Source organism: Pinus tabuliformis, chromosome X (genome assembly GCF_031772625.1).
Source record: "Pinus tabuliformis cultivar Carrire ecotype Pingquan chromosome X, CPIR1, whole genome shotgun sequence".
Lineage (NCBI taxonomy): Eukaryota > Viridiplantae > Streptophyta > Pinopsida > Pinales > Pinaceae > Pinus > Pinus tabuliformis.
This window is the reverse complement of record NC_142308.1, coordinates 494,936,340-495,008,428: the sequence shown is the minus strand read 5'-3', so window position 1 is coordinate 495,008,428 and position 72,089 is coordinate 494,936,340. Positions and strand designations below refer to the sequence as shown.

The following is a 72,089-nucleotide window of genomic DNA, read 5'->3' as shown; positions in this document are numbered from 1 at the left end:
TATTGGAAAAACTGATACCTTTCAGGTAAGATCAAATGCAATTCTCCAATGGTAAGATTCATGTACCCACTTTCATTAATTTACATTTCATTACTTTAGTTTCAGATTTATTTTTCTGACATATAAATCTGTTTTGTAGCTCTTCATAAAAGCTTTCAATCCTCTGCCGGATCATACTTTGGAAGTCCTATACTCTTCTCCTGGCGTTATTTCAAAAAGCAACGATAGTCTTCGTCGAAACAGCTACGCCAGGAAGTTTCTGAACCTTTAGTTTGTTTCTTTAAGCATTATTTTTATTAGAAAATGATTAAGATGATGCTTTGAAACAAGAAGATTGACATCAGACAAAATTTTTTCATTGTGGCTGAATTTTATCATCATTACTATCTAAAAGCCTAAAGCACTTACAACTCTGCAAGGTATAATTTTTCTGAATCTTGACATAAGAATGAATGATTACGCGATTATTTTCTTTTTTCTTCTTATTGTTGAGACAAAGGTATAAACATTTTTGTCTGAATTTATCTTACGAAACTTGGATTTTCCTTTCCACTTTTAAAATTTTCTCATTTTTATTTTTATTTGTTGATTTATTTCTCATTTTAGCATAAGAATTCTTTTCCTTTGGTTTTCAGTTTTGATTTTGGTGACTTTGCCATGATTTATATGGAAGGCTTACTTGTTACCTAACAATGGTCAACATACATGGAGAAAAATTGTTAATAGTCACCTATTAGCTTTTTCTTAAAAACTCTTAATAAAGTTTGATTTGCTTATTATAAAGGTAGACATACTTAAGAAATAGATTACCAATTTAGAGAAGTTGACAAAGTATCATAAAATCTGAAAAAAATATTTTTTTTCATCAAAATTATAATCATTTTGAGATTTCAATATTTTATTAAGATCTTTCAAAGTTCTATTATCAGTCAAGAAAAGTTATTTTTAACCAAGTAATGACACTTTACAGCAAAGCACCTTTAACTCTGAAATTGTCATTTTTAACTCTTAAGGAGTCAATGATTCTCCCTGTCCTAGAGAGTCTTATTTTTCTAAAGTGTAATCCAAAAATATATTTAAACTTAAAAGATAGGAGGTCTCATCATGAGCTTGCTTACCATGATCATAGGGGAAAAATATGCTGACATTACCAACACTGCTAAACAAACCAGAGTAATGGTTTATGATTGCAAACAATTATAAAACAAGGGGTCTCATCACGAGCCAACTTGTTCAATCCAATTATAACCAGTGAATGGCATTGTCAACTATCTGGCTACCAAACTAGGACAATGGCTTTAAAAAAAATGTATAATTCAAAGAAAATAAACATATATAAATGGATTTATCTCTAGATCAATAATTCTTAAACAGATGGGATTCTGAATCATTTATGATTAAAAGGTAACCCTGTCGAGACTATAGATGTTTGCTGGCAGTAGTGGCTCTACCTGTGACAAATGAGTATATTTCAAAAGCTAAGCTGTAAAGTGACCCTTGCTTTATCTCTACAACTAATTAAGGACTGATATAGAGTATTGAAATATTTTAATTTATGAGAAATTTTGAGAAAAATTACAGTTAGATGATTCTTGCTTTTATTCAGACTAATAAACCTAGTCAAGCAATCCAAAAATAATTTTCTCTTCTTTAATTATTTTTATTCTAATTTTAAGAAAATCTCATTTATATCGAACAGAGATAATTGGTTCTTCTCCTGTGTGTCGCCATTGTTGTGGTAAAAACATAACCCCTCCATTATTTGAGGTGAACAAGTAAAAAATGGGGACCCTTTCTATAAAATTTTGGTTAAATACATTTTAGGATTTTTATTTAGTTGATTACCCTACGCTTTTGTTAATTTTTCATTTTCTTTGGATTTTTGTTTTGATTGCTTTGTTAAAATCAATTTTTTATAAGCTTCCCATTGACATTTGTTTCACCTCATTTGGTCAACTGGCTTGAAAATGGTACTCTTTTGAAGTCTCATCATTTATATAGTCTGGGTTAAAAATGCATAAAATGTACAATATTGCATTTTGTAAATAAATTAGTTCAATAATGCGTTTATTTTAAATATTAACACCTAGTTATTTCTTACTAACATTTTTATTTTTTATTTTTTACTTATACAGCCAAATCATGAAGCAACGAGATTTTAGTAATTTACTCCAATATTTCAAATAAATTACTAATCTCCAAAAATCATAATGTCAAAATAGTTGTAGTTTAGAAAGTTTCATAATTTAAATAAACCTCATTAAAATAAAACAATACAAAATTAAAATTGATATTTAATGTTAAATTTTAAATTAATTAGTATATAATTAATTTAATTAAAATAAAATTTAATACATCAAATATGAATATAATAAAAATTCTTCCAATCGCATTGGGAATTTTGATCGCATCGGGACTTTTTGAATGCACACATTTCTTAAAACCCCGATAGCCCTCTCGACGCCGATTGCTGATTAAACCAAAGGGCAAAGGGGCATAAGACATAAAACCAAGTTTTATTATAGGCTTGATGTTTTAAGTTTCCTCACTCATATGAATGAGTGAAAAGTTAATAGGTAGTGTAGGTTAGTTTTATTATTAAAATAAATATTAATATTTAAATAATTAATTTTAAATATTAATTAAATTAATTAATGTGTAACATATAATTAATTTAATTAAAATGAAATTTCATTATTGTTTAGATTAGTATTAATTAATTTATAAATAGTAAATTATGTTAATTAGTTAGATTAACATTAATTAATAATAGTTTATTAAATAATTAGTTTAATTTATGATTAACAATTAAATTAGAATTAATTATTAGTTAAATAGAATTTTAATTTAGGATTAAAATTTTAATTAAAATTCTGATTTTTTTTTAGCCTAGCAACAAAAATTCCAGAATTGTGCCAAAATTAATTCATCTACTTTGGAAGCTCATAAATTGAGTTTTACTTGGCCAAATGAGGCCCAGGATGGCTCATTGGAAAGATAAAGTCAAGGAGAACATTTCTAAGGAGGTTTCACTAACAGATTTAGTCATTTATTGGGTAAAAAATCAGGCAGAAGATCAAGCTACGAATTTCTAAAAACAAAATCAATTTTCTGAGTTTTATTTTCTGAATTTTCATTTGTCCAAGTCTCTTCTCAATGCAGATCCATTCGTCAATAATATCTTTGGCCAATTAAATAATTCCAGGCATCAATAGAAATCTTATATTTTATTTTCAATTATTTAATTAATTGCATTTGATTGGATTTATTTTAATGCGAGAAATGATATTTTGATTTTATTGTTGCATATTAATTCATTGTTGATTTCTTTTTACAGGAAAACAGTAGAAGTGATATGGAGAAAATGATCTCAATTAATAAGAATGCTCAAGCAATTAAAGATTGGAATTTTTGAGCAAAGAAAACTGGATTGGATAGATTTTTTCTTTAATAAACTCCCATTTCAAAATACTTTTAGAAATATTATAAATAATAGATTGCATAATGTAATAAAAGGTTGCTTTCATTCGCAATTTTGGACTTCTAAAAGCACTTCTGTAATAAGAATTTAAAATTGTAGGAGGGGTAGAGAAAATCTCAGATCTGGGGATTATTGATGATTTTTCCTTTGTATTTTGAATTACGTATGAGGGATAGAGTTTGCACTATTGTGGCTCTAGTTTTGAAAGTAGAAGTTCAAACAATGTAAAGTACTATTGGAGACCAGGGTTAGAGAAATGGATGTAATAAAATTGGTATTTTTAACACCACTGTTTCAAATATCAATTTCATTTCTATGGTAACATGAATGTGTCATTTTATTCATGTTTGTGCACTTTTTTCAATATGGGTAATTTGTCTCAATGTTGTTATGTATCTCTATTCTTATGGATTAAATTATGATTTCTAAGTAACTACTTACTCATAAATCTGTCTTATAAAACTGAATTATTGAATGGTAATGTGTTGTGAACTATTTCTGCATATTATTGTTTAATTATTGGATATATTGATTTGACAATCAATATCATTTTTGTGAATTTTTTCCTGAGTGTTGTTGATTGATTATTTCAGTTAAGAGGTCTCAATAGGATGTGTTTTGGTGCCCATAATGTCAATTAATTGAACTACTTCATTAACTTGATATTCATTATAAGCAAGACATGTTTAAATCCCAATACTTTAAATATCTTTCTCTTGGTTGGGTTAGATCTATATCTATCTAATTGAGATAAGATTATGATTAGTTTTTTTTGCTTGCATTATAGAATAAGTCTTCATTTAGATTAGTTTCTACATTCTTTTAAGTCCTCTTCTCAAAAGAGGCAAAATTTTAGTTGTGGCTTAGCTGAACCCAAATCAGCTTAAGGGTCATTCTCTTGCTCGATCAACAAGAAAAAGTGATATGATATCCCTAACTATTGGTAGTTAAAGATCCATCATAAACCAATAGTGATAGGGAAAAGGTATATGGATCTAGTTAAACCAGTTGGAGCCACCACACCAAACAGAAAAGGAGCTGCTTTCAGGTCCGGACCGGGTGGTTATCCCCCATTGTTGTTGCAGCGATTTTCGAGGCATCAACAGGTTACTGGCATGAGATCTTCCTGCACTATTGAAACTCCTGCAATACATACATCACTCGCATTTATCCATGAATCATGTCAAACAAGAAAGATTTCCAATCAACTTAAGAAAACATAATTTCATTATTTAGTTGCCTAGTTCATGCATGGAAATACTTGCAGAATATGGTGAAACACCGTGATATCTAATACAAATTTAAAGATATAAAAATTGACAATTGAAACCTATTCTTGAAAACTGAAAAGATGCTGGCCTAAGTAGTAGAAAACCCTAAATTCTTTAAGAAATCAGAATTCTGTCTTTTTGGCGCTGAATAGGAGTTTTTCCTCAAACCATGGTCCATGAAGGGAGGAGTGAGGTGAAATCCACCTGCTATCAATCTTTTTGGTATTCCTTTATCTCTCTAATGCTGCTGTTAAAGCAATGCAAAAATGGAAGCAAAATAATCAAATTCACCACTACTTGCAATGAAACAATGCTAAAACCAATTCCACAATTAATCTATGAAATAACCTAAACATACAAATATAAGAAGAGGAGCTTTTTCTGCTAAGATTGGGCCCTAACCCAAGAGTTTCAGCCCTATGAGTCAACTCCATTTTGGATCAGGGAAATGCTCATTCTCATTATCATATTAGAAAAATTACATAACAATATTTTGCCACAAACTTGCACTCAAAAAGGTTTAGTGCTCTTACATAAAAAAATTGAATCCTAATAAGGCTCTAAGCCTCCTTATTTATACCGCTGAAGTCTCCAACAACTTCTTTAAATCTGGGGAGGCTTGGCTCCCAAACTGAAGATGAACTGGCTCTTAACTGTCACTCGGTCGGCTGCCCATGATCTCCATAACTCAGTTGCTTGCAACTCTGATCTAGTGTGATTTGATTGAGGAATATTCAAATGAGTGAGGATTTAATGAGGAGGATCTATCTCATATAATCTCTCCTCCTTGTCTCATTCGAGTTTCTGCCCTTAATTAGCCAAAATGTCCATGATTTGCTCTAAAAAACTTGCAATCAATGCACATTAGACCACTAGACATAACATCTTACATTTATTCATCTCATTTAAAAAAATATAACTAAAACATGTAAGGAATAATTAGAAGAGTTGATTTTAGTAAGTCTGGAGGTGTATTAGGGTCCATATAGTTACCCAATGATGAGGGTCATAATATGGTTAGGCTAAGGCTGATGATATGAGGCCTTCCTACAACATAGAAACTCCTGCAACATACACATCATTGTTGGCATTTATTCATAAATCATTTCAAAACAAGAAGGGTTGACAAAAAAACAAGAAAACAAAATTTGCATAATTTATTTGCCAAGTTCATGCATGGGAATGCTTGAAACCTATTATGAAAGCAACATGAAATCTAATACAAAATTTAAGATATAAGAAATAACAACTACAACCTATCTTCTAAAACTGAAAGATGATGACCTAATTAGTAGATTAACCCTAAATTTCTTAAGAAATCAGAATTCTGTCTTTTTGGGCTGAATTGGAGTTGTTCCTCAAGCCATGGTCCCTGAAGGGAGGAATGAGGTAAGATCCACCTGTTATCAACCTTTTTGGAATATTTCCTTATCTCTATAATGCTACTGTTAAATCTATGCACAAATGGAAGCAAACTAATCAAATCTACCAATACTTGCAATGTAATAACACCAAAATCAATTTAACAACTAACTATGAGATAACCTAAGCATACAAGTACATTAAGAGGAACCTATGCTGCTAGGGTTGGGCTCTAACCCATGAGCTTCAACCATCTGAGTCGACTCATTGTTGGATCAATTGAATGCTACTCATTTTCATTAACATATCAAAAAATACATAACAATGTTTGGTCACAATTCTTCAACTCTAAAACTTCTTATCTATATTTCCTAAAAAATCTGAATCCTAATGAGGCTTTAGGCCTCTTTATTTATATAATTGAAGTTTCCAACAACTTCCTTAAATCTAGGGAGGCTTGGCTCCAATCTTGAGATTAACTGGTTCTTAACTATCACTAGCTTGGTTGTCAATGATCCTCATGACTCGGTTGCCTGCAACTCCGAGCTGGTGTGATTTGATTGAGGGATCTTCGAGTGAATGAGGAGTTAATAAGGGAGATCCCATCTCCTATAATCTCTCCTTCTTATCTCATTCGATTTCCTGCACCCTAATTAGCCACATTTTGCTCCAAAAACCCGCAGGCAATGCACATTAGACCACTAAACTTGACATCTTACTTTTACTCATCTCATTAAGCAAAATATAATTAAAACATGTAAATAATTATGAGAAGAGTTGATTTTAGTAAGCTTGGAGGTCTATTAAGGTCCATATATTTTACCCAATGATGAGTCTCATCACCTACTGAAATAGAATTCATAATGGATAGGTGATCCAAACCTATAGCTACAATTAACACACACATATTCCCAAAAAAGGAGATATCATCTCTTGGGCCATATATCCAATCCAACCAAGCTTGAACTCTAGTAAAGCCCCATCTAAAGTTGGAACAAGTAAACCATCCATTGTAGTCAACCCCTTTCTCCCCCTAATAAGGTTCAAATAATTGGACAGAGGTTGTACACTTATACCAAGCCTACTTCTCTAAACCACTAATCACAAAATCAACCCCTCCTCCCGTATCACCATCCTATTCAACCATGTTAAAATATCTACCAATTATCCACTAAACGTTTGCAAAATAGGTATCCATCCATATCTAGAGGCGAGTACATGTTTAGCTAAGATTGGGGGCATACATAGACAAAAACCTAGATTTCTTAGGTCATTACTTGAAGTTGTAACAAAATTTTATAGATATAATCAAATTGATAACACCACCATTCCTCCTTCTTACCATGATTTGTTGGCCCAAAAGGGCCATTCTAAACATAAATATTGTAATGAAAAAGACTAAATATAGATGATTTGACCTCCTCCAAAGTTTTTCTTAACTGTTTGAAGAACTCCTTGAAAATAATGCTTCCTATCTAGGGTTTTTGGGAACAAGATCCCCTAAGGACAGTTTTGGGGCTAAAAGCCCATGTTTTGGCTCAATTTTGTAATAAAGTAGTAAAGTCTCCGCATTTTTTGGTCGTGGAGTGCGAATGTGTTAAGAGTCATAAAGGGTTGTCCGTCCTTATTTTGTAAAGTGTAAAGTCAGCTGTAAAGATCTACCTATGGTCCGCGGACCATGGGATTGTATAAAAAAGAGCTAAGTAAGTAAGCTCTAAGTAGTCTTAAGTTTTGGAAGAAGAAGACAAGTCTCGGATTGTTGGTAGAGAAGTCTAAGTGTTTTTGGTCTTAGCATAGGTAGAGGCTTTGCAGCTGAGTGCGTAGAGGCCTAGGGTGGAAGTCCGCAGTTGAGTGCACGGACCCCTACAGCTATGTGCGTAGGGCAGATAGAGTTTGTAATCGTCTGAAGATATCAATAAAGAGAAGTATTCTACAAATTTTGTTTATTTATTTCCTGTTAATGCATTGGGTTATATTGCGTTTTGAGTTTAATTTATAATGTGTATGAGATACGCGAATGTATGTGATTATATTGGGTAATTGAACACAAGTAAGGATATCGATTTACGCAGCGCTAACTGTGATTGTTTAGTAAGATAAGTAAACACTTAAGATAACTTGGGAATTTGTATAATATGTTGTCATAGCAGCGTGAAAGTACCTGGGCCATAGGTTAAGGTTGCGTGAAGGTCAATCATACTCCTTCGCAGAGGTACTGAAGGGTGGAATAAAGGGCTAGACTGACAAAGCCCTAAAACTTGGTGACCTGCGTGAAAGCAGGAACAGAGGGTATAAACTGACATCACGACCATCTCAGGGTGCAGAAAATTGGTTCTAGCATCCCCCCATACTACTTTGGGTGAGACTTTGGTCTGCGCTCCGCGGGTTGATGCCAAAAGGGCCAGTAATGTAGGGATTTGTTTGGCTAACTAAACGCTGAACCTGGATTAGGCCCCACGTAGCCAACAAATGGTTCTGTTGCCTAACTTTCAACTGAAATAGCTCAGTTGGTTAGAGCATGTGGCAAGTTTGTGCTTGATGCTAGATACTTGTCGAAGGTACCAGATTTCTCCTGATGCTAGATACTTGTCGAAGGTACCAGATTGCGCCTAATTTGAAGAAATGCCTATTTTGTGTTCCTTTTGGGACCCTGCTGGGTCATGTGGTTTGTAGACAGGGACTTATGGTAAATCCCACGAAGATCACAGTGATACTTAACTTAGAGGCGCCAAGGAGTGTAAAACAGCTGCGTGTAACCTTAGGACATACTAGGTATTACAGACAGTTTATCAAGGGCTATGCCTAGATCACCGCGCCTATGGTGAACATGTTGAAAAAGGATGTCACGTTCTGTTGGAACGAGGACTGTAAGAGAAGCTTGGATGTATTAAAAGAGAAAATGGTCATCGTGCTAATTTTAGTCTTCCCAGATTGGAAGAGGGAGTTTCATGTACATGTAGACGCGTCATGTATAGCACTGGGAGTAGTACTAACATAGGATGGCAGAGGAGAATTGGACCATCCTATAACATTCACAAGCAAGAGGTTATCCAAGGCTGAGAAGAACTATTCCACCACTGAGCGCAAAGGGTTAGCCATGGTATATGCGCTCAAGAAGTTTAGACACTATTTGCTAGGTGGACATTTTAAGATGTATATAGATCATTCTGTGTTGAAATACTTGGTCAATAAGCTTGTGTTGGGGGGGAGAATCTATAGATGGTTATTATTATTCTAGGAGTTTATTTTGAGGTTATTGTGAAACCTGGATGACTGAACACAGGACCAGACCATCTGTCATGCATCGAAACAGGGGAAGAGCCCACTAATTTGGAGGAGGGATTGCCTGATGCACAACTATTTGCAGTGCGCATCGTGGATGGTCACTTTGAAGACATCATACACTTCCTAACGACAGGGATTGCTTCGGAAGGTTACATTGTCTAGCAGAAGAAGGAGTTAATGGTGCGCGCGACAGACTTTTATGTCATTGCCAGACATCTATGCAAAATAGGGTCTGATGAAGTATTCCGACAATATGTATAGGAGTTTGAAAGGAGTAGTATCCTCATGGATGCTCATGGGGGCGCTGCGGGAGGTCATTATGTAGGGAAAGTGACCGCGCATAAGATTCTACGCGTAGGGTTGCGGTGGCCAACCCTCCGTCAGGATTTGAAAGCTTACTGCAAGGCATGTGATGTGTTTCAAAGGACTGGCAGGCCATCGCGGAGAGATTAGCTGCCTCTGAATCCACATATGACGTTGTAGCCCTTTGAGAAATGGGTGATAGATTTTGTGGGACCCATTCAGCCCCAAGGGAAGAATATGGGAGTGCAGTACATTATCACCGCCACTGAGTATTTGACTCAATGGGTGGAGGCACAACCTGTGAAGGATTGCACAGGCACGACTGCTGTGAAGTTCCTCTTTGAGTATGTACTGACGTGATTTGGGTGTCCAAAGATTCTGATGAGTGATCATGGTATGCAATTTATGAACGAGACGATCAACATGTTGATAGAGGAATTCCAGGTATATCACTAGAAAAGCACGCCTTATCAGCAATAGGCTAATCGGATGGTTGAAGCATTCAATAAGGTATTGGAAAACACATTGACCAAGGTTTGCAATGCTCAACAAAGTGATTGGGACCTGCGCATACCCGCATTACTATGGGCCTATTGGACGACATATAAGAAGCTTACTGGACATATACGCTTTAGGCTTGTATATGGTGTTGAAGCAGTAATTCACATGGAATAAATTATGCCTAGTCTACGCATAGCGGCTCTCACGGGTATGACGGAACACGGAGCCCTAGAAGAGAGGCTCGCACAGCTGGCTGAGCTTGAGGAAGAGAGATTTCTAGCTGGATTCCACCAACAGGTCCAAAAGCAGTGTGAAAAAGCATGGCATGATTGGCACATTAAGTTGCGCACCTTTAAGGTAAATGATCTAGTTTTGTTATATGACAGTAAGTTTGATAAATTTCCAGGGAAGTTCAGAATGCACTGGTTAGGGCCTAATGTCATTAAGGAGATTATCGATGGTGGAGCAGTTCATTTAGTTAAATTGAATGGAGATCCCTTCCCATGAAAGGTGAATGGCAGCTAATTGAAGCCATACATCGGTGGTCTGACAGTTTGACTATACGAGCGTGGCACAGTCTTAGCGCTCCAAGCAGCTGAAAGTAGGTGCAAGACTATAAACTGCACTGCCTGGGAGGATTGCACGAAGAAAGGAAGTGTCACAGGGTTTGCGGTGGCGCGAAGGGAGCTGCGCTACTTAGGGAAACATCGCATAGGTCAGGCAGAAAGTGACTGTTAAAGTAATTATTCATGATTTAACGGTAGAAATGCGGCTAAATGGAGTGGGCGGCCGACATTCAAGACGAAATTTATGGGTAAGATCCTTGGAAATCTACTGCCAATCCAACATTAATGAAGCGAATGTGGAGGGAACAGTCGGATTTGAATTCAAAATGCCATATAAATTACAGGTGGCTGCCCAGCGAAAAACACTTGGCATTTTGAGAATTGAGTTGTTGAGCTCTCAGGCACACATGAACCAAGAATTATTCGAAGCTCTGATAGCGAGTTCAACATTTGAGCAATTACCAGAGATGACACGAGAATTGTTGAATAACATCATGTTGACACCTGCAGAAGTTATGGACGTCGAATCAGTGACAGCCAAGGGGGTTGAGCCAGAGGTTGTTGGGGAAGCAGAGGGAGCTATCCCATAGTTTGCAAAAGTATTAGCTGAAGTTCCCAAATCACCACAGACACCTAGACCGAAGCTAACCCCAACTAAGGAGAGTGCGAAGGATAAAAAGGGCAAGCAACCTGCAGTACTAGTGCATACGTCGTCAAGAAGAAACCCATTGAAGGACAAGCCCACCACACAAGAAAAGGGCAAAGCCATTAACCTGGAGCCAGAGGAGGAAGAAATGGAAGACATCTTGATGGATGATGAGGACTTTGGGATAGACGTGGAGGAAGTTGAAGTCCAGGGTGCTGACCTTATTACTCAGTTGCCTGAGTACGTCCCTTCGTGCAAGGGCAAGACCAAGGTGTTGGAGGACATTGACGAGAGCAAGTCCCCTTGCAAACCCCTCTACTGCCAGATGAGATTCTCTTTGAAGGATCACACTTGGGGCAGGTTCCTTTATTAAAACTAGAAGATTGGGACTTAGTTGACCATGAGAAGTTCCCACACTTAGCGACAGAGTAGCTGATGCACTGCATTATTGACACAACCACTGGGATGACCACATTGGAACCGCGGAGGTGGCTCAGAGGAGTAGACAAGGCAGGTTTGCTCAACATGCTATGGGTGCCGCACTACAACCACACCCTGATTACAGTCTTGGCCATCAAGCAGCTACTCTGCTTGGTGCATGATGGGTGTCTGTGGCTGGAGGAGCCAATACCCATCATTGATAGATTGATCCATAGGATCACGCGGCTACCCTACACAGGAGAAAATTCGGCTGTGATGTTTGGCAGAAAAGGTGGCGAGTAGGCCCTCGCATAGGCCATGAAGGAAAAATTTAAGCTTGTGAAGAAGCCGCAGGGCTATGCCATCTCAAGTATCAGTGACCCTGTAGTCAAGGTGGCCACGCAGATTTTGGCAGGAAAGTTGATGCGGAAGTGTTGTGCAGATGAGGTGCCGGCACCTATCATTGCGCTAGTAGCCCAATACATCGAACGAGTCTAGTTCAATTAGGCACACTATATATGCAGTGAGTTCCTTGCGAGTTGCCGTGAGGCACAAGATATCAGTAGGACCTTCCACTACGTGTGGCTCTTGCTATGTATTGTGATGGTAGCATGGGAGCTGCCAGAAGACAGTCAATTCCCCTCGGTCATGCCGGACCTACCAAAAGTAGCAAAGTACGCTTCACTGTGGTCAACCAAGGATGCACAATGCATCAAAGATAGAAATATCTTTTGGATCTTGATGAAGATGAACATCCGCATGGCTATCAATCGCAAACCGTGGTTGTCGCTTACTGTGTTTTCCAACCTGCAGGGGTACGCGGAGTTCAAGGTATATTTTTACCATGTGTCCATTAGGGCACGGAAGGACCCTACGCAGACATGGTATGAATTGCCTTGCTTGGCAACAGATGACACAATTGATGCAATGCTTGATCATTGGCCGGAAGAGTGGTGCACTACGTCAGACTTGGTGGTGGGGGCGAGCAAGTCCGCCGCGCAGTTCAGGAAGAAGGAGGCCAAGCTCAAGATGGCGCAACTGGCGAAGAAGAGGAAGAAGGAGGCTACTGACAAGGCCCAGCCGAAGCACGATGTTGCCAAGTAGATAGGTGGAATAGAGCGGGGCTCTAACAAAGGCTTAGGGTCGCCTTTGCCTGAGACAGAGGAAGAAGTGGACGAGAAAACAAAGCAGCATGGCACGGACCCGTAGGCGACGTCCGCTTGCATCAAACGTCCACTGGAACAAGAGAAAGGAGGGTCGAGGAAGAAATCCAAGGCCAATAAGACATCGTTGGACCCAATCACCCTCACAGAGGGGGATTTCCATGACAATGGAGACACGGTGCAGAATGTCATCATAAAGGCCCTACAACAGTTTGAGCAGCAACAACAACTAATATTGGGGGCCATTTAGATAGGTCTATAGGAGGTGTAGACTTGTGCGTCACAGGTTGGCACGGTGTCCACCAGGCACGCTATTGACACTTCAGAAGCCACCGAGATGCCGCGCATGAAGGTCTCCAGCGCGATAGTGCTGCCAGATGGAGGACTGACCACAGAGACTGAAGATGACAGGCCCACTGTCAGCGCCCTCAAGGGAGTGGGGTTGAACTTGGCAACGCTCCCTGGCGAGGTGCTCCACCTATTGTAGGATGGAGTGATCGCGGAGCCGAGGGCCCGCGAACACCATATTTTGCAGGTGATCAATGAGAAGAGGATTAACAATGAGTAGATGACCCTATAGCGAGACTCTGCCATCGCCGCCTATTGGGCAGCGGATCCCCCCATAGTATGTTTTTGGGGCTTGAAGCCTGAATTTTGGTCAAGTGTAATGTAAAGACCTCGTGAAATGTGGGCGCGAAGCACGAGAGTCTAGGGTTGTCCACCCTAAAATAATATAATTTAATGTATGGTATGTCAGCCTACCCATGGTTCGCAGACCATGGGATTTTATAAATAGAGCGAGGCTCTAAGTGTAAAGGAAGTCTTAGCTTTGAGAAGTCATAAGGGTTTTGGATGATGAATTAGCTTTGAGTCTGTAAGTCCGAGTCTTAGGTTGTAGTAGTAGGAAGAGGCTTTGCAGCTGAGTGCGCAGAGGCCTGGTAGAGTCCGCAGCTGTGTGTGCGGACCCCTGCAGCTGAGTGCACAGGGCAGAGTTGGGATTGTACTGGGACAGAGAATTAATAAAAGATAAGTTGATTTTGGAATATTCTGTGTCTATGCTTCTGTTATATTTATGCATCTCTTTACAGTTTATGATTGCGTGCACTTGTTATGAATGTTGAATGATTAATGAGAATATTGGACCCACATAATTAAGTTAAGATCTATAATGAATGCACAGTCATGAATAAGGATCTAGACAACACCTCTTCGCGCTCTTTACAGAGCTACGAGGAAGCAGTTGCAACAGTTACGAAGGACAGACGGCTACGCGGAGCAGCACAAGCGCAGAGGATCAGTTCGCGAACTTCCCAGACTTCATCAAGACATACCTAGGGTGCGGAAACCTGGTTCCAGCACCCTCCCATACTACCTTGGGTGAGACCTCAGTCCGCACACCTCAAACTATTGCCAAAAGGGCCGGTAGTGTCAGGATTGGTTTGGCTAAATCACTTCTGAACCTGGGTCAGGCCTCAACAAGCCAAAAAATGGTTCTGTTGCCGGGACCGAGTTTTGTTTAAGGGATGTCCAATGTTGTGCCACTGGAACCCAACAAAGAAGGAAATTGAAGAGTGGTTGGACAAGAAGCTTCACGATTTTGTGACACAAGAAAACTGAAATTCACAGGTATCCGAGAAAAGTTGGCTGGATTGCTACGTGTATACGGAAATCCACGAGATCTTCTTCGCATCCTTTCCTTCTGAACTGTACGAGTGAATTGTGAGGTTAGCCAACAGCCAGGGAAGGTGTAAGCTCAACTAACTGATAGTGTGGACTCCAGATTTAGTGCACAGATTAGAGGCATCAGAAGATAAGATCACATGATCTGTGGACCATTGGCTCGACCGGATAATAGGAGGGTTTATCACTGATTTCATGGTAGACATGATCATGAGCTATACCGAAGTAGAACGACATTTTCTCAAGGGACCACGAGGTAAGTACATTAAATCTTTGAATACTTGGATTAAGATGTTGTTATGTGAAAAGCGGGTTATGCGAATACATTAATGTTTGGAATGATGCAGAGCGGAAAGATCTACAAAGGTAGCGAGGGATTAGGAAACAGTCCCTTAATATCACCTTCACGAGAAAGCGAGGAAGAAATCGCTCGGGTTTCTCCGAGAAGTGCGGTCAGTTTGATAAGGGCATTCCGTAGCTATCACCTCCACTTATGCCATCACCCACTTCACAAACTTCACCTCCATCTTCACTCACTCCACCTCCACCAAACCCGCAGTTTAGCATGGCGAGCGCGATCAAGCTACCCGTATTTAGAGGAGTAGGGAATGAGGATCTGGACCAGTTCTAGTTAGTGGTGAGAGCAGTGTGGGAAGCACAAGGGGTCACGAGCGACAACATTAACAAGGCTACATTGGCAAGCATGCTGCAAGATCGCGCATTGACATGGTATATCAAGCACTCGAATGATCACTCAAATGCAGGAATAACAGAGATCCAGAATGCGCTGAACATAGAATTTAGCCGGTCGAAATCAAAGACACAGTCAATCATCAGATTTAAAGAGATTGCGATGCTCCTAGGTGAGACCCCTTGGGATCTGGATTAGCAACTGAAGAGTACAATCCGCGAGGCTAATATGACACTCACGGATGCGCAACATCACACATGGTTTGTGGCATCTCTGACACCACACCTGAGGACGACGCTGTCACAACAGAAACTCGCTACCTAGGCCGAAGCGTTGGAAATGGCGATGAGGTTGCATGAAACACCGATACAAGATCCGAGGCTGGGAGTTCAATAAATCCACGTGCAACTACAAAATCTCTGCCTGGAAATGCAAAGCTTGAAGCAGGATAGGGCACCGCGGCCAGAGGTGCGCGAGGAGGTGTGGTGCATAAAATGCAAAGGCCAGGGCCACGAAAAGGACCACTGTTCGGTATTCGCGAACTACTTGGCAGGAGGGGGGCCAATTCCATTGAGACCGGAGGCACAGGCAAGGCCGAGTGCGGCCCCCACGCTATGGTGCATGATCTGTCAGATAGGAGGAAAGTACACAATGGAATTACAACGGAAAGTAAAATGGCACCCTAGCAACTATTTTGTAATTTTTGTAGGTCGGTGGGCCATGACGAGCGAACCCTCGACCCGGTGGCAGGAACGGTGCGCTGTAGATTTCAAGGGAGAGGTCGTGGATGAGGAGGAATGGGGCCAGGAAGGGGCTGCAGACAGTTAATTTGTTACAATTGTGGAGGGCCAGGGCACTACACCCACGATTGTACCAACTCAACGAGAGTATCCTATTCATACTATGCTTAGTTTGATCATGAAATGGTAGATTGTGCTACGATGATCGCACAAATGCGTGAGAAAGGGGTACTCCAGGCTACTCCGACTCAAAATATTCAAATGATGAGCTCTAAACCGCATGAAGAAGACCCAAAAGTGAATATGGTTCTCAGAAGTGGTGCGACCATTGGGGAGGATAAGGGGAATCAGCAAGAGGAAGATACATGGGTTCGTAAGGCTCCTACAAAGGAAGCTGAGTTCGACTTGGAATATGCAAAGGAGATGCTCATGGAAGCTAAGAAGAGCTTCGCAAAGGCCTCCGCCTTAGGTAGTAAGGATCAACTTGAGACATGGATGGATCCTTCTATGCTTACTACCTTTTTTGAGACATGCATGAAATTGTTGCGCGACAATAAGGCGGTTAAAGGACTATAGGAGTTGATAACTAGGCACGCAGGGTCAGGGGAACCGTGCGTGGTTTGGAAACTCGAAAAGCATGCATTACGCACCAGGAGGGAAATGAGATTGACGACGTAGATTGAAGAGTATGAAATGGATCAGGTAATCCTAGACCTGGGTTCGGACACAAATGTATTACTGAAGCAAACATGGGAACGTATGGGTAGGCCCACTTTATAGTGGTCCCCTATTCAATTACGGATGGCGAACCAACAGAAGCTTTTTCCCACGGGAAGGTTGCAAGGGGTAACAGTTGATATCGAAGGCGTGAGCACACAGATGGATTTTGAAGTAATAGAGATTGTTGACGATAGCAATCCATATGCCGCGTTGCTAGGAATAGACTGGGCCACTGATATGAATGGAGTCATTAACCTGAAGAAGCGGAAGATGATATTTGAGAAAAAGTCCCTTCACATAGTAGTTCCGCTACATCTAGCCGAAGGAGCACGCTACACCAAACCAGTGTGTGACGATGAGCTCAATTGTATTTACTAGATAGCGACGCAAGACTAGGATCGGGTGAACCTGACTACAGATGGGAGAATCTCATGGGAGCGCAACAGTTCCTATACTTCGGATTCAGACGAAGAAGTAGAACAATGACAGAACTAGCTGCACGAAGTGACAACGCTAAATTGCAACACGATGATTAGATCCCTACGTTCTGTGGCAACAGAGGCAAGGGAACTGCTAAGATATGATGGAGTAACAACAGTGGATGAATTCTTGGACAAATTTGAAGGTGTAGTACTGGAACAACAATAGTACGGTGTGCTGGAATGGGTGCTACACGCAACCCCTGCACGATGGTGGAATACACATCAGAAGACCATTGGAAACTAGTGTGAATGTAGGAGACATATGCGCTTGCGGTTTGGAAGTCCCCAGCGTCGAGCGAGAGCCGGGTAGCCAGGAAAAAGCAGTTTGCACGCCCACTTGTGTCGATGGGTGCAGACGTGTTGTGCATGCACATCCCAGAGTAAGGATCGAAATTCCGAACTCGATGTGGCAACAGGAAAAGCGACACACACAACAAATATTCGATGTCGGAGCATTCAAAAAGCTATGCGGAATCATGAATAGAGTTTACCAGGCAGGACGAACTGATTGGGACCTGCGCGTGCCAATGGTCAGATGGGCCTATAGGGCCATGCACAAGAACTTGAGTGCGGGAATGATTCTGAAGATGACGAGCAGAGTCGAGGCCATAGCTTTGGGAAAGAATCCTCACGCAATAACTCCCATAATTGTGACAGCATGCGAGGACCAGAGCGAAGAGATTATGCAGCCGTGCGAGGATGAACATATGCAGATTCAAGAAGCCATTCGGTGAGGGAACCTCAAGCTTCATGAACTTGAAGAAGATTGGGTACGACTGAAGCAGAAAAGCATATTAATGGATGTGGATATTAGAAAACTGGAAACCAAAATCACGCAAGAATTACGCGTTGACAGAAGGACAGGGCAATGTATGGGCAGCCCTACCACCGCACTAGAAGATTGTCGCCGAGAATTTTTGGCTATACTACCATGGCTGCGACTGCACCTTATCAGACAAAGTAACTAGGGAAGCACACTACATAAGGAAGAATGCGAGGTGCTGACTAGCACGAGGGTAACTAAGGAAGGCCCACAGACTGGGTTGGAAGGTGACTTGAAGCCTCGCACCGGGGGTGCAACCACCTGACTATCTATAGGAAGCACAGTCTCAGCGTTCCAAGTAGTTGAAAGAGAGCATGGGACTATAAAAGAGTTTGTATGGGAGATGCGTGAGACAGAGGTTGCGCATAGGATTGGGATGTCATAGGGGTCGCGACCACACATAAGGGGCTATGCTGCTACGCGGGTAGACTGGAAGGTGACCATTGGTGTCACTGTTCATGACAAGAGGTCCAATTTAAGGAAAAAGGGAGTGGGTGGTGGATAATTAAGACATGAATTAAGAACGAGATTTAGGATGATTTGCTGCCAAGAAGGCATTAATGATGCATAAGTGGGGGGAAGGGTCGAATTCGAATTTAGAGGTCGCTATAAAAACCCCAAGGCCAACTCCAAAGTAACACTTGGTTGTTTAAGAATTGAGCACGTATAGAGCATTGAGCACCACATACTCTTACCATCCTTAAGTGTAGACATAATGACAGCTGCTATAACAAGAGTACGATTCGCCGAAGTTACCACGGAGCCCATTATGGCCCATGAGGAGCCTAGAGAGATGGTAGTTGCGCCAGAAGTTCCAAAATCACCACACATGCCGTGGCCACAAAAAGACAAGCAAACGATGGGGCCAGTCCGGGTATCCCCAAGAAACCCATGGTTTGGAAAATTGTTAATGGTGGAGAAGAGAAAAGCCATCACCATTGAAACAACGGAGGAGGAGGAAGACTTGCACGCCCTGATTTGCCAAATTGAGGCGCAAGACGATGAGGTGGAGGATGTCTCCCAAAAGCATTCTGCGATGAAGTTACCTCCGTACATCCCCCCGTGGAAGGGGAAAGCCAAAGTACTGAAGGACTTGGAGGCCACAAAGAGTGTGCTCGAGGCCCCACTCCTCCCTAATGATATAAGATTCAAAGGTCCGATGTTGGGATGAGTACCAACTATGAAGTTAGAAGATTAGGACCTCGTGGACAGCGAGAAGTTCCCACAGTTGGCTGCAGAGAAGTTAGTAAAACAGAAATGGTTGCGTGGTGTGGAGAAGGATGGGTTAATACATCTGCGACGGATACCCCACTACCACTGCGTGCCCATCACCACTTTTTTCATTAGGAAGCTGATGTGGCTGGTGCATGATGGGTATCTCTGGCTGGAGGAGCTGATTCCCATCATGGCCGATATAATACACCGAATCTCTTGACTGTCGATCAAAGGAAATGACCCTGCGGCCATAGCAGGAAAAAGCAGCGACCTGGGCTTCGCAAAAGCTATGAAGGTTAAGTATAAAATCGAAAAGAGAACGAGGGGGTATGCAATAGACAGTATTAAAGACCAAGGGGTACGCATAGCCACCAGCTGCTAGCCGGTAAGCTAATGAGGAAATGTCGTGCTGATGAAGTACCAGCATATGTGATTGCGTTGGCAGAGCAATGCGTAGAGGGGGTCCAGTTCAACTGGGCATAGTTCCTATGTGACGAATTTTTGACGAACTGCAGGGAGGCCCAAGAGCAAGGTAAGACCTTCCACTATGCGTGGTTTCTCTTATCCATCCTGTTGGTTGCAGGGGAGCTACCAGCGAACAGTCAGTTTCCCGCTATTGAGGGTGACCTGCACGAAGCTGTGAGGTACACCTCGCTGTGGGCTACAAAAGACGTGAATAGTATTCATGAGATAAAGGTGTTCTAGGTGTTCATGGAGGTGAGCATCCGAACATGGATCAACCGCAGGCCGTGCTTGTCCCCTATAGTATATAAAAAATTGCAAAGCGCGTTAGAATTCAAGGCGGATATGCATAACCTGTATATCCGAGTGTGCAAGGATCTAGTCTGCACATGGGCAAATCTTCTGTTCATTGCAATGAATGATGCAATCTTTGATGTGATGGCGTCATGGTATCCGGAGTGGCATGCTCCGGACTTGGTGGAATTGGAGAAGATCACAGTGCAGCAACGAAAGAAGGACACCAAGCTGTGCTTCATGCAACTGGCTGAGAGGACACGTCGGGAACAAGAAGCAGCCACACGACAGAATGTGGCTAATGCAGTAGATATAGCACAGACAACAGAAACCACAACCACGCCCACTAGAGAGGCCAAGGAATGCCAGGAGATGTCCTCGGAGCAGCAGGCCGGGGAAGTAGACAGGGAGGAGGACTGTGCGGATCCAAGTACGACACCAACACAACTCAAGCGGTCGCATGATCTCGAGAAAACATGCCCTAGGAAGAAAGGAAATGCCATGAAGACACCCGACGACCTGATCATGCTCACAGAAGGTGATCTATTGGATCTCAGCAAAAGAATTCGGGAAGTCATGGAGGACGCACTCTAGGGATTACGGATGGAGCAGAACACTGTGTTGGGGGTGCTCAACGTGTAGCTACAAGGTTTATAGGTACAACACCCCCAAACAGGCACCTTGGCCCAGCATGTCGGAGTAGGAACCAATGAGGCCGAACATCCACTGCGCGGCGATATGGGTAACACCTTCATCTGACCCGAATGTGTGTTAGCAGCAGCAAGCGAGGATGATCGAGTTGCAATGAGCAGCATGACAGGCGTTGGTTTGAAATTGGCTGCCCTGCAGCATGAAATACTGTACCAACTGTAGGATGGGGTCATCGCCGAACTCCGCGCTAGGGAAGGCCGAGCGATCCAGGTCCTGCATGAGCAAAAAATCCACATGGACCAGCTCAGCATCCAGAGGGATGAGTTGATGGTGCAGGCTAGCGGATTGGAGCAGGCTATAGAGGATGCATGCAAGAGCATTCTACAGTTGGTCGTGCCAACAATGCTACCAACAACAGAGCGGGTCCATAGATTGGTGGCTGGAGTCCACGAGGCCCGGGAGGAAACGAAAAAGGTTCAGTTCGAGCTGAACCTGCAAATTATTGAGCTGCGATTGAAGGCACAACCCTCCACACCCCTGAAAGTTAGAGAGCAGCACACCCACGCTGTCTAGATGGGGTTGGAACAAATTGGCTAGGCGACCCAAGTGTGCACCGGGATGTTGGAGCAAGCACTCACCATACTTACGCACCTCTAGGAAGACCCAAACCTACAATGCCCAGAGGCAGAGGTGCGCGAGTTGCAGCAAGAGTATGACAATGTCTGGGGCACCATGCAAACTGTTGCCATTACTCAAAGACTCACTAGACTACAGTAGGCAAGGGCACTTAAGGACCGATTAGACGCCGTGCACCAAAGAGAAGCACTGCTTAAAGCGCGCATCCAACCATGGATCGATGAAGTGTTCACAGTCACAACTACCATTGAAGGGAAGCTGGCATAGATGTAGGAACTGTATATAGTCGGACATGAATGTGACCCGACACACGAAAGTTCAAAAATGCGCGTGCAACAAGTACAACAGGTAGCAGAACAGTGTGCTGCGGACACCCAAGCTGCATGCAACCTGCTGGATGGACTTTGCGCAAGGATCGCCACACTTGCAGAGTGACTCGAGACGAGTCACAATGATTGTTTTGGGGGCCTGTTGGGCAGCGGATCCCCCAATAGTATGTTTTTGGGGCTTGAAGCTTGAATTTTGGTTAAGTGTAATGTAAAGACCCCGTGAAATGTGGGCGCGGAGTGTGAGAGTCTAGGGTTGTCCACCCTAAAATAATATAATTTAATGTATGGTATGTCGGCCTACCCATGGTACGTGGACCATGGGATTGTATAAATAGAGAGAGGCTCTAAGTGTAAAGGAAGCCTTAGCTTTGAGAAGTCACAAGGGTTCTAGATGATGAATTAGCTTTGAGTCTATAAGTCCAAGTCTTGGGTTGTAGTAGTAGGAAGGGGCTATGCAGCTAAGTGCGCAGAGGCCTGGTAGCGTTCGCAGTTGTGTGCACGGACCCCTGCAGCTGAGTGTGCAGGGCGGAGTTGGGATTGTATTGGGACAAAGAATTAATAAAAGATAAGTTGATTTTGGAATATTCTGTGTCTATGCTTCTATTATATTTATGCATCTCTTTACAGTTTATGATTGCGCGCACTTGTTATGAATGTTGAATGATTAATGAGAATATTGGGCCCACATAATTAAGTTAAGATCTATAATAAATGCACAGTCAGGAATAAGGATCTAGACAACACCTCTTCGCGCTCTTTACAGAGCTACGCGGAAGCAGTTGCAAAAGTTGCGAAGGACAGACGGCTGCATGGAGCAGCGCAAGCGCGGAAGATCGATTCGGGAACTTCCCAGACTTCATCAAGACATCCCTAGGGTGTCGAAACCTAGTTCCAGCACCCTCCCATACTACCTTAGGTGAGACCTCAGTCAGCGCACTACGGACTATTGCCGCAAGGGTCGGTAGTGTCGGGATTTGTTTGGCTAAATCACTTCTAAACCTGGGTAAGGCCCCAACAAGCCAACACCATTGTGACCAAGGTAACTAACCAAAACAAGCATATAATTCAGGTCATGGAGGAGGCATGCCGAATGGTCCCGAAGTTGGCCATTCCTGAGGAAGAACTGGTCAAGGTGCATGTTCGTAAGCTTGCTACAAGGGTGCGTGACGTCCGTACAGAGATGGCTAGGATATAGCTAGAGCTGAACCTACAGATTACTAAATTACAGTTGAAGGCCCAACCTTCAACTCCACCAGAAGTAAAGGAGTAGCGTGCAACTGCTATCATAGAGGTGATAGTGGCAGTCGATAGTGTAGTAGCAGACTACACACAGATTTTTGAATAGTCATTCAAGGTCCTAACGAGCTTGCAGGAAGACCCTAATGTACAACAGCTGGAGACAGAAGCACGAGAATTGTAGTAGTGCTATGACAAGGTAAAAGGCACAACGTGAACCATCACGCTCACGCAGAGATTGGCAAAGTTGCAGGAGGCCAAGCAGTTGAAAGAACAGGTAGAGGCGACACAACATAAGGAGGCGGTGCTGAAGGCGCGATTGAAGCCTTGGTTGGATGAGGCTTATGCGGTTACGACCTCTATTGAAGGGAAGCTTGCTACTCTACAAGTAACTCAACAAAAGCTTCAGGCCGACAATTCAGGAGTAGTAACCGAACAGATGGTTGAAGAAGCGAAGCAGGTAGCCGCATAGTGCACTGCCAAAGTTGCGGTCATATAGGTCGAGCTGGGAGGTCTTCGAGCCAAGATCTCTACATTGGCAGAGTGACTCGATGATGAGTCACCATGTTTGTGTTGGGGGCCTATTGGGAACGGGATCCCCCAAGGACAGTTTTGGGGCTAAAAGCCCATGTTTTGGGTCAATTTTGTAATAAAGTAGTAAAGTCTCCGCATTTTGTGGTCGTGGAGCGCGAAGGTGTCAAGAGTCATAAAGGGTTGTCTGCCCTTATTTTGTAAAGTGTAAAGTCAGCTGTAAAGATCTACCTATGGTCCGCGAACCATGGGATTGTATAAAAACGAGCTAAGTAAGTAAGCTATAAGTAGTCTTAAGTTTTGGAAGAAGAAGACAAGTATTGGAGTCTTAGTAGAGAAGTCTAAGTGTTTCAGGTCTCAGCATAGGTAGAGGCTCTATAGCTGAGTGCGCAGAGGCCTAGGGTGGAAGTCCGCAGCTGAGTGCGCAGGCCCCTGCATTTGTGTGTGCAGGGTGGATAGAGTTTGTAATAGTTTGAAGATATCAATGAAGAGAAGTATTTTGCAAATTCTGTGTATTTATTTCCTGTTAATGCATTTGGTTATATTATGTTTTGAGTTTAATTTATAATGTGTATGAGATACGCGAATGTATGTGATTATAATGGGTAATTGGAACCAAGTAAGGATATCGGTTTACGTAGCGCTAACTATGATTGTTTAGTAAGATAAGTGAATACTTAAGATAACTTTGGAATCTGTATAACACGTTGTCATAGCAGCGCGAAATTACCTGGGCCACAGGTTAAGGCTGTGCGAAAGTGAATCGTACTCCTTCGCGGAGGTATTGAAGGGAGGAATAAAGGGCTAGACTGACAGAGCTCTAAAACTTGGTGACCTGCGCGAAAGCAGGAACAGAGGGTATAAATCGACATCACGACCATCTCAGGGTGCGGAAACTTGGTTCCAACATCCCCCCATACTGCTTCGGGTGAGATTTCAGTCCGCGCTCCACGGGCTAATGCCAAAAGGGCTAGTAGTGTAGGGATTCGTTTGGCTAACTAAACGTTGAACCTCAGTCAGGCCCCACACAACCAACAAGGATCATCATCCCTCTAAAATTCAATGAAAAAAGAGAGATCTTCATTCAAAGAACAAGGATTGAACAAAGAGCTCCACATATTATAGGTCATCAATGAAGCTGCCACCCTCTTGAAAGAAAGCAAGTCACAAATTAATTAAAATACTTCACCTGTGGGGATGGGCTCATAGTATTATCAATATTGTCAACATTGCAAGAGATGAAGCCTCCTTGTGCTTGTTATATTTAACCACCACCCCTCATCCATTTCCATATTCTGAATAAGAGAACTACCAATGCTTGGAGTTTTCAACATGGTTTGGACTAGAGGATTAACCAAAGTAATTATAGGAACTACAAAGTTGCTAGGAGATGATTACTATATCGAGCCTCCAATTCCTTTAGAAGGCTCTTGAAGCACTAGACTCCCCACCTTGCTATTAGATCCATGCCTTAAAAGATGGGTAGTCCATTCTCTAAGGGCCTAAAATGTACCCCCCTTAGAGACCTAGGTTGAAACAACTAAGGAACCCACCATATTAGTTGAGGCCAACGATATTGAAGCAAATACATCACCTAAATATGGGGGATCCCATGGATGGGGGCTTCTAATGAGATCAATCCTAGATGATATGAAATTATGCTTGGCATGTAAAGAATCATTTGACAACTTTGATAGCGAACTTTATGTTTTCAAACTAAATCCAAAGTCACTATGGAAGTAAATGACAACATATAATAAACCTCCACACAAACTCTTGGGCTAGGTTGGAAAGAGTTACCTTTGCAATTTGGTATCAAAAACTTTCCAAATCAATTAGCAAAAGAAATATACAGAAGTCCTCAAATTGACAAGCATATGAAACTCAAGAAAAAATGGGTAGTTGGCTTGACCACCTCGTTTGGGTTAAAATCAACTCTCCAACATGGGACATAAGCTAGGGAACTTGTACTATGCCATGTATATATTGCAAACCTTGTTGTGTTATAAATTAAGTGTTTAACAAAAGGAGAACATACTTTACCCCAAAACCCAATATGAATTCAAGAAGACTCCTTTCGCTTCTTATTTCAACAAACACTATTGGTTGATAACTACCTCATCCAACATGTAGTGAAGGAAACACAAAATCACCCAAAAATATTATATATTTTGACATCTCTATAAATAATCTTTGTTATTGGCTAAAGAATATTGAAATCCCCTTCACTAGAATCCACAGTTTTCTAACTAGTAGGGATCTCAACCTATTTAGAGGTAGAGGATGAATAAGTCAATTGATTTGAAGATGCACCTCACATTGTTTATCAGCATGTTTCTTTCAATTCTAATAGAGTCTATATCAACATCAATAATTTGATCTTTGGCTACAAATATGAAGAAATCATAATAAATCTTGAAGAATTGAGATGAGGTAGTGCATGACAATTTTTCTATATTACCAACTCACGGAATCTCAATACAAAAGAAAAAAATTCATTACGAGACACAATATTATTGCAAGATCCTTCCAAATAATGACAATCAAGTGGAACATACCCTAAGTGTAAACATTCCCTTGAGTGATTGCATCTTTCAATCAATTGTCCATTCGATTGAGTAGAAGAATGACCTTTAGTTGTAGATCAACTCTTCAATCCATGTCTATTATAACCAACCATAGACATACAACAAAAATGGCCACAAATATAAGCCTCACTTGAAAAATAATATTGTGAAATTAGATTTCAGGTTATGCATATTGATTTCTATGAATGCTTAAGTTTTAAGTCTATGTGAGCTCTTGTTTATGTAGGTTTTAACCCTATATAGAAACTACCTACATATGAATTCAAAAAACAAAAAATAAACAATGGCGAGAGCATAAAACATAAAACATATATACACAGAGATTTTCCCATGGATCCCAAAACTAGGACTACTAGTTTGATTTTTCATTATGTTCCTTTCAATGTTACAATACATATATATACATGCTGAAGCATCCATAAATCCCAATCCATTAACCCTAGATTAGAACATAACCGTAGTTCCCTTGATTGGATCTACAAAATACCATGGATAGAAAACCATCATGCCCAAAACCATGTGCAAAATCCATGCACAAAACCATAGGTAGGTCCGCCCACCTAATATGGGGTCCAATTTTTTTTCCACAGGGTGCTACCCTAAATCCCATGTAGGGGGGCTACCACCCCCCTGCATACCCCCCGACAGGGGGGGAAGCCACCCCCCTATGACCCCCCTACGCGTGGGGTAGTCGTGGAAAGAATATAACACAACCCAACAATTTAGTTTTTAATGGATGTATGTTTTCTTGAGATTGTGGGCTAATGTTTGACATGAGTAAGTCAAACCTAACTAGTTCAACCTATAGTAATAAGTAGTTAACTCAATATGAGAGAAAATGGGGATCATGCCCCCTCTTTAATCTCCAAGGAAACGAAGCATTCAAAGCAATCAAATCATTGAATTAGTTAGATCTTCATTCGATTTATTGATTAAGAGAATTTGAGTTGAGGATGGAAAATCAGGCCCTTGAAACAAGGATTAGGATCAATAGGACAATCACCCTTAAATCAATGATTGATTGAAGGGCTAGATTTAACTGTAGTATAAGTAGAGCTAGGATGGAAGTAGGAACAAGTTTGTTTTGGGCATAGTACTTTCACGGTGTGCTGATAGTGCATTCGAATTGTAGAAGACACTAAATTATCATGAGTTTGAATTTTGTAATAAATAAGACTATATTTATGGTTTCAAACAAAATTCTTGTTGAGACCCTAAGTAGGGGCCCACTCAAGGGAATGCAAGGAACCCCCATTGTTGTAGCATTATCAATTTTACATTAATCTATAGTCCATTTAGGAGTTTCATGCAATCTACAATATTATTTATTGTTTTTTGTTTCTTTTCTTTTAAATAGCCTTCCAATCATTTATATTCTAAAATTTCACTTCTTACTTATTGCTTTTATTGATTTTTTAATTATGGTGTTTAGCATATTGGTTGGTATTACTTGAATTTAAATTAATCATTATAACTGGCCTAAACAAATGGGGAGATAGAAGATGGGGGATTGAGATTGAACACCTTGTTTACTATTAGGTTGAATTTATCTACCTTTTAATTTCAACATCATTTCATTTCCTAGTTTCTAGTTAGTCTAAACATGCAACATTTGAATAAGTTCTTGAAATTGGCTTGAGGAAGATGATGGTGAAGAGGATATTAAACCAATGAGACATTGCCTCACTAAATATTAAAAAATTGTTTACTCAATTCCCTATAGTGTCCACTTCTTCTCATAAGAAGAGGGGGTGAAGGCTATGAGTATAATTTCTCAAGGGAAAATATCAATAAAAACATTTAAACTAGCTTCAACTTATACATAATTCATTAAACTCATAAGTCAAATTGTGCTATTGTTAGTTGCACATAAAGTACACAATACCTCATCAAAGAAGCATGCACGTGTATTAATGAATTAAAGTCAAGTTGATGATTTGAACATTATTATTGTAATTCCTTGGCCCACCAATTTTTGGCCTTGTTGCTAGGGAGGTGCTAAAGCTACATTTAAGTCCATCTAAATATGGAAAATAAGAAGAAGAATAGAAAAAATAATAAAATTTTATGTATCAACTTATTGATAGACTTGGTATATCTTTGTCAAGAACACACATATGTACTGTCATTGAAACATGTACATTTGAAGAGGGACAACATTAAGAGGATTGTGAAATGGACTTCCAACTAATCATTGAAGAATTTTCCAAGTTACCTCAAGAAGGATTAAGGATTTTCGTAAACCCCTCAATTGAACAAAGCATTGAATAGAGTGACGAATCTTCAATTCATCACATTATGGTTGGAGATGGAGAACAACACTTGGAAATCTTCGAGTCCCTCACTTGTGAAACTAATAGAGAAACAAGGACGCCAATTATAAATCCTTTTTCTCAACCTTGAAATGGTTTATGAGTTTAAAAGGGAACATTATTAGAAGTTGGGAGCAAGTGAAGCAAATATTCATTGATAAATATAGGGAATATTGTAAGGCGAGGGATACTTGAGAAGAGATCTTCATAAAAAATAATTCATGAAAATATATCAAAATCCACATCAACAAAGTCTCCAACAAAGTTTCTCAACTCATATATCCATAGCCAAATTACAAGAAGATAAAATCACAAAAAAATAGACTTGCTAAGGGATTTATCCCAAACCTAACCATTAAAATATGAGAGGAAGTGCACCTCTATTTATAAAAGAGGTTCCTAAATTCCCTTACATTAAAATATTATCTTTTAAGGTTAAAAAGTCCTAATCTAGCCTATGGAGAGGCAAATGGATCTCTTCACAATTAAATAATCTTAGACAAAATTTGGGATTTGTATGCCACACATACAAAATCTAAGCCTTTCATGAGCCCTCAAACATTACCCATCTCACAAAAAAGGGGGGGAATGAAGGGATTCGATGTACCATCCAACCTTTGAAGGCCCTTCAACAAACAAGGAATCTTCAATTGGCCTTCCAAAACTTGCCATGAAACCATCCAAAATGGGAACGCAAGCCCCTGAAGTGTCCAAATGCATAATTTAATAGGGTTTCCAAAATGCTAGTTCCTTTCAACAATTGTATAACAAAAATACCAATTCTTCATTACGAGTAGTTTCAAGATGAAGTGTCAAATCCTCTGAGGGTTGCATTATGAAAACTTTCCATTATTTATGCAAATAGAACCTTCAAAATATGTATAAGCTCATTCACCCTCAACAACACTCCAAAGTTTGTTTGCATCCACCATTCAAATAAAAAAACTCTAAATCTTCCCCTATGTGTGGACCTAGGGCCTCTGGAGTTGTACATGTAGCCAATCAAATCCTTTCAAAAAGTTATATATCACTAAATTGTACTACCAAATTGTCCAAGGTTGACAAATAGGAATCAAAATAGGCATTTAACCTTCAATCAAGTGTTAATTTATCTCCAAGTTAGAGACAAATTTAAGGACTTAAGTATGTTCTCAAATCATAATTGATATTGTATGTCAGCCCTAGCTTGTATCAAAAGTTAGCCAACCAAATAAATTTTTTCCAATGTCCATGTTAGCCCCCTAATTTGCTCTCTTTTGGCCATTTTTTCCTTCCTAAATCATAACCATTTACCGCTGTTTTACCTCTCATATACACCCTCATCTTGCACTAGTCCAAGAACGATGACATATTTCGTATGAACTTTATATTTCATATTTTTAACTTAACTTAGCATTAATTAATTATTTATTACATGATTTCTTGCTTATAATCACTCTTGTAACTTATCGATATCTCCAATGTTTATTTGGTAGTCAAGTGCTTACCGTGACCACTGATCCTAGTGCAAGATCAGATCTTGCACCAGTGCCAGCACAACGAATCCTTGCAGTAGATCCGGACCTCCTTGATCATTGCCTCATTTTGCATAGCTTTAGCCATGACAACAGGATAGATCTGAATGTAGCTGAGCTCCAGTCATGATAGCAAGGTCAATCCAAAGGCAGCCAAGATTAAACTTATGAATAACGAACAACTGGAGATTGGCGATTACCAGTTTTGTTGAACTACCTAATTTTGAAGGCCGAGAAGCTAAATTCTACATATTGGTTATGTAATTGGTTAAACAATCTTTTTGGACTTCGGCCAAAGATCTATATAATGAAGAATGTAAATAGGACGAGATAGTTTTTTTGAAAGGAATTTGTATAGAACAGAGATATAGCCAGAGAGGCGGTAACAGGATTGTATTTTGTTATCGCCCGAATCTAGGCTAGACTATGTATTCACGCATGTATTTGCCTCAATGAATTAATAAGAAGGGAGCTCCACCTCATGTTTTATAAATCGTATTTTTGTGTTTGAAAGCTGATGAATTCATAAAGTACTAAGTAGAGTTTCTATTTGAAAGGGAAACACGTTGGTTAGCTAGGGCCCAGCCAACCCAACGCGTTTACCCTATTTCCTATTTCTTGTAGTTTATGTTTGTATTGTCAAGTGTGATTTAATTTCAAGCACATGTATTCCTGTTTGAGTGGAAGTGGATCCGCTATGTGAAGTAGTTAGATTTCCTTTCCCTGCACCTAATTTCAGATTGGTTTTCCCACCTGGTCCAAGCAGGAGAAATAACCCTGCACCAGTGCACGTTGGTGTGCTATTCATTTGCTACAGTTTTGTTTGATTGGTTTTCCCACCTGGTCCAAGCTGGAGAAATAAACTTGCACCAGTGCATGTTGGTGTGATATTCATTTTCTGTATTTGATTTCGGATTGGTTTCCCTGCCTAGTCCAAGCAGGAGAAATGAACCTGCACCAGTGCACGTTGGTGTGATGCAGCAAGCCTTTCTAGTTTACTTCCCACAATTTTCTTGCTTTCATTAAACACTTTATGACAAGATAAATTATATGGATTGTTTCTTTATTTCTTCACTTTTTCAAAATCAGAAACATTCATTTTTATGTGTGCAATTTTATTTCACGGTATAATAGCACTTGCAGTAACTAAACACTTATTTTAAGAACTAAATGCTAAATGCAAGAAGCTCTGATCTGGTGCAAGAACTAGTTTCTTGCCACGGGATCTGAGTGCTCTGAACCTGAAAAAGTTCAAGCCCTTGTAGGAAGAAAAACACTTTTAGTAAAGACACCATTTATACCCTCTGCATAAATCTCTGTTCCTACACTAGTGCAAGAAGACTGCGATAATGCAGGATAGACTAGTGCAAGAAGGAAATCTCTAGATAAGTAGGTTTTAAGGGCCCATCTGATGAGACTGCTAAGTGTCTCTGCTAAATAAAAATGCACACTCATTAGTTAATCAATAGTTAGCTAGAGTGATTTCCCCTTTATTTCTGAATCCATTTTGCAAATGCATTCTTCCTTGTTCTAGTCTTAGATTATTTTGATGGTTCAAGTTGCCTTTTTCTCTTCTTAGTTTAATTTTGCAATATTTCCTTTAAAGAAAGTAGGGATTGACATTAGAAATATTCATACCATCTCTGGCATTACCTGTGCTTCGTCTCTAAGTTTGGATTCCCGAGTTGAAAATTTAAGTGTTGAGGAGTTTGCTTAAGTGTAATTCCTATGCCCAACATTTTGGCACCATTGTCAGGGAGGTGATTTGATTTGGTAAGAATTTTCTCATTATATAATAGAGGTAATTTTTCCTTTATTTTTTGCAGGAAAAACTTCTTTGAAGGAATTTTATTGTTGTTGATTGATTTCTGATAACATTTTTATTAGAAATTGTTTTGTTATTTTTCTTTCTTTTTTGAAATGAATGCCTAGAAAAGGTAGGGGTTCAAAGCCCACTAAGGGCCGAAAGAATTCTAAAAACAATTCTCATATTGGGTCTCCTTCTGTGAGCAGGAAGCTCAATCCAATTCAAACCCATCATGCAGGAACAATCCACCTAGATTTTGGTGACAACAGCTCAGGTGTGGTTCAGTCTGTTGGGAGCAAAAGGGAAACAATGGCAGACCATGAAGATCACATGGAAGGGGCTGGTGAAAACCAGGTAAGTAGGGAACAATCCACTTTTGTGTTTCCAATTGTGGACCCTAATACTGTGGCGCAAATGAAGAATATTCCACCATCAGCTCTCCCTTATTTCCATGGTAAAGTTCATGAATATCCTGATTCTTTTCTATTCGAGTTTGATATTCTGTGTAGAAGTTATGATTATTCAACTGATGCTCAGAAGCTAAGATTATTTCTTGTTACTCTCAAGGACTCAGCTTTACACTAGTTTATGGGGTTAGGAGGAAACACTATAGCCTCTTGAATTCAGATGAAGAGAGTGTTTTTGTCTAAATATCAAGAATATTGCAAAACTGGGGACATGCAGGATGAGATTTTTACAATCATACAGGATGATGATGAAACTCTTGAAGACTACCTAGAAAGATTTATGTATATTTTACAAAGGTCAAAACTTAAGCTTGATTCTAGTACTATTAGAACATTGTTCTTGAGAGGACATACTGATAATGCTAGAAATAACTTAAATCTGTTAGGGCAAGGTGATATTTCTTAGCAAACTTTCGAACAAATTTGTGAATTATGCAGGAAATTTTCAACAAATCAATATAGATCCAGTAGAGGAACTCGAAATAGAAATAGAAAAACCGAATCTACTGATGCTATGATTATTGGACTAGAAAATAAAATGGAAAACATGAAAATTGATATAATGAATACTGTTACCAAATAGTTGAACTCTTTAAAATTTCAACAAAAACTCATGAAGGAACAAGAGCCATTAAGTATTTTATATCCTAAATGTAGAGACAAGTATCCTACTAAAGAATGTCCTCTTAATTTGAAAGAAACTAATAAGTGTGCTATTTGTGTAGAAGACCATGTCACAGAGAAATGTCCGTCTATAACAGGACTTAAAGCAGTAATAATAGGGGGACAACTTGAAGCTGAATACTTGTATTCTATGGGCGCAAAAAGAAATTGGCCTCAGGTAGGTGCAGGTATAGCTCCTAAATTTTCTCCACACTATTTTGGTTATAATTCACATGCATATTATTATCCTAACACTAATCAGTAGTGGTAGTATGGGAACCAATATTAGCATGGGAAACCTTCTCAACCATGGCAACAAGGTTGGAGAGGGCCAAATCATTCTCCATATTCCTACCAGCCACCCATGCAGTCATATCCGTCTACACATACACCTTATTCAATGCCTCAACCTCCGAGTCAGTGTACTCCACCATTACCTTTACCTCCACCTTTTCGACCTCCTCAGTTGCCTGCTCAACCATGCCCAATCCTAACAATAATAAAGTAGTGCAAATGATCTATGTAACAAACCCACCTTTATTCAAGTACTAGTCTATTCCAGTTGGGGTTCATGATATTCAATTAATATTGGGAAGGAATGTAACATCAGAAAATCAGAAGCAACCTAGAGTGATTGTTGAAGAGAAGGAAGGAGAGGAAACTCTTAATCATTCTCCAAAAGATATCACTAAGCAGCCCTTACCCTCTGAATCCTTGCCATATTCTTCCAACCATCCTCCCTTCCAAGAGAGGCTAGTAATGGAAAGAAGTGAGCCTATTTCTGAGACTAGCTTGGCATCGAAGCTTCGGAATATTTTTATTAAGATACCCCTGCTCCGAGACATCAAAGAGATCCCCATTTGTACCAAGATTATTAAGGAACTCTGTCTCAAGAAACCTAGGAGGAAGAGATTGGAACCCCAAACCATTCAATTTGTTGGTAGGGCAGCAGAGTTGATGACGGGATGTATGTCTATGGAAAAATATACTGATCCCGAAAAGCCTGTTGTCTCAGTTCAGATTGGTAATGTCCTTGTCTCTAATAGACCTGGGGGTAGCCATTAATGTCACGACTAAGAAAACCATGGATCAACTTCGGTTATCTCATCTTCGCCCTACTCCCACTGTGCTTGAATTAGCAGATAGATCTAAAATTAAGCCAGAAGGAGTATTGGACGATGTGATCATCTCATTAGATTCCTGGGAATATCCTGTTGATTTCATTGTGCTTCAGCCAAAGAACCCAGTAGGAGGACATCCCTTGATCTTGGGTCGACCATGGCTTGCTACAACTGATGCATATATTGGATGTCGCTCCGGTGATATGTATATTTCACATGGAGATTCTAGGAAGAAAGTTACCTTATACCCCCCAGCCAGATCCATTCAGGACCTTCGAGATACTTTATGGTTGGACCAGAGCAGTGATGATGAGACTCAACCCACTTCCCTTATCCATTAGCATACTAGGTCTTCACAAGAAGATGTGATTCAAGATTTCCTGAATAATATAGACACTATGCCTAATTTTGAGCTATTGAGCTAGATTTTCAGCCTAGATTTTCAAGATAACCATGATTCTCATTCTTCTGTACCGCTACATTTGACCACCCCCTTGAGTACCCCTAAGCCTGATACTACTCTTGTTGAGATTAGCCCTAGTAAATCCTTGTATATTAGTTCAGATTTGGACTCATCTCAGTGAGAGCAGCTTGTGAATTTGTTGCAAAACCATCTTAGTGCCTTTGCATGGGGCTATGAAGATATGAAGGGTATTCCTCCTAAAACTTGTACACATCATATCTATATTCAGAAAGGATCCCAACCTGTTCGACAACCCCAAAGGCGAATTAATCCAGATCTAAGAGATATTGTGAAGGAAGAAGTACATAAACTCTTGGATGCTGGTTTTATCTATCCTATTTCCAATAGTCAGTGGGTCTCTCCATTAGTGATAGTACCTAAGAATGATGGAAGATGGCTTATTTGTATTGATTATCGAGAATTAAACAAAGCTACTCTTAAATATTACTTCCCTATCCCTTTCATTGACCAGGTGCTTGATACCCTTGCAGGAAAGAAATATTTTTCCTTTTTGGATGGCTTCATTGGTTATAACCAGATACAGATTGCACCCGAAGATCAGGATAAAACTACTTTTACATGTCCATGGGGTACATTTTCTTATAGAGTGCTCCCCTTTGGTGTATGTAATGCCCCGACTACCTTTCAAAGGGCAGTCTTGGCCATTTTTGCTGATCTAGAATTTGTAGAAATTTATATGGATGACTTTTCTGAGTTTGGTGATTCTTTTGAGGAAGCTCTTGAAAATCTGGAAAATGTACTTCTTCATTGTCAGGAAGCCCATCTCGCCTTGAGTGACAAGAAATGTAGTTTAATGTGTAAAGCGGGAGTGGTACTTGGCCATTTGATTTCTGGTAAAGGTATCCAGGTTGATCCAGCAAAGATTGAAATCATTCTGCATCTTCCTGAACCCAAAACTCAAAGGAAAGTAAGAGGTTTTTTAGGACATGTTGGTTACGATAGGAGATTCATTGAATTTTTTTCTAAGATAGCTGCCCCTCTTTTCCGACTTCTAGCTAAGTATAGTGAATTTTCTTGGACCACAACTTGCCAACAATGTTTTGAAACATTGAAGGAAAAGTTAGTACATGCACTAGTTTTGAGAGGTCCTAACTTGTCTCTGCCTTTTCACATTTCCTCTGATGCTTCAGATTTGGCTATTGGCGCAGCTTTAGGACAAGAGGACAATAAACAATCCTATGCCATTTATTATATTAGTAATAATTTGTCTTTCGCTGAATTAAATTATACAGTTACAGAGAAAGAGTTTTTAGCTGTAATTTTTGCAATTAATAAGTTCATGCGCTATATTACAGGATATGAAGTATTTGTACATACTGATCATTCCGCGATTAAATATTTGATGAATAAACCATTAAATAGTGGTAGAGTGACTAGGTGGTTACTATTGTTGTAGGAATTTAATATTACTATTGTTGATAGACCAGGAAAATCTAATGTAATAGCAGATTTTCTTTCTAGATTAGATAATCTTGGTGAAGCTACTCCTGTTAATGATGATTTTCTAGATGAACATATTTTTGCTATGTCAACAGATTCCCTGTGGTTTTCTAACATTTCTAATTACTTGGTTACTGGGGAAACACCACCCCACTTGTCCACTCATGAAAATCAGAGTATTGTTCAGAAAAGTGCTGCATATTCCTGGATTCAAGGAGATCTCTTTTACACTGGTCCAGATCTGATTATCCGTAGGTGTGTAAGAGAGGAGGAAGTGTTTGACATATTGAAATTTGCTCATGATGAACCTTGTGGAGGTCTCTTCGCTGATAAGCAGACTGCATATAAAGTATTATAAGCTGGTTACTTTTGGCCTTCCTTGTTTAAGGATGCCAAATAGTATGTCAAGCATTGTGATAGCTGTCAGCGAATGGGCTAGCCTAATCAAACCAATGAAATGCCTTTATGCCCCCAAGTTATGATTGAGCCATTTGAAAAATGGGTTATTGATTTTATAGGGCCAATAAATCCAACATCATCAAGTAAAAAGCATATCTTGGTTTGTATAGATTTTGTTACGAAATGGGTAGAAGCTAAAGCTATTTCTTTTTGCTACAGAAAAAGTTGTTGTTGATTTTCTTTTTACTGAAATCTTTAATAGATTTGGTGTGCCTAGAGAAATTTTTCTGACAATGGTTGGTAGTTTATTTCTAATTTGGTGTAGGGTGTGATGGAGCAATACAAGATCCGACACAGGAAATCCATGTCGTATCACCCGCAAGCAAATGGCCAGGTGGAATCCACGAAAAAAGTGATTGAGTCCATTCTGACAAAGACAATAAATATGCATCAGAAGGACTGGGCTGAAAGATTACCAGAGGCTTTGTGGGCATACATAACCACTTGGAGAAATAGCATGGGACATACACCATATGAGCTGGTATATGGCAAACAGGTTCTGTTACCAATTGAATTCCAGATCAAAACTTTCAGAACTGTAGTTCAGTTAGGACTGTTGGCATTATGATGCATGTGTTGTACTTGATGGCAATCCACTCATAGAAGAACATCTCACTTATTTATAACTAGATGAATCTACAGAAGATATATCAGATGTGACTGAATGCACGGGATGCAAGACAGCTCAAAGGAATTAGATGACAGTTCTCAGTAATGACAAGTTAGCTTTGCCATCAAGTCCAAAGGGGGAGATTGCTGGCATTATGAGACAAGTGTTGTACTTGATGGCAAATCACACAAATGACAGATCATAGTGCAGCAGGTCAGTAGCAAAGAGTTGACGATCAGACTACAAAGAATGAAGAAAATAAGGTACACGCAGGTTCCTCTTATCAAAGTCGCGTATACACACGGAATCATAGATCAAAAGGCGCGTATGCGTATACATGCACTTTCATGCAAGGGAAGGCGTGTACATTGGCTTTTGGTCCATGGTATTAAGTCCTCGGTATTTGGACCTATCATTTTGGACCATGGTATCTCGTCAGAATTGTTGATCCCAAGTATTGGATCCATGGTATTGATTTGTTATCGTTTTGGACCATGGTATTGAGTAAGGCCTAAGACTATAAAAGGAGAAGAAGATCATTAGGAAAGAGCATGGAAAAGACTTGAATATCTAATGAAGTATGAGATCCAGTATGCAGGTAAAGGGTTTATGATGCATTGCTTGATCTGGGCTAAGGAGGAATCTCACCGGTTGATGGAGAACAAGATCTAAGGATAGATCGGGATCAAATGGTTTGAAATGAACTATCTCTATATGTTTGATTATGCTTGTTCTAGATCTGTATACTGACGCATGTAATGTTTTGAACTGGGTATAACTTAAGTTTGAAATAGCTGCAAGTCATGATTGAATATTTATAGATCTGTACGCGGGTTGGCTTTGGTGAAAGCGTGTATGTATGCGGGTTTGGTTCATTGTAGTAGCGTATACCATTTGAGCTATGATGTTTGAAGTTACAGGTGGTTCTTGATGAGTTTTGGTGACTGTTTAATGGTGTCAGTATTCTGCATATTCTGTTTGGTTGATTGTGTTTAGCTTCAGTGGTGATGGATGAAATCTAATAATGGATCAGGATCGTAATGACTCATATTTATGTGATCTGATGGACTAGATATGGTTGCTAACACACATATCATCCTTGCATATGTAATAATCTGGACATGTCTGAAGTCAGGAAGTGCATCAAGTTATAAGTAAGTAATTGATGATATATACGCTGGTTCACTTTGGTGAAGTTGCGTATACACGCTGGTTCAGCACTTCCAAGTAGTGTATGCACTCTGATGCATGATTTTGATGATACAGTTGGTTCTGAATATTGTTATAGAGTTCATTGTTCTGCTCTGTGTTCTGGTGACTGCAATTTTTGTTGACAAGGTTTCAGTGATTTAGTATTGGGTGATTCAGAGATTGATGATGCTAGTATTGATTGATTGTGTGCTTCAATGATATTTATGGGTCCAGTATGAAAATTGGATGAAACATGGCCTTCAGATTATAGTATTGTGCTTCAGGAGTATCCAGTCTGAAAATGTATGAAATGTGGTCCCTGGAGGATGGAAGGAGATTGTAGGCTGGCGCCTACGTACTAGTACATCAGCTAGTACAAGAGCAAAGGGAGTGGTAGCTCCCTTCTAGTAGTAGTTGGAGAATGAGTAAAGGTTGGAGCATTTCTGTAGGCAGGCACCTGTGTACTAGTAAATGGATCGGCTAGTACAAGAGCTAAGGGGGTTATAGCTCCCTTCCATGAGAGTCCGGAGAACGAGAGAAGGTTTTAGCCTTCTGCAGGTAGAAGCCTGTATAAGACTGCACCAGTACAGAAATATTGTAAAATGAAGTTTCGTATTAAAAGAAGATAGAGATGACTTGTAGCAGGTGGTTTTCACCCACATTGGGTTTCCACCTTATATCATGGTGTTCATGTGTGCTTCTTGTGTGTGATGATTTGTTCTGTTTTACTGCACCTGCTTACTGTTCATATGGTTAAGGAAGTTCTGATGCACTAACTAAAGATCAACATTAATGGATTAACTAAATCATAAGTATTCTGGATATACGCTAGTTGTATTAGACACAGTTGCGTATACACGCGGGTTCCATTAATTGAAGTAGCGTATATGGAAATGAAAAAGTTTTATTGATTTGATAATACTGATTCACCTCCCCCCTCTCAGTATTATTTCCAACAATTGGTATCAGAGCAGGTCCTTTGGTAGAAGCTTGATTGCTTGAAGGAGATCCGCAGAACAATGGGAATGAAGCTTAAGAAGAAAGCACCTAAGAAAAAGAAGACATCTCAGAAGAACTATGACAGTGGGAGCATCGATTGGGGATTATGTGGAAGAAGCACTTCAGATTCAGAATCACTTCAGAATGAAGATGAACAAGATCTATCAGGTATGAATTTGTTATCCTCTGGTATCCATCCATGTGAAGATGATGAAAGTGATAGCGAAGCAACTGATTTTTCTCTTATGGGTGAGCAAGAAAGATATCAAATAGAGGCAGAATTTAAAAGGCTTACAGAAAAAATTAGAGATCAACAAGATCTATTAAACAAAAGGGAATGTGCCTTCAAAGATGAATCTACCAAACTAAAAGCTTAACTAGAGGAAGGTAACAAGGTAAGGAAGCTATTCAAGGAAAAATATCAAAAGTTGCAGGATGAAGTGACATCATTAAGAACTGAGGTAAATGAAAGAAGCACAAAAATCAAGAAACTCAGAGATAGATCCAATTACTATGAAAGGCTTGAAGCTACGATCCTCTCGCTAAAGGAAGATCTCGAAGAATCAAAGAATCAGAATAAAGAACTACTCCAAGATCATGAAAAACAGGAAAATGAAGTTCTTGAACTAAGACATCAATTAGAGGAAGGAAGAAAAGTTGAAGAAAACATGAAGAAGCAATATCATGAAAAGGAAGAGCATCTTCAGGTTGAGGTAAATATTCTAAAAGAAATATTAGAAGAAAAGGTTAAGCTCTTACGATTTCAAGATAGTACTAAGATCTTGGATGATATTCTTAGTAGTAAAAGGTCTCCCGCTATCAAAGCTGGTCTTGGTTTTCATGAATCTGTTGAAGAAGAATCTAGTAAGACAATGGAATCTAATGCAAAATCTGAAATGCTCAACAAAGAGATGAGAGGTCAACCCCATCAACAACCAAGGAAAGAAATTCTTCAAAGAAATTCTTCTACTCCTCTGATGAATAATGTTGAATGCTATGTATGTCATAATCTTGGACATGTTGCAGCCAGATGCAGAAGTAGAATGGGTCAAGACCACCACACAGAAAGATCATCACGTTCCAGGTACTTTAATGGATATTGTTTTTCTTGCAATATGTTTGGTCATAAGGTTGTTGATTGCTACAGGAGGAATATGAAACATGTAAGATGTTATGCATGTAACAAGCTTGGACATATAGCAAAGGAATGCATGAACAAAGTACGGACATCACACCAAAAAGAGAAAACATCATCACACTTGAAGATATGGAAGAAGAAGGAAGTACAGTCAGAAAGATGTGGCACAACACAATGTACTCAGACACAGCACAACACAGACATAACAGACTCAGAGGGAGCTGAAAGTATAAAACTTCAGTCTCATATGCAAGTTTCATAAAGGGAAGTCGCGTATATACACGAGTTAGACACTGCACAGTCGCGTATATGTCAGTCTGAGGAAAAGCAGTAGGGACAGGCTCAGAAAAAGGGTCTGATATGATTCAGTTCATTATTGCTTTGTTTGATAATAGTTACAATCTGCTAATGATGTGTGGAAATATCTTGGTACTCTTAAAATGTTTAGAAGTGTTTTTGATCCTAACTTGATGATGATGAAGTTTTATTGCTGATACATGCATGATCAGATCTGACAGTAAACAGATGGCACAGGTTCAGGGGGAGTTTATGTTTTGAATAATGCATTGTTGGCATTATGGTTAGTAGTCCTTGGTGATGATGCTTATATGGCTAAATGATATATCTTGCTATGATATGATTATGAGTTGTCCATCTCATATGATTCTTGGGGTCACATAGTTGATTTTCAGATCAGATTGGTGGTTGATTCTCTGATAATACATATATGGTGCTTACATGGTGATACACAACTTCATTACTTGATGATGAGTCACTCATATGCTGCTGTCGTCATATGCATCAAGATCATATAATATAGTTGTGATACAGGATTCCTATAGTTCTTGGCGCCCATGTGGATGAGGATTGTTGATGTTGATGATATGAAGAAGTCTTGAAAAATGATCTTGAGCTCAAGATACATAGTGCTGGATACATGAATGATTACTCAAAGTTGCATTGTTGGAGACATGATGATGATGAGTTCTTACCTATATGATGATAGGATTGATACCTACATATGTTGATTGATACTGATGTTCCCAAAGTGATGATACTTGGAGCATGTAGATCTTGATGATATGACTATGGTGTTTTTCACATATGATATAATGTGGATGATTTTATGATGATGTTCAAAAGGATGAGTTGATATCTATATGCAGACATACCTTGTTACAGGACATTTACAGGTTGCTGATCTGGAAGTGGTTGTACGCGAGTTTTATGAAGAACATCCGCGTATATATGCCTGTTTATATGGATACAGTCGCGTATATGTTAATTTGAAGGAAATCAGTGGGCCAAACTCAGAATGAGAAGAGTCTGATATGGGCCTGACAGAAACCATCTGGCACAGATGGAACAAGTATAGAGGGAGAACATGATTGTTGGTCTAGATGTTGGTGACAGATGCTTATGGAGTAGATCATACATTGTGTATGATAGTTGCTAATGACTATCGTGGTCCTATTTAGATGTTTGGTCTCATGTAAAGGTCATATCAAGACTCATGATGTAATAGTGTGTCTCTATCTATTGTAGTCATTTGATGAAATCTCTTCTGGTCACATGATGTAATTTGTAACCCCTTTATGCATAAGAAGGATGATGAAATATTTCAGTCATATCAAGGTCATGTAACGGCCTATGTTGGTTTCCCCACTATGCCTGGGATGAATGATGTTATACTCTTGTATCCCCACTTGGTTGGGTGGATGAGTCAATATTGGTATATCCCCACTAGGTTGGGAGATGAATGTATGAGTCCTTAGTGATAGGAAGGTCATTTATGATAGAGTCATGTTCTTCTTGTAGAACATCTTTTTGTAGACTTGGGTTACAATCAGGGGGAGCATGAACAACACACTTCAGCAGAGCAGAGACTTCAGCATGTACTCAGAGGGAGCATGGACAGATTGGTACACCTTGGCATATACAAAGGGGGAGCTCATTCAGAGATTTCAGCAGGTACTCAGGGGGAGTATGGACAGCGGAATGTTTATCAAGGAAAGAGAATATCTTGGTTCGCCCTTTGCCCTTGATGTCAAAGGGGGAGAGTGATTTGGTGTTGTTGCCATCAAGTCCAAAGGGAAGATTGTTGGCATTATGATGCATGCGTTGTACTTGATGGAAACCCACTCATAGAAGAACATCTCACTTATTTATAACTAGATGAATCTATAGAAGAGATGTCAGATGTGACTGAATGCACGGGATGCAGGATAGCTCAAAGGAATCAGATGACAGTTCTCAGTAATGACAAGTTAGCTTTGCCATCAAGTCCAAAGGGGAGATTGTTGGCATTATGAGACAAGTGTTGTCCTTGATGGCAAATCACACAGATGACAGATCATAGTGCAGCAGGTCAGTAGCAAAGAGTTGATGATCACACTACAAAGAATGAAGAAAATAAGGTATACGCAGGTTCCTCTTATCAAAGTTGCCTATACACGTGGGATCATAGATCAAAAGGCGCGTATGCGTATACACACACTTTCATGCAAGGGAAGGCGCGCACATTGGGTTTTGGTCCATGGTATTAAGTCCTCAGTATTTGGACCTATGGTTTTGGACCATGGTATCTCGTAAGAATTGTTGATCCCAAGTATTAGATCTGTTAGACTCCGTCTCATGTCAGAGATAGATTCTTCTTCAAAACCCTGTTTTGAAGAAGAAATCATTAATATGTAATTTGTCATGACATTCTATAGCTCTACAGCTCTTCAAATGACAGTGTTTTGATGTGGATGATGAAGACAATCCCTGCAAAAGTTAGAAATGGATTTACATTCTCCACAGCTTTATGAACAGGCTCTGGCAAGAGCAAGAGCTCAACAAGCCCGCATTCTAGCTTCACTCGACAATCTGCTGCAAATTCATTTATGTTTTGATAATATAACAATTTGAAGAAAATAGACATGACTTATTCAGAACTATGAGGCCAATATTTTGTTTTGACAACATCTTTCGATGACATTGATGCAAGCATGTATGATGGGTTGATAGTTCCTGGAGGAAGGGCATCCGAGTACCTAGCTCTAAATGAATCTGTTCTTAAATTGGTCAAGCGGTCTTCTGATTCAAACAAGCCCATTGCTTCTATCTGTTGTGGGCAATTGATTCTTGCTGGTGCAGGTATATTGAAAGAGAAAACATGTACTGCGTTTCCAGCTGTAAAGCTTGATATATTGCTTTCTGGCGGTGAATGATTAGAGCCAGAACCTATAACTACGTGTTTCAGAGATGGGAATTTAGTGACAGCAGCAGCTTGGCCTGCACACCCACAATTTATCTCTCAGATCATGGCATCATTGGGAATCAAAGTGTCGTTTTGGGGAGTTGTGCTACCACAACTTGAAGCTCTTAAAGGATGTCCTCTAATTGCTCTTCATGGGAGGATGAAGCAGTCTATGAGGGAGAAAACATTACAGTTTTTCACAAAGCTTTCTGCTGGATTTCTTCTGTGCACTGATGTGGCGGCATGGGGTCTTGATATTCCTGATGTTGACTGGATTGTGTAGTATGATCCTCCACAAGACCCTAATGTATTTGTACATAGGGTTGGCCGAACAACACGAATGGGAAGATCTGGGAATGCACTTGCGTTCCTCTACCTAAGGAAGATGCTTATGTGGAGTTTTTGCGTATCCGGAAGATTCCTCTTCAAGAGAAAAAATCTTCAGTGACTACTTCTGACATTATTCCACAGATACGTGCAGCTGCAGAGGAGGATCGAGATGTAATGGAGAAGGGATTGAAGGTTTTTGTGTCATTTATTCATGTGTATAAAGAGCACCATTGTTCCTATATCTTCAGATGGAAAGAATTGGAGGCAGGGAAGCTAGCAATGGGATATGGTCTACTGCAGCTTCCATCTATGCCTGAGCTTAAGCAGCGCACTTTGTCAACTGATGGTTTTGTGCCTGTTGAAGGCATTGATCTGGGAGCGATCAAATATAAAGATAAAGCTCGTGAGAAACAACGTCAAAGGAACTCAGCTAAGAAAGAACAAACAAGAACTCATTGTGCAGAGAAAGTAGAACGACATAAAGTTGTGAGCAATGATGGTACAGGGAAGAAATGCAGCAGACAGCGACGTGCTGTCCAAGCCATTGAAGACGAGGAGGAAGGATAGTGCCGCTGTCCCATAAAAATTGGTCATAAAAATGATTCCTTTTAAATAGAAGACAAGAGTGAAGCTTACAATGATTTTACAGAGGTTAACGTTTCGAGCAAAATACTAAGTTTGGTCTAGTGATTCATGAAACGTTTTACTTTGTTCCCCTTATTAAATTGTGCGATATCACTCAGAATAGTTAAGATACTCGGGATTTTCTTGTCTACTGTTCCATGAAAAGGATAGAAATTAAGCCTGCAATTCGTGCAATTGATACAGCGATCTGGGCAGTACACTGCAGAAGGTTGGCATTTTCATGATTTGTGGCTTTGCAAACAAAAACTACGATCTTGATGGGATGAAACTGACCCAGCTTTGACCATGATAGGTGGGACCTCACCTTTAACATTAGCACAAGCTGAGATTGGCAATATCTTCTTATGTATGTTCTTATGTATGAAGTATACGTGATGTAAAGAATCAGTGTACTTTTAGCTATCTATTCTTGATGAGGGGGAAGATGAACCGTTTGCATATAAACGTGGCAGTTGTTGCAACATTTAAGGTGTTCGTTTCATCTAAGGAAGATATGCGGCATAAAATCTGGACAGGGATCATTTATGGCATTGCAGTGACATCGTAAAGGCCATGGTTTTGCGCATCATCCCGATTCTCTTGAGGAAGACGAAGACGCTGAAAATGGTGACTTGGCATTCAAAACAGAAAGAGCAGTCTTTTCCCATTTATTTTAGATCGTATTTTTAATATATGAATTGGTTTTGCCCCCGAGCTCAACTGTCTCATAGCATTTTAAGACATCTGTTACAGCAGAAAAGGAGGTCAATTCGCCTACTTTTATCCTCAGTCCCGATTCAAAAGGATCAGCGCTCCATATGTCAAGCCATCAGAGAATTTTAGGGAAAGGCTGTTCTATGTTTAGCTTAGATGAAACGCCCATTTCTAATTTTTGTAATTGTAACAGCGCAGAGATCTGGGGCGCAGTTATGAAACCCAGAATGTGTAAAGTGACATACAGATTCGACTGCTCATGTTTATTTTCAGTAATTGGGAGTGACACCTGTAATGACACTAATGCCACCGCTTCATCAGTTTTCAACAGTTCGAGTAGAAGAAGGAGGGCATTTTTATTTTCAGAAAGAGCTGATTGTTTATGTTAGTTTATTTATTAATAATGATAAAAACAAATGCCGGGTCTTGGGGTCGATTGTTTTTCCCCCAGCTGTGTTTATTTGATATATTAAAAACTTCATTTGTAGGACAGAGAGGGAGAGGAGGATTTTCTGAGGGCTGAGTGCTGGAACAGAGCTTTCAATGTACAGTTTTCTGCAGGGATTTTTAATGAAAATTTCACAGCTCTAACTTCTGAGATTCATGTGGTATGTTAATTTAGCATAAGTTTTCCCTTTGTCTCACATGTAAACTGTTATGTTTCATTTCATTTCACGATCATTTCTAGCTGAACAAATGAAGTGTTTAGGTAGGAATTCATAGTATTATATGCTCCTCCTATAAGTTTGTTCACGTTCGACGTTTTCTTCTGTTTGACAAGGATTCATCTCCTATGCCCTTGTCAGCTCCTCACCAGTCTTGCCATCTCATTTAAAATCTAGATTTGGTGTTAAATTGCTTGCCTACCTTGCCTCAGTTGATAATCTGTGTAGTCATTATATTTCTCTGTTCAAGCTGTGATTTTGCCCATGCAGCCCAGAAAAGCCCCGTCATTTAATTAAAAACCCCAAATCAAACTTCCTTATCAGTTTACTAGCCTAATATCTGTGTTACCTTGTGGGTCATCTCGCCATTGAAGATTTTACTGAGATTGACCGGAGAGAGCCTTCTCATACCCCGTAGGGCTAGCTACGAGGTGAAATGGTTTGATGTTGCCTTGAAGGTTTACCTTCCTCAGCCTAAGGTGAAATCTCAAGCGCTAACATAGTGGCGACCATACTGGGGAGAACATTCAACTTGTTGATTGTTTTGTCCCAGTACATGCAATCAAGGTGCAGATCTGATTGTTGATGGTGAACAACGGTCAGACACTTACGCAGGCTGAACCATTCACCTGGCGACTCCAATTCGATCCAGACACTCCAGTGCTTGCTGATCCATTCATGCCATGGAAGGGTATGTGGCAGACCCTGCCCTGTGTGAAGCTGTAGAAGAAATAAGAAATTTATTAGCAAATACTGAATTTGATGAAGATGTTTTCAGTGCCTTGATTCAATGCTTGAAATCTTTAAAGGTCTTCAAAATTGAATTGTGTGAGTTAATTGTGGAAAGAATTGAAGATGAGATTCAATGGTTAGATGAGCAGATCCACTCTTATGATTTCCAAGACCCTAAAATTTTTTTGGAAATCCTTCCTCCATCGAAACAAGAAATAACAGATTTGCCTATAGATGTTTACATTGACAGTGTGCAGCTGGAAGTATGCATCGCAGAGTTGGGGCAGCCAACAGAGTCCGGCTTCCGTGATCCTATTGCGGCATACATGGACACATTTCTCAGTTTGATTGACAGATCAGGCTGTCTTTTCCGTGACCAGGGTCACCACGTGCATGAAGGGCTGCCAGCAACTGCATCTGTGACTTCGTGGCAGCATTCTCAAGCGGCTTCATTTCCAGGTTTACTTGAATGGTTAATTTGGCATTTTAGTATTACCTGATCTAGTGTTTGTACAGCAAAGTAGGGTAGCTTTGTAAATAAATAAGCAGCCATAAGGGCAGCATCTTGTTTTAGTTTGCTTGAAGATTGTTTGAGTTCAGTTCCAGTTTGAAAATAAGTCAAGAGTTGTGTTGATGATGACTCCATTGCCCAATGGATGGAGGCACTGTCTGCTCTCCCAAAGTTCTGCGGTTCTTGGCACCTCCAGGAAGCTGCAGCTGCCATCCCAAATGGAGCCGATGTTAGACTCCGTCTCATGTCAGAGATAGATTCTTCTTCAAAACCCTGTTTTGAAGAAGAAATCATTAATATGTAATTTGTCATGACATTCTATAGCTCTACAGCTCTTCAAATGACAGTGTTTTGATGTGGATGATGAAGACAATCCCTGCAAAAGTTAGAAATGGATTTACATTCTCCGCAGCTTTATGAACAGGCTCTGGCAAGAGCAAGAGCTCAACAAGCCCGCATTCTAGCTTCACTCGACAATCTGCTGCAAATTCATTTATGTTTTGATAATATAACAATTTGAAGAAAATAGACATGACTTATTCAGAACTACGAGGCCAATATTTTGTTTTGACAGCATCTTTCGATGACATTGATGCAAGCATGTATGATGGGTTGATAGTTCCTGGAGGAAGGGCATCCGAGTACCTAGCTCTAAATGAATCTGTTCTTAAATTGGTCAAGCGGTCTTCTGATTCAAACAAGCCCATTGCTTCTATCTGTTGTGGGCAATTGATTCTTGCTGGTGCAGGTATATTGAAAGAGAAAACATGTACTGCGTTTCCAGCTGTAAAGCTTGATATATTGCTTTCTGGCGGTGAATGATTAGAGCCAGAACCTATAACTACGTGTTTCAGAGATGGGAATTTAGTGACAGCAGCAGCTTGGCCTGCACACCCACAATTTATCTCTCAGATCATGGCATCATTGGGAATCAAAGTGTCGTTTTGGGGAGTTGTGCTACCACAACTTGAAGCTCTTAAAGGATGTCCTCTAATTGCTCTTCATGGGAGGATGAAGCAGTCTATGAGGGAGAAAACATTACAGTTTTTCACAAAGCTTTCTGCTGGATTTCTTCTGTGCACTGATGTGGCGGCACGGGGTCTTGATATTCCTGATGTTGACTGGATTGTGCAGTATGATCCTCCACAAGACCCTAATGTATTTGTACATAGGGTTGGCCGAACAGCACGAATGGGAAGATCTGGGAATGCACTTGCGTTCCTCTACCTAAGGAAGATGCTTATGTGGAGTTTTTGCGTATCCGGAAGATTCCTCTTCAAGAGAAAAAATCTTCAGTGACTACTTCTGACATTATTCCACAGATACGTGCAGCTGCAAAGGAGGATCGAGATGTAATGGAGAAGGGATTGAAGGCTTTTGTGTCATTTATTCGTGCGTACAAAGAGCACCATTGTTCCTATATCTTCAGATGGAAAGAATTGGAGGCAGGGAAGCTAGCAATGGGATATGGTCTACTGCAGCTTCCATCTTTGCCTGAGCTTAAGCAGCGCACTTTGTCAACTGATGGTTTTGTGCCTGTTGAAGGCATTGATCTGGGAGCGATCAAATATAAAGATAAAGCTCGTGAGAAACAACGTCAAAGGAACTCAGCTAAGAAAGAACAAACAAGAACTCATTGTGCAGAGAAAGTAGAACGACATAAAGTTGTGAGCAATGATGGTACAGGGAAGAAATGCAAGATAGCGACGTGCTGTCCAAGCCATTGAAGACGAGGAGGAAGGATAGTGCCGCTGTCCCATAAAAATTGGTCATAAAAATGATTCCTTTTAAATAGAAGACAAGAGTGAAGCTTACAATGATTTTACAGAGGTTAACGTTTCGAGCAAAATACTAAGTTTGGTCTAGTGATTCATGAAACGTTTTACTTTGTTCCCCTTATTAAATTGTGCGATATCACTCAGAATAGTTAAGATACTCGGGATTTTCTTGTCTACTGTTCCATGAAAAGGATAGAAATTAAGCCTGCAATTCGTGCAATTGATACAGCGATCTGGGCAGTACACTGCAGAAGGTTGGCATTTTCATGATTTGTGGCTTTGCAAACAAAAGCTACGATCTTGATGGGATGAAACTGACCCAGCTTTGACCATGATAGGTGGGACCTCACCTTTAACATTAGCACAAGCTGAGATTGGCAATATCTTCTTATGTATGTTCTTATGTATGAAGTATACGTGATGTAAAGAATCAGTGTACTTTTAGCTATCTATTCTTGATGAGGGGGAAGATGAACCGTTTGCATATAAACGTGGCAGTTGTTGCAACATTTAAGGTGTTCGTTTCATCTAAGGAAGATATGCGGCATAAAATCTGGACAGGGACCATTTATGGCATTGCAGTGACATCGTAAAGGCCATGGTTTTGCGCATCATCCCGATTCTCTTGAGGAAGACGAAGACGCTGAAAATGGTGACTTGGCATTCAAAACAGAAAGAGCAGTCTTTTCCCATTTATTTTAGATCGTATTTTTAATATATGAATTGGTTTTGCCCCCGAGCTCAACTGTCTCATAGCATTTTAAGACATCTGTTACAGCAGAAAAGGAGGTCAATTCGCCTACTTTTATCCTCAGTCCCGATTCAAAAGGATCAGCGCTCCATATGTCAAGCCATCAGAGAATTTTAGGGAAAGGCTGTTTTATGTTTAGCTTAGATGAAACGCCCATTTCTAATTTTTGTAATTGTAACAGCGCAGAGATCTGGGGCGCAGTTATGAAACCCAGAATGTGCAAAGTGACATACAGATTTGACTGCTCATGTTTATTTTCAGTAATTGGGAGTGACACCTGTAATGACACTAATGCCACCGCTTCATCAGTTTTCAACAGTTCGAGTAGAAGAAGGAGGGCATTTTTATTTTCAGAAAGAGCTGATTGTTTCTGTTAGTTTATTTATTAATAATGATAAAAACAAATGCCGGGTCTTGGGGTCGATTGTTTTTCCCCCAACTGTGTTTATTTGATATATTAAAAACTTCATTTGTAGGACAGAGAGGGAGAGGAGGATTTTCTGAGGGCTGAGTGCTGGAACAGAGATTTCAATGTACAGTTTTCTGCAGGGATTTTTAATGAAAATTTCACAGCTCTAACTTCTGAGATTCATGTGGTATGTTAATTTAGCATAAGTTTTCCCTTTGTCTCACATGCAAACTGTTATGTTTCATTTCATTTCACGATCATTTCTAGCTGAACAAATGAAGTGTTTAGGTAGGAATTCATAGTATTATATGCTCCTCCTATAAGTTTGTTCACGTTCGATGTTTTCTTCTGTTTGACAAGGATTCATCTCCTATGCCCTTGTCAGTTCCTCACCAGTCTTGCCATCTCATTTAAAATCTAGATTTGGTGTTAAATTGCTTGCCTACCTTGCCTCAGTTGATAATCTGTGTAGTCATTATATTTCTTTGTTCAAGCTGTGACTTTGCCCATGCAGCCCAGAAAAGCCCCGTCATTTAATTAAAAACCCCAAATCAAATTTCCTTATCAGTTTACTAGCCTAATATCTGTGTTACCTTGTGGGTCATCTCACCATTGAACATTTTACTGAGATTGACCGGAGAGAGCCTTCTCATACCCCGTAGGGCTAGCTACGAGGTGAAATGGTTTGATGTTGCCTTGAAGGTTTACCTTCCTCAGCCTAAGGTGAAATCTCAAGCGCTAACAAGATCCATGGTATTGATTTGTTATGGTTTTGGACCATGGTATTGAGTAAGGCCTAAGACTATAAAAGGAGAAGAAGATAATTAGACAAGAGCATGGAAAAGACTTGAATATTTGATGAAGTATGAAATCCAGTATGTAGGTAAAGGGTTTATGATGCATTGCTTGATCTAAGCTAAGGAGAAATCTCACCGGTTGATGGAGAACAAGATCTAAGGATAGATCGGGATCAAATGGTTTGAAATGAACTATCTCTATATGGTTGATTATGCTTGTTCTAGATCTGTATACTGACACATGTAATGTTCTGAACTGGGTATAACTTAAGTTTGAAATATCTACAAGTCATGATTGAATATTTATAGATCTGTACGCGGGTTGGCTTTGGTGAAAGCGCGTATGTACGTGGGTTTGGTTCATTGTAGTAGCGTATACCATTTGAGCTATGGTGTTTGAAGTTACAGGTGGTTCTTGATGAGTTCTGGTGACTGTTTAATGGTGTCAGTATTCTGCATATTCTGTTTGGTTGATTGTGTTTAGCTTCAGTGGTGATGGATGAGATCTAATAATGGATCAGGATCATAATGACTCATATTTATGTGATCTGATGGACTAGATCTGGTTGCTAACACACATATTATCCTTGCATATGTAATAATCTGGATATGTCTGAAGTCAGGAAGTGCATCAAGTTATAAGTAAGTAATTGATGATATATACGCTGGTTCACTTTGGTGAAGTTGCGTATACACGCTGGTTCAACACTTCCAAGTAGCGTATGCACTCTGATGCATGATTTTGATGATACAGTTGGTTCTGAATATTTTTGCAGAGTTCATTATTCTGCTCTGTGTTCTGGTGACTGCAATTTTTGTTGACAAGGTTTCAGTGATTTAGTATTGGGTGATTCAGAGATTGATGATGCTAGTATTGATTGATTGTGTGCTTCAATGATATTTATGGGTCCAGTAAAAAAATTGGATGAAACGTGGCCTTCAGATTTTAGTATTGTGCTTCAGGAGTATCCAGTCTGAAAATGTATGAAATGTGGTCCTTGGAGGATGGAAGGAGATTGTAGGCCAGCGCCTACGTACTAGTACATCAGCTAGTACAAGAGCAAAGGGAGTGGTAGCTCCCTTCTAGTAGCAGCTGGAGAATGAGTAAAGGTTGGAGCATTTCTGTAGGCAGGCACCTACGTACTAGTAAATGGATCGGCTAGTACAAGAGATAAGGGGGTTGTAGCTCCCTTCCAGGAGAGTCTGGAGAACGAGAGAAGGTTGTAGCCTTCTGTAGGTAGAAGCCTGTATAAGACTGCACCAGCACAGAAATATTGTAAAATGAAGTTTCGTATTAAAAGAAGATAGAGATGACTTGCAGCAGGTGGTTTTAACCCACATTGGGTTTCCACCTTATATCATGGTGTTCATGTGTGCTTCTTGTGTGTGATGATCTGTTCTGTTTTACTGCACCTGCTTACTGTTCATATGGTTAAAGAAGTTATGATGCACTAACTTAAGATCAACATTAATGGACTAACTGAATCATAAGTATTTTGGATATATGCTAGTTGCATTAGACACAGTTGCGTATACACACGGGTTCCATTAATTGAAGTAGCGTACATGGAAATGAAAAAGTTTTATTGATTTGATAATACTGATTCACCCCCCCCCCCCTCTCAGTATTATTTCCAACAAGGACTAGATCTCTCTGAGGCACAACAATAGCGTCTTCTTCAATTAAATGAGTTAGATGAATTTTGTAGGGATGTTGTTCAACAGAACATACTAATTTAGTAGCAATGTAAAAGGTGGCATGACAAGTCTATTCAGAAAAAGCAATTCCAACCAGGTGATTTGGTGCTCCTTTATGATTCTAGATTTAGAATCTTTAAAGGGAAATTCCACACATGTTGGATGGGACCTTATGAAGTTATTCGAGTATTTGAGAATGGAGCAGTAGAAGTTAAAACTATTGATGGACAAAATTCAGTATTCTTTGTAAATGGACACCGGTTAAAGAAGTATTTTCAACCACCTACCAGGAAAGGTTTTACACAACAAGTCCAAAAACAATTTGGGACAGTAGTGGTGAATGGTAATACCAACCTTTTGAAAACATGAATTCTCTTTATTCTTAAAATAATAATAATAATAAAAAAAAGATAAGAAAAAAGTAAGGAAAAAATATTTTCCTGTAATGATGAAAATTAGTTCGCTGACATGATTGCAGAAGGATCAACCTGAAAACTAGATTACTGGCAGGAAGATCAAAAATTTCTAATAAAAAGAAAATGTTGTTTGATCTTTAGACACGCTAGCGACCACCAAGTAAAAGTAGGTTCAACAGAACCAACCATTATACAATTGGGGTAATTAGCATGGATATTTTTACTCAAGTATTGCTTAATTTTCGCTGCAGTTATTTTTTCTTACACTAGTGCAGGCAGACCTTCCAGAATTTTTTTTGCCTTTCTTCATATTCCACTTTCCTAATATTCGCTCAGTTTTCTTCTTCAATCCTAGAATGATTAACCTTCCCACATTCTTCTAAATTTACCCTGTCCTCTTTGAAGAAATCCCACTTACCCTTGAATTTTTTTCCCTATCCCACTTCTATTTATTCCCTCTTTTGGTACTATTCCTGGAATCCCTGTAACAAAATTCCTTCCCATTCTGAAATTTCCCTTTTCCCACTTCTTTATTCCATCATGAATTTATTGCAGGACCTTGCACACAAAGAGCAAAAGGATATGCTCTGAAGCATCAAGAAAGGGCGAAGCAAATTTCCAGTATAAGTTGAGGAAGTCATGTGGAAGTCCAACATATACTATTTAAATTCTTTGTTTTTAGATATTATGCTTGCAATAGTGTAAGCATGTTGTCCTATATGATAAAGCAAGCAGAATGGTACCAGCAGAATAGTATAATTTAAGAGGTGCAAGCAGATTAGTGCAAGAATGTACCCTTTCAGAAACATAGTATAAGTTATTATTTTCATAGCATATGACATAGGAAAGTGGTCATCATGAAAATTTATATGAAGTCCTTTCACTTAGCCGATGAGTACTTATGCTATCATACTAACTAGGAGAAAATTATTTAAAGTACAAGGTGTTTTTTAAGTTAGAAATCATGATCTTTTTTAATGAAAGCTAAGTTATTTTTTGAATTATGAAGGAATGTGGAAATGTTTTAACCATTACTTGGACATAATTACCCCTCTCCACCATAATCCTAGAAATCCTTCACTCATAATGATTATCTCACCTAGCAAGTACGAATCCGGCCTGACCTCAAAGTTGCCGCGCATCTACGGCGAATGAACGGGTGATAAGATGGAAAGGATGGTGGATAGTTGGATCTCTATTTATAAGAGACGATTTCCTCGGTATTGCATGTAAAATTCTCAATTGTTCATAGCTGTTAAGCAGCGATGCCGCCTGTCGGAACGAACCCTCATCTCCCAGGAAGGTAGAGCAGACTACCAAGTATCGCAATAGTTTTCCACTATTGCGAGACTTGAGTTTTCTTCAGTTTTTTGCAGAAGTTTGACGTGCATGATAAAGAAGTGGCTTTACAGTTTTCCAGGAGTTTAAGAAACAGTCAAGTGAAAATTGGGCCTCTCAAATTTAAAGTCACAGAAGAATTTATAGCAGCAGCAACGAGCTTGGAGAACACTGGTGAACAGTGGTTTAAAAATCAGAAGCTAGAAAGGAAGCGATGGTAGCATTTCATCGTTGATAAGAAGATAGAGGTAGACTGGAAGGTAGGAGTTCCACGCAGTGCCCTGCTGGGACAATGGAAAGACCTCCTTTTCATCCTACAGAAGTTTGTAACCTGTGAGAGAAGATACACCCGCACTTTGGTATATCATTTTAGAATGCTGCAACATTTTGAAGCCAGCCAACATGTCCAGTGGAGGATGAATTTCCCTTATTTTCTGCTTAAGAGCTTGGAGAAAATGGCTAAAAGTGTGCAGGATGGACGGGCAGACTAGGTCGACACGAGGCTATATCACCACGGCCTGATAAAAATTTTGGTCTTGAAACAGCTAGAAGTTAAAGGTATGACATGGGAGGGATAGTTAAAACAACTTCACAAAGAGACAACCACTGGAAAGGAGATAGAGGACCCCGATAGCACAAGCAAAGGCCCAAGTAAAAATGAGAAGGGGAGTCCTCCTTGCACCAGTGCAAAAAGGAAACGATCTAAAAAAGAAAAAAATGCCTCATCTTCAAATAAGAAGATAGCTAGCGCACCGGTTGAAGAGACCCCTTTTGCGCCACCAGTACAGACACAGACCCCTGAAAATGACAACTTGTCAGTCCTTGCGGACGTAGCAAAGTTTGCAGAGGTCAAAGACGATGTTCTATTGGCCGATTTCATCAAAAAGCCCCGGAAAAAGAATAAAGTATCTGATGCAGGCAAAGAACCACAGTACCCAAAGGGCGTGGAATCCCCTCCTGCACCAGTACAAGAAGAAGCACCAGTGCGAGAAGAAGAACCAGAAAAAGAAGTAGAAAATGAAGAAGTAGAAGAAGAAGAGACAGGAGGAGAAGAACCAGACAATGAAGAAGCAGAAGAAGAAGAGACAGGAGGAGAAGAACCGGACAACGAAGAAGAAGAAGAAGAAGAGACAAGAGGAGAAGAACCAGATGATGAAGAAGCAGAAGAAGAAGAAGCAGGAGGAGAAGAATCTGAAGAAGAAGAGGTAGAATCCGAAGAAGAAGAGGTAGAATCCGAAGAAGAAGAGGTAGAATCTGAAAAAGAAGACGTAGAACCCATAGAAGAAGAAGCAGAAGAAGGAGAGGCAGGAGAAGAAGAACCAAAGGAGGAAGAACTAGAAGACGAGGGACCAGAGGGAGAAGAGTTTCCTGATGTAACCATGGCAGATATTGAGGTCCCTGAGGAAGACACAGCCCTTGCCGAAACAGAAAAAGAAAAATATTTGGTAACTCCTGCTGCTCGGGTAGTTGAACTAGAGCTTCAAGTGCAGAACTTAGAGCAGCTTGTAGCCAAAGCGCATGAGGATAAAGAACAGAGTAGAGGAGAATTGACGGCGGAGATACGGAAAAAGAAAAGAGAAGTTAAAATCTGGAAGTACCGAGCTGCGCAATGTATCAGGCGATTTAAAAAGGTGACAAAGAAATTAAAGGACATCAGAAATAAGAAGTCTGAAACATTGCAGGCTGATGACAGTATGCCAAAGCAGGATTGAGCTGGAATGCTCAAAGTTTTAAAGTTGTTTTGCAGAGGTAAAGAGTTGTGTGAGGACACACAATAGTTTAGTGATGGGAGGATGTTAGCCCCCTAATTTGCTCTCTTTTGGCCATTTTTTCCTTCCTAAATCATAACCATTTACCGATGTTTTACCTCTCATATACACCCTCATCTTGCACTAGTCCAAGAACGATGACATATTTCGTATGAACTTTATATTTCATATTTTTAACTTAACTTAGCATTAATTAATTATTTATTACATGATTTCTTGCTTATAATCACTCTTGTAACTTATCGATATCTCCAATGTTTATTTGGTAGTCAAATGCTTACCGTGACTACTGATCCTAGTGCAGGATCGAATCTTGCACCGGTGCCAGCATAGTGAATCCTTGCAGTAGATCCGGACCTCCTTAATCATCGCCTCGTTTTACGCAGCTTCAGCCATGACAGCAGGATAGATCTAAAGGCAACCGAGCTCTAGCCATGATAGCATGGTCAATCCAAAGGCAGCCAAGATCGAACTGCTGGAGATTGGCTATGACCAATTTTGTTGAACTGCCTAATTTTGAATGCCGAGAAGCTAAATTCTGCATATCGGTTATGTAATTGGTTAAACAATATTTTTGGCCTTTGGCCAAAGATCTATATAATGAAGAATGTAAATAGGACGATATAGTTTTTTTGACATAATTTGTATAGAATAGAGATATAGCCAGAGAGGCAGTAACAGGCTTGTATTTTGTTATCGCCCGAATCTGGGTTGGACTATGTATTCACACATGTATTTTCCTCAATGAATTAATAAGAAGGGAGCTCCACCTCATGTTTTATAAATCATATTTCTGTGTTTAAAAGCTGATGAATTGATAAAGTACTGAGCAACGTTTCTATTTGAAAGGGAAACGCGCTAGTTGGCTAGGGCCCAACAAACCCAACACATTTACCCTATTTCTTGTTTCTTGTAATTTATGTTTATGTTGTCAAGTGTGATTTAATTTCAAGCACATGTATTCTTGTTTGAGTGAAAGTAGATCCACTGTGTGAAGTAGTTAGATTTCCTTTTCCTGCACCTAATTTTGGATTGGTTTTCCCGCCTGGTCCAAGCAGGAGAAATAACCCTGCACCAGTGCACGTTGGTGTGTTATTCATTTTCTACAGTTCTGTTTGATTGGTTTTCCCGCTTGGTCCAAGCAGGAGAAATAAACCTGCACCAGTGCACGTTGGTGTGCTATTCATTTTCTGCAGTTGATTTCGGATTGGTTTTCCCGCCTGGTCCAAGTAGGAGAAATAAACTTGCACCAGTGCACATTGGTGTGCTATTCATTTTCTGCAGTTGATTTCGGATTGGTTCCCCCGCCTAGTCCAAGTAGGAGAAATGAACCTGCACCAGTGCACGTTGGTGTGATGCAGCAAGCCTTTCTAGTTTACTTCCCACAATTTTCTTGCTTTCATTAAACACTTTATGACAGGATAAATTATTGTTAGAAAATTATATATTACGAAGCAATGGAACACAAAATATAAACACAGAAAACACATAAAGTAAGAGAGACACAAATATACGTGGTTCACCCAATTTGGGCTACGTCCACAGAGAAACAACCATTGCTTCCTTTTATATTATCCAACAAACTGAAGAGATACAACCTACAGCAGATCCGTTGTAACACCCTCTTTGCTCTCAATCTCCTCTCTCTTCCTCACTCAGAATACAGATATGTATAGATGAAATACAATTCCCTCATATATAGTGAGGGGTTTCCTTTTAGGGCAAAAAACCCTAAATTAAAAATAACTTCTACCGTCAGATCATCCGCCTAATCAACGGCCCAGATTGACTAGAAATTACTAGACTTTTACAAGGCAATTTTACAGCTATTTTTTAGCTTTGGGGGCACTGCCCCCGAACCCCCGCTGGGGGACCGCTGGCCCTCGGACCCCCCAGCCGGGGGGGATTTACCCCTGCGGAGGGGGACAAGTCCCCCCTACACCCCCTCGTGTGGAGGGGTGTACAGTATTCCTAGGGTAAACATCTGGCTGAAACCTTTAAATACAGAAGATAATCAGGCTCCACATCCAACAATTATATGGATTGTTTCTTTATTTCTACACTCTGTCAAAATTAGAAACATTCATTTTTATGTGTGCAATTTGATTTCATAGTATAATAGCACTTGCAGTAACTAAACACTTATTTTAAGAACTAAATGCTAAATGCAAGAAGCTCTGATCTGGTGCAAGAACTAGTTTCTTGCCATGGGATCTAAGTGCTCTGAACCTGAAAAAGTTCAAGCCCTTGCAGGAAGAAAAACGCTTTTAGTAAAGACACCATTTATACCCTCTACATAAATCTCTGTTCCTGCACTAGTGCAGGACAAATTAGTGTAAGAAGGAAATCTCTACATAAGCAGGTTTGAAGGGTCCATCTGATGAGACTTCTAAGTGTCTCTGCTAAAGAAAAACACACACTCAGTAGTTAATTAATAGTTAGCTAGAGTGATTGCCCCTTTATTTCTAAATCCCTTTTGCAAATGCATTCTTCCTTGTTCCAGTCTTAAGTTATTTTGATGGTTCAAGTTGCCTTTTTCTCTTTTTAGTTTGATTATGCAATCTTTCCTTTAAAGAAAGTAGGGATTGACATTAGAAATATTCATACTATCTCTGGCATTGTCTGTGCTTCGTCTCTAAGTTTACGAATCCCCTGAGTTGACAATTTAAGTGTTGAGGAGTTTTCTTAAGTGTAATTCCTACACCCAACAATCCAATATTGTATTTATTATAGATTAGATCCCAAACCAAACTCAGGTCACCTCTATTAATACCAATTTGAGTTGCATATCGTTATATCCTCACAACTCATGTACCACCTTCTTAAACCACCATGCACTAGTCCAAATTCATCGTAGGATGAATTTAGCTTACATACTTTGCTACAAAAGAGATTATGCATCTCTTGAAGATGAAATAAAAAAACAGGGTCGTGGATTTGTTGCATTCCTTTACATTTGTTTATGTATCTCAAGGTACATGTTGCATTTGTTTTTGTAGACATAGATCACTTATGAGTCATTTTCCCATCATCAATTCATGTGTTCAACCTATTGCTTCTTGACATTCAAATTTTTATCGGACATAACAGAGTTTGCAATGGATTCTAAAGGGTTGTTTCCAAATAAATGAACATCTACACCTTTTTTGACCAATTCCCCATTGTTACTAGGATACATTTATGCAAAGATACAAACATTTTGCCCATCTAAAACATAAACAATGATTGCGAAAGTGTTAAAAAATAAATTCTTTTGATTATCTTTTGAGGTGAAACATGATCAAATTTGAAGTTCTTTTTGAAGAAACATTATTTTTATAGGGAGCTAATTCTCTTTAGATTTATTAAATTCCATGACAAAGGAAATACTCTTTTGTAATTTCTTCTACACTAAATGGGAAATACTTACATAAAACCTAATGTTTCCTTTCATATCTCCACCTCAGATGACGCTTCATGGTATCCCAAAGTGCATCTAGACCTATTCAAAGAACATGTTTATTACTTCTAATTGTCCTTTGATGGTCCTTATACAAGGCATAAGAATGCACATCTTGTTGAACCTTTAAACTAGCACAAATAGACAACCATTTCCCTTCCTAGTTGTGGAAAACCACCAGCAAAATCCATGGACATGCTTTCCCACAGTTGAGTAGGTACAGGAAAGGGATGGTATAAACCACCTATAAACCATGTTTTCTATTACTAGGCTTGCTAGTACAACAAAGAATGCATCCTCTAATATATAAAATTACATTTTCTTGCATATTGGGCCAATATACATACTTTTGTAAGTTGACAACTATCTTCCCAACACCAAAATTTGAAATACTATGGATATTCCACTAGAACCATTTGCCACAATAGAACTTATGAAAACTTAGATTATGTAGATTTATTTTGCTTAGATTCTAGTTTAAGTAATTAATAACTTTATTCAAATTTATGAAATAATTGAAATAAGAAATAAGAAATGGAAAGAACAAGCACATAATAACACTATCCATGCAAATGAACCAAAGATTTAGTAAGTGCTAACATAAGAATTTGGTGATGTACTCTTACACACTTTTCCCTTGCCTCTACATGACGTGATGCCAACGTATCCAATGGTCTTGTACATAACCAATAAGGTAGAGCTAGTACTTGATGAGGGTTTTAATATCCACCAAATTAGTCATGAGTGGATCACCATCAAGCCTAATTGTCTAAGTCGGGATTTCCCACTAAGGTAGTGCATGGCCCTCTAGTTTCAATCAGGGAAATGAAAATTTAAACTCTTCATCTATATTATGGACACTGAAATACACTTCTAATTGTTGCAACCGATGGTTCAAATTAATATCATGGTATCAACTTAATAAGATTTGATATTTACTTTCACTTCCATTTTTAATACGTGTTATGAAGGAGAAGTGACATTGGAATAAGGTTTCTCTTTCTTGGGCTCTTTTCTTGATTCCTTTTACAGGTCTTCACTATCTCATCATTTTTCTTTAGATCCATATTTTGTTTTAGAGCCACAAACCTCCCCAAATGATATGACATTGCTTGCTAGAGCCACCATGAGGAGGCCTGTGTTGTGACAGATATCAGCAACTTTCTCTTCCAACCTCAAGAATCTCTCTATTGCTATATCTTGAGGATTGTTGTGAATAAACTCATTTGTCATGGTTAGATTTTTTGACTTCCATAGTAATACAATTCCTAGACCTTTCAACTTTCCAAAAATTCCCCAAAGAAACTACTTTGGTACCAATATGATGTGTAAACTATCATGGATATTCCATTGGAACAATTTATCCCAAGAGATCTTATAGTGTTATGAAATCTTAAATTATGCGATTTATTTCCTTAGATATGAGATTAATTATTACTAGCTTATTGCTTGAATTTATGAAATAATTGATCAATAATTAAATAAATCAGCAAAAGAACACACCATCCACACAAATGAACACAAGATGTATCCTGAAAAATCTAATATGGGCAAAAACCTATCTAGAAGGTGATGCCTATTTGGAAATGAAACTATAAAGAAAGAGACATTCATTATAGAGTTTTGTTTGACACTGTGGCTTGAATGACTACTACAAAATATTGTCCTACTCTATTATGCTCTCAAATTCCACTCTTAGGTGCTTTTCTCAACTATGAAATGAGTACAATGCTAAAGAATGGAATCCATTCTCCTCCTAGCAACCCAATGTTTAAATAGCACATTAGTCGTCTAGTGATTGGGCTTTTGCATCCTCAACTCTCAATTAGTGATAAGGTTTTGGATCTTCTAGATCATTTTTAAAAGATCACACATGGGCCACACATGTGAGTAATGGGGATTGATAGGCCATCCACGTATACCTTGATGGTCAACAATGTAAGTCAACTTGTGGGAGGCATAACATCTACATATTATCCCCAATTGAGGTGATTTTTTTTCACTATTGAAAACGACTTAGTGCATGGAATGATATCAAGAGGCTATTAAATATGTTTACAAAGTTTTAACCCCCCCAAAAAATCATTTAATGCCTCAAAATGGCACAAGAAGGTTTTAGATTCCAAATTTCCAAATTGGGCCTTGCCACTAAAATGGGCCTTACCAACCGATTCTTCCAATTTTTCCACCCTTAAATTACCAAAATGTATGACAACACATACAATTATCCATTCCAAAAAAAACGTTCCATGGTCTAAATTCTCATAAATCAAGTGGAATTATAACTTCCAAAAAATACTTAATTTTAAGGAATAAAATGAATGCAATTGGCCCACTAATTAACTTAATCATTTTTGTAATAAATAAACAAAAACTCCATTTAAGTAATTATGCATTCTTATAGTAATAGTACCATTGTGTTGAGAAATATTAAATATGTGGTTTTCTTAAAATGATGTTTCTTATCTAGGAATGTTTGAAATGGAAAAAATGATGTAATGTATCATAATGTTTTGTTTGTTTGTTTGTTTGTTTATGAATATGAAACATGGTAGTTTAAGAGATGCCACCAAATTATCTTACAAATATATTGTATTAAGGAGGAATTTTGAAAAATAGTAATATCATTAGCTTTCTTGTCTATGTAAAGTGTTTTGTATTCTATAAATGTAAGTAACACAAAAGTTTGTGTAATATAAGTTATTTGGAAAGTGTTTTGCAATGTGATGGGCCACCAGATGTTGTAAGGCATTTTGTATTCTAGAAATATACGTAACCTACAAATTTTGGGCAATATGAGTCGTTTGAAAAGTATTTGGTAATGTGATGGGTTGCTAGATGATGGGATCTTACTGTCTCTTTTTTTCCCCTTTTGTTGAAGAATTTTCTTATATACATAAAAAAAAAATTGCATAAGTAGTTAGAAACAAATGAAAAAAATAGAATGGTATATACAATGTGTTGAGAAATAGCAATAAGAAATGCCAGTTAAATTTGTCCTTGAATTAAACTAAGAATTAAAATTGAATTCTATTGTCATAGCAACTTGTAAATAGTTAATTAAGTTTAATTAAATTAATTAGCTTAGGAATTTTGAGTTGGAAGTCTTTATGTAGTCATGTATATGTTCTCCCTGAGTTTTAGGGGTCCAATGTGAGTTTAAATTGAGTTGGAAATTAGATCACTTAGTTTACTGAGTTAAGTTAAGTTAAATTAGTTCTAAATTGTTTTTGGAACTAATAGAGGACTAACAATCAGTTGGTGCACTAATGCATCCACTAGTGCTACTCTACTTAACTGAATATTCCCTCATGAGAAACTCATGCATGTCAGTTCAGATAAAGACCCAATTGAGACTAGAGTGTAGGGACAATGTACTATCAGTTGTATTATTTACTGCAATGTAAATATCATGCATGCATCAGAGATTCATCTTATGTTTGGATTGCATTGTTTTGGAAGCATGAATTCCATTTAAATACGAGCTATTCATCCTAGGAATTAAGAAAGGAAATAGGGGCTTGGAGAACTATAGAATTGGCTAAGTGTTGGCCAAGAGCTAGCTTGTGAGCTGAGAGAGTTTAGCATACTTGTGCGGAATTGTTCTAGTGAGAACAAGCTTTGTATCTTCACTCATATTTATGATATATGCAATACAGCTAGCGATGTTTTGAGCAGTGGCTTTCCCTAGATACATCTTGTCTTATGTGCCATTGATTTATCTTCTTCTTGTTTTCATCTCTCTTCATTCTGAATTTAACGCAATTTGAATGGGCAAAAACGGACTTCGGATGAAGAAGTTATTGTAAAAAGAAAATTGCCCATCGTCCTTTGAAAAGGAGGCATTTTCTTGTTAAATGGGACTTAATGGAGAATATGCATCTCTTAAAGAAAATCACATCGGAAAGGTTTAAAGGGTGGAGCAGTAGGCCTTAAGGGCTCCCTGATAGAGATCTTAGATATATCGCATCGGAGGAAGGCCTTCACGCTACATCAGAACCCTAGGTAGGCCGATTGGCGATATGCCGATGTTACGATGTGTGACAAAGCGACCGGTGATGGAGCGATGTGGAGGCGGACCCGAAATATAATGTTTTGTAGCCTAAACCCTTATCAGATATGTAAGATGTATCAAATCAGAGCGTTGAAGGGATAAAGTCCTGGCGGGAGGACAATGCGATATGCTATTTTGCGACTGTGCGATATGCGATAGCACTGATCGACAATCGGTGAATCGCATCACAACAATACAAGGGCCAATGCACATACGACAATGTGATTACGATAAGCGATCAAGGCACGGACTCGATCGAGTAACGGATGCGATTGCATATTATTTGAAGTCCAGATTTTTGGATTTTCAGTGTATTCCCGTGTATTGATGTTTTTGGCCATTTCTTGGGTTTTAAGCATTCTACTTGTGCGATTGCTATTTGCGATGACAGGATGGACTTGACGGGTTTATAGATGTGATTGAAGGCCATTTGAAGTCCGGGCTTAAGGTCCATGATGTATTTTTCTTGTGTATTCCGTTATTTGGCTATTTTCAGAATGTAGGCAGAAGAATGACTAATTGTCTCATTCCCATTGGAAACAGTCCATCGCACCTGTGCCATGCTATAAGCGGGCATTTCTGCAATAGGAATTAGTTATGAAGCACACAGAGCTAGAGGGCCAGACACAGAGCCATAGAGCCAGAGAACCAGAGGGTCGGACGCAGAGCCATAGAGGAATGATTCCTCATGATTGCACACAGAGGAACGGATGGAAGTTGTAGAGTTGGAGGATTCTTCAAAGGTCAGAGAGCTAAGTGAAGAAGCTAGTCTACCTATAGGAGTCTCCCTTAAGGGAGCTCACAACTGGGAAAAGAGCCACCAGAGGTTGGAGGCTTGATAGAGGCAGAGCCACCAGAGGTTGGAGGTAGAGCCGCAGTTCCAGAGAAATCCAGAGAAGCCACCAGAGGTTGGGTTGATGGCAAAGGGGTGATTCCTTAGAGAGCTGGGTGCAACAGAGTTGCAGAGCCAGAGAGCTTGAGCACAACAGAGATGCAAAGCTAGAGAGCCAAGAGCGAAAGCTGAGAGCCAAGAGCCGAGAGCTAAGAGCCGAGAGCCAAGAGCCGAGAGCCAAGAGCTGAGAGCCAAGAGCCGAGAGCAAGAGCCGAGAGCCAAAGCTGAGAGCCAGAGCCAAGAGCCAAGAGACGAGAGCCAAGAGCCGAGAGCTAGAGAGCCAAACAACCAGGGATAAAGATGGCATTCTAAGCGCAATGGTTTAGTTGTAAACCTATGGAGTTGAGTGTGGAACTTGTAAAAGAATTTAAGCCATAATCCCAAAGAGCCTAGTTGAGTTGACTAGAGCTCACGGAGACGTAGCCCAAGAGGTTTGGGTGAACTCCTAATTATATTGCTGTTATGTGTATGATGCTTATTGCTGCATTGCATTTGCTATTATATGTTTAATATCAGTTCAAGCAAATAAACTTAAAGCACTTAACAGTTAAAGTAAAAACACAAGCATACACCTATTTCAAGTTATTTATTCTGCAAATTATCACTCATAAGCATAAATCTTGGGGACATATAAGCTTTGGAGTGGGAGAGGTTCTTGTAAGCATGACAAGAAGCCTTTAGTGCCCCATTTCAATGAAGGTGGTATCAAAGCTAGTCATATCAGAGCATCAGGCTGATTAACCCCACCTTCAAAGAAGGTGATATCAGAGTTAAGTTATACCAGAGCAGGTTGTATCATGAATCACGTTGTATCATGATGCAAGTGGTATCAGATCAGAATGTTTGATTGACAGAGCAAACCATATGATTAGATGACTTGAAAGTTGTTTGATTGTTTCTAAACTGACTATTGTTTGAGTTTACAGAGGTGAGGGGAAAGTTATTGATAGCTAAGTCCAAGAGAGGACAAGAAGGAAAAAGGTTTGAAGGCATTCTTCTTATCCCAAAGGACCTCAAGGCAATCCTTGAAGCACAAGAGGTTTGTTGCAAAAGGTTTCTTGAATATGGTTTTGTTAATCTTGTTTGAAATCTTTTGTTCATTTTTGATAATGACTATTTCTACAAGTGAGTCCTCAAATTCTTCCTTCATCACAAGATTCTATGATAAAGACATGAAGCAAAGACTTGTTCATCATGATGGATATGGTGAGAGAAATGAGTGTTGGACTTCAAGAGCAGTTGAATTCCATGAAGGAAGAGAAGCAGTTGCTTTCTAAAAAAATGCAGGAAATGGAGAGGCAACTTCATATTGCAAATATGAACCTGAAAAGGATGCATGAGTTGGAGACATAGCTCCTTGTTGCCAAAGAATCCTTGGTCAAGTATTAGCTTGAAGAAGAGGTAAACAATTCATGTTTGTCTTCAAATTCTTCTAAGAATGGTTATGTTGGTTCTTTTGAAAAACATACCAGAGGCATAGGGTCCAAGTTAATGTCCAAGATGGGCTATGAAGGAAAAGGCTTGGGCAAACATGCACAGGGTATTGTTGAGCCAATGATGGTTGAGGAAAGGCCTAGGTATTTGGGTCTTGGCTATGGAAAATCTTATCAAGAAAGCTCCAAAGCTACCATGAAGACAATTGAAACAGTTCCAAGAAGGAGTTTCATTTCAGGTCTTCTACCTCAAGAGTGTAAAGATTGTATCCACGGGGAATGCAATAGCTTGAAACATCATTTGCAGGAAGAAGGTGTTCATAAGCATACACTTGAACCAGAGAGTTGTGGAAACTCTAAAAGTCTTGAAGAGATTGATGGTGTTCCAAAGGGAGCCACTTCTTCATTTGATTCACCCCCTCATGAAGGTAATAAAGGTGAAAGAGAAAGGTATAAATTTGGTTTTAATCATATTACTTTTGATTATGTTAAGCATTATAAATTCCATATAAGCATTGCATGTTCCTTTTGTGGTTTGGATAACCATAATGTTTCTAGTTGTTGGAAGAAGATGGCCACATGCAGGAAACTTTGGAAGGAAAAGAAGCAAGAAGCCAAAGGTCCAATGAAAATCATGCCGTTGAGGAGATGCACATGTGTTGCACTTACTGCCATAAGCAAGGACACATTGCTGAAAAGTGTTGGACTCTGAATCCAACAATGCTTCCACAAAACTTGAAGAAGGTGGAAAGAGAGAATGGTAGGAATGGAAAGAAAGATTCCATAAATGATGTGTTTCATGATGATTCGCATGTTGCTGTTGATGTGCAGACAAAGGAAGGACCTTTGAAATGGATTGGTAAGAAATGGTTAGAGTTCTTATCCAATTAAAGTTGCATATCTTTTGATGTGAAAAGAAATGTATCACATCTATTTGCATTTCTTTGTTAATGGAATGCAAGTTGTAGGGTTTTACCAAGAAGGTGAATGGAAAAGTTGAGTAGGAGACTCACTTTATTGCTGCAACATTATGTTCATTTCAGCTTCGAAAGTACAGTGTACTTAAGCGAAAGTTGAAGGATGAAATGCATGCATGAGAATGATGTGCATGAACATAGGGATGTTGATGATTTCCTTGTATTTGAACATGTATGTGTGATTAACTTGAAGGGTTGATTACTTTGTTGTAAACATGCATGTCATGCAATATTGACTTTGGAAAAGTTTATTTGGTCTCCAAGATGGAGATGATGATGAACTGTTTCATCTTTGAAAAAGAATCCTAAAGTTCTTTTTCTACATGCTTGACTTGAAGGGTCAATTGTTTTAAAGGCTTGTTTTGTTGGCTTGTTGAAGGGTCAATTGTTTTAAAGGGTCAATTGTTGGCTTGTTATCATTTGTATGTAGATGTAAAGACATGGAGGTGTTCACAAGATGTGAAGTCAGTTTCTTTTGTTGAAGCAGAAGTTTAGGCCATCCAGTTGTTGTTTGTAATTATATTGTTGTTAACAGTTGTTGTTGACAATATGTAAAACAGATACAAATGTAAATTTTTGTGAAGAAGATGTAACTTCACATTTGTTTGAGCCACCTTGGATCAATGATCAAGGAAGAGAAGTTCAAACTACCTTCTGTAACCTTCTCACCAGAAGTTCTGCATCAAGTCAAGGAGGAAAACAGTTCTTCCCAGGAGGACAAGCACATCTAGAAAGGAAAGTGTTTAAAGGCTTTGGTTCAAAGGCACTATGCCATGCAAGTGTATGGAGGCTGAAAGAAGAGGGTGAGGTACTCTCATTTATTGTTCAGATCAGTATATCAGTCTTTTGGAGTCCAAAATATTTTTAGTGGGAAGGCATGATCCAAAATGGATATAGAATAAACTTCTAAGTCTAAAAATCTTCCTTATAGAGGAAAATGAAAGTCAAATGATTCTTCTAAAAATAGTCTCATTGCATAGATCTCTTCATTCTGAATCTAACACAATTTGAATAGGCAAAAAATAGACTTCAGATGAAGAAGTTATTGTAAAAAGAAAATTGCCCATTGTCCTTTGAAAAGGAGGCATTTTCTTATTAAATGGGACTTAATGGAGAATATGCATCTCTTAAAGAAAATCGCATCAAAAAGGTTTAAACGGTGGAGCAGTAGGCCTTAAGGGCTCCCCAATAGCGATCTCCGATATATCGCATCAGAGGAAGGCCTTCATGCGACATTGGAACCCTGGGTAGGCCAATTGGTGATGTGCTGATGTTGCGACGCTCGACGAAGCAACAATGATGGAGCGATGTGGAGGCAGACTCGAAATATTATGTTCCAAAGCCTAAACCCTTATCAGATCCGTAAGATGTATCAGATCGGAGCGTTGAAGGGATAAAGGCCTGGCGGGAGGACAACGCGACATGCGATTTTGCGACCGTGCAATATGCGATAGAGCCGATCAGCGATCAGTGGATCGCATTGCAACAATACAAGGGTTAGTGCACATACAACAATGCAATTGAAATCAGTGATCAAGGCACGAGCCCGATAAAGTAAGGGATGCGATTGCATATTATTTGAAGTCCAGATTTTTGGATTTTCAGTGTATTCCTGTGTATTGATGTTTTTGGCCATTTCTTGGGTTTTAAGCATTCCGCCTGTGCAATTGTGATTTGCGATGACAGGACGGAGTCGACAAGTTTATAGATGCGATTAAAGGCCATTTGAAGTCCGGGATTAAGGCCCATGATGTGTTTTGCCTGTGTATTCTGTTATTTTGCTATTTTCGTAATGTAGGTAGAATAACGACTGACTGTGTCATTCCCATTGGAAACAGTCCATCGCACCTATGCCACACTATAAGCGGGCATTTCTGTAACAGGAATGCGTTATGAAGCACGCAGAGGCAGAGGGCCAGACGCAGAGCCAGAGAGCTAGAGAGCTAGAGGACCAGATGCAGAGCCATAGAGGAATGATTCCTCATGATTGCACATAGAGGAATGGATGGAAGCTGTAGAGTCAGAGGATTCTTCAAAAGTCAGAGAGCAAAGCGAAGAAGCTAGTCTCCCTTGAGGGAGCTCACAGCTGGGCAAAGAGCCACCAAAGGTTGGAGGCTTGATAGAGGCAGAGCCACCAAAGGTTGGAGGAAGAGCCGCAGTTCTAGAGAAAGCCAGAGAAGACACCAGAGGCTGGGGTGATGGCAAAGGGGTGATTCCTCAGAGAGCTGGGTGCAGCAAAGTTGCAGAGCCAGGGTGCTTGAGTGCAGCAAAGTTGCAAAGCCAGAGAGCCAAGAGCCAGAGTCGAGAGCTAAGAGCCAAGAGCCAAGAGCCTAGAGCCAAGAGCCGAGAGCCAGAGACGAGAGCTAGAGCCGAGAGCCAAGAGCCGAGAGCCAGAGTCGAGAGCCAGAGCTGAGAGCCAAGAGCTGAGAGCCGAGAGCCGAGAGCCAGAGAGCCAAACAGCTAGGGATAAAGATGGCATTCTAAGCCCATTGATTTAGTTGTAAACCTATGGAGTTGAGTGTGGAACTTGTAAAATAATTTAAGCCATAATCCCAAAGAGCCTAGTTGAGTTGACTAGAGCTCACGGAGACGTATCCCAAGAGGTTTGGGTGAACTCCTAATTATATTGCTGTTATGTGTATGATGTTTATTGCTGCATTGTATTTGCTATTATATGTTCTATATCAGTTCAAGCAAATAAACTTAAAGCACTTAACAGTTAAAGTACAAACACAAGCATACACCTATTTCAAGTTATTTATTTCACAAATTATCACTCATAAGCATCGATCTTGGGGATATATAAGCTTTGGAGTGGGAGAGGTTCTTGTAAGCATGACAAGAAGCCTTTAGTGCCCCATTTCAGATTAAAAGTAGAAGTAGATTCTTGTCCTGTGCTTTAGTACATTGCAATAGCTTGTGAATCTACAAGATTTTCTACACAATGTACATCATATATTCCTTTATAAGGCAACTAAAATAACTATGCAATAAGAATAAATGCAAAATTTAAACATTCGACATATCTCATTAACAATGCCCCTTTTATTAGGAGTTTCATACATATCTCATCTTGCCATAATTGAAATTTTTTTTCTCTGAGTATTATCCTCATTATTAATAACAAAATTTCCATGAAGTTTTCGAAGAATATGCAAAGCAAAAATCCTCAAATTGTTCTAAATACTAGCTAAGGAATCCTAGATCATTGTTTGACATCCCCAAACAAAATTGCCTACTAGTGTAAATGTCCCTAAAGGATGTTTTCCAAATGAGAGTGAACCTCAATCCAACAAGATCCCACAGAGTAGATTTCCCGCAAGATGTGATTCATTAATGATAACTTCATGTAAAAGGGGTAATGAACATTAGAAAGACCAGTTATGGGTAGCTGGGCTTTGGAGGGGAGAACTAAATAGATTACCAACCAAGAAAAACCCGAATCTTATAGGAAACTTGAATTGAGAAAATGCCATACAACCATTGAATTTAGTGTCTCTATACATTTGAAGGAGTTCACATGATTTAGAACATAACCTAAATTATACCGTTGATGTAGAATGAAGTATTTCTAACAAGAATCATAATGGATAAGGGGACATCCAAAACTTCACTCCCAACCTTTCTGAAAGGGATCATTCATATCATTAATCTTAAAATTATCCTCTTATGGTATGAGCTCAATAATCTCCAAAAGGGTAGGTCGATCCATAGAAAGCAATTTAAACTCCCTATCCACTAAACACTAGTTCATCTATGAATAATAGTTGGAATCTCAAAGATCTCTCCATTAGAAAATATTCTTTCTGCTAATCCTCCTTAACTAAAAACAAGGGAGGTTAGATATTCAAGTACCCTCCTACTGTCAAATCCAAAATTAATGTACTAGACCTTTCACCCTCATCTATGATGTTGAACTACTCCTAAAGATGAAGGACCCTGAAATATAAAAATTATGAGGAGCATAAAGGATATCATATAAAATGAACTATCCCCTTATTTTTCCTACATGTGGGGCTAAACCTATATGTGTTGCATCAACACTTTCTAAGTGGATGAGCCTTCTTGACATCTAACCACCATCTAATAGCTAAAGTGTTTCCTTGAATTGCCACATCAACTATAGCATGCCCCTTGGTTCATTTTTGGTCATGATACAAACTGCCCATGGGACCATGAGAAGACCATGAACCCAATCATACTTAGACCACAAGTATGGTAGCAAAATCTATTCCAATCAATGAAATTATATTATGCTAGGAAGCGAACAAGAGACATAACAGATGTGAAAAGCTATAAGAATCTTTCTCACCACTATTATCTTAGTAGCATACGGAAGATCCTTGTGCTACAAAAAAGATAACTTATGCTGCAATCCTTTTAGGAAAAAATTTGACATAGTAATTGGTGAAAGGCCTACCGCAAAATGTATTCCAAGATACTACATAACAACCCCCAGCTAAACAAACCTCCAAGTAGCTAGCAATTACGTGGACTAATCCTCAAGACTAACTAACCAGTAGTTCATCTTGTGATCACTAACAATCACTCCCAAAACATCACAAAACACAACAAGGCACTCCTTATAAGTTGCGATTGACTCCTAATCAATATAAATTGACAAAAGAGAGTCATCCACAAAATCATTTTAAACCATCTCCTCCCTCTTACAAATAGAAATGCCTCTAAGCTGACCATGAAGATGAGTTTCCTCCAACATATAACCAATAGCATCAATTATCGAAACATAGAGCAGGGAAAATTTTAAGTATGGAATTTTATCTTAAAGTTTAGAAACATCAACAAATCTTACTAGTCCCTAATGATTTTTGGTGATATTTATTTAGATTTCTAATGATTTTAGATTAGGCTATATAAAATTTTAGAGATTTTTAGGGAAATTTAATTTTATATTATGAAATTTGGGGAAGTTATTTTTAGAAAAATTGGAAATTGACAAATGTTTTTTTTTGGGATAGTGCATGGAAAATTATCTCACCTACAAATATTAGCCCCTATAATTTTCCCAAACATAGAGATAAGGGGCGAAAGGACACCCTTGATTAATAATCCTCTGGGGATAGATGCAAGGGCAGAACATATTATTTACTAAAATGAAAGTAAAGGCATAGGTAAACAAGGTGTTAACCATACTAACACAATGTTAGCGAAACCTAAGCCAAGTCAACATATTAATTATAAATGTCTAGTCAATAAGATATAAACTTTGTCAAAATCAA

General features: G+C 39.3%; 2 pseudogenes; both read left to right on the top strand.

Annotated features, from left to right (window-relative positions):
• Positions 1–43,586: 43,586 nt before the first annotated feature.
• Positions 43,587–44,419, top strand: LOC149140846 (DEAD-box ATP-dependent RNA helicase 18 pseudogene; annotated as a pseudogene).
• A 3,594-nt stretch (positions 44,420–48,013) lies between these two features.
• Positions 48,014–48,825, top strand: LOC149140845 (DEAD-box ATP-dependent RNA helicase 18 pseudogene; annotated as a pseudogene).
• The last annotated feature ends 23,264 nt before the right edge of the window (positions 48,826–72,089 follow it).